The 72,089-nt window shown below is 33.0% G+C and overlaps 3 protein-coding genes across 17 annotated transcripts in view; all 3 read right to left on the reverse strand.

Moving 5' to 3' along the window:
• LOC132740691 (interferon-gamma-inducible GTPase 10-like) overlaps positions 1 to 3,727 on the reverse strand; it is a 12,686-nt gene extending 8,959 nt beyond the window's left edge. The window contains exon 1 of one of the 4 annotated variants that reach the window (XM_060728645.1): positions 3,571 to 3,727. The gene's annotated coding sequence lies outside the window, so the exon portion shown is untranslated. Of the gene's footprint in view, positions 1 to 563; positions 1,030 to 1,083; positions 1,237 to 2,675; positions 2,834 to 3,570 lie in introns of those variants that run through there. The other 3 variants (XM_060728643.1, XM_060728642.1, XM_060728646.1) reach the window with 3 other exon arrangements.
• Positions 3,728 to 7,258: 3,531 nt separating this feature from the next.
• LOC132740692 (interferon-gamma-inducible GTPase 10-like) lies at positions 7,259 to 42,809 on the reverse strand. Of its 9 annotated transcripts, none has more exons than XM_060728651.1 (3): positions 42,698 to 42,772; positions 20,949 to 21,024; positions 7,259 to 9,300 (listed from the first exon to the last, which is right to left on the reverse strand). In XM_060728651.1, exon 3 carries the CDS (start codon positions 9,266 to 9,268, stop codon positions 8,138 to 8,140), a length of 1,131 nt encoding a protein of 376 aa, XP_060584634.1. In that variant the 5' UTR covers positions 9,269 to 9,300; positions 20,949 to 21,024; positions 42,698 to 42,772; the 3' UTR covers positions 7,259 to 8,137. The 9 variants fall into 9 exon arrangements, with proteins under 9 accessions (XP_060584634.1, XP_060584633.1, XP_060584635.1 ...); XM_060728650.1 differs by lacking the exon at positions 42,698 to 42,772 and adding an exon at positions 38,358 to 38,454; XM_060728652.1 differs by lacking the exon at positions 42,698 to 42,772 and adding an exon at positions 21,844 to 22,034.
• Positions 42,810 to 60,051: 17,242 nt separating this feature from the next.
• LOC132740693 (interferon-gamma-inducible GTPase 10-like) lies at positions 60,052 to 70,308 on the reverse strand. Of its 4 annotated transcripts, none has more exons than XM_060728660.1 (2): positions 70,140 to 70,308; positions 60,052 to 62,547 (listed from the first exon to the last, which is right to left on the reverse strand). In XM_060728660.1, exon 2 carries the CDS (start codon positions 62,483 to 62,485, stop codon positions 61,364 to 61,366), a length of 1,122 nt encoding a protein of 373 aa, XP_060584643.1. In that variant the 5' UTR covers positions 62,486 to 62,547; positions 70,140 to 70,308; the 3' UTR covers positions 60,052 to 61,363. The 4 variants fall into 4 exon arrangements, with proteins under 4 accessions (XP_060584643.1, XP_060584642.1, XP_060584641.1 ...); XM_060728659.1 differs by lacking the exon at positions 70,140 to 70,308 and adding an exon at positions 69,886 to 70,106 and having other exon boundaries at positions 60,052 to 62,552; XM_060728658.1 differs by having other exon boundaries at positions 60,053 to 62,552.
• Between the last annotated feature and the right edge of the window lie 1,781 nt (positions 70,309 to 72,089).

Below are 72,089 nucleotides of genomic sequence, written 5' to 3' on the forward strand. Positions count from 1 at the left end.
CAAGAAATCGCCCGTAAGAGGAGGGGCAAATTGATTCAAGGCGTTCTGCTCTTGCACGACAATGCGCCAGCTCACACATCCCAAGTTGCGATGGCTGCTACAACTGACTGCGGCTTTGATATTCTTCCCCATCCCCCATATTCTCAAGACTTGGCCCTCTCTGACTTCTATCTGTTTCCGAAACTAAAAACCAAGCTTCGTGGTAGACGTATGGAAGCAATGAAGGCGTCATGGAGGCGTTCAATGAGTTCTTTTAGGACCAAAATGGAGAGTTCTACGTTGAAAAGTTAAACAAATTGGAGCACAGGTGGGCAAAGCGCGTTGATGTAGAGGGCGATTTTTTTAAAATGTAAGACCATTTGTTGGGCACATTTTATTTTAATATACAAATTGTATTTCAATGAATATCAACGCATGATCACATCTAAACTTGTGTTGTGAAAAGTATCATCATCAGTCTGTTGATTGCTCTTTTTTTTTTTTCTTTTTTTTTTTCTTTTTTTTTTTTTTTTAGTTTTTTTTTGTCGTGATGTAAATCTTAAGGGTGTTCAAATTTGACTTACTTTACTTCCGCAGTTTGGTCATTTATTAATATTTATTTCCAGTGTCAATGAATTCAATAACTGAACTATTTAAAAAACTGATGTAAAGAATAATGAAATGTAACAGTCTAAAAGTTTCGTGAATCCTACTTCTACTTTCTGTTTTAATGCTATCTTTACTGATCTTTTTCGATAACTTTTTCTTATTTCTACTTTTGCGTTCATTCTCCTTAGTATACATCCTACCATTATTTTCGTTTGTCATAGCATAATTTTATTTTCAGTAGAATTTCTTTTTATATATTTTTTATAAATTAAATTATGACTAAAATTCGTTAATCCTTTTCATATTCCTAGTTTTGCATTCGCTTTCCGTAGTACAATTCAAATTGAAATTTCATCATTGTTATTTTCCCTTCCGATTTTTAGGAAATTTAAGTACACTATTGTTGCTTTAGTGCTTCTGTCGTTCCACATTTTGAGAAAAGGAGGTACTATCTTATATTTAACTGATGAATATTGAAATTAAAACTCCGTTTACCTTTTAAATTGAATCCATTAATTTTATCTGAAGCGAAAATAAATCGTTTAAATGATATCAGTTTGGTTACGCACTAATCTAAAAACATTTCACGACAATGTGTTCAATTTATATACTCAACTATCGATTGATACGGTTAATGAGCATTTCGTAACATAGTTTGCATTAGTCATACATATATTTTAGTTTGGTTTTCCTAAGTATATTTCAAAATTATTTCATAAATGCTACTTTCATTTTCGATTTTAGCGATTATTTCGAAGTACATGTATATAGTTTTTTTTGTTATGAAAATTTTATTAATCCTATTTTTACTTTTAGGGCATATGTGGCCGATTGGTAAAGGTTGATGACTAATACACATTGCCCCTCATTGTGGGTTCGAATCTCGCTAGGAAGTATTGTACAATATCTACACATAGCTACAACAAAAATAACATAAAAGACAAACTTATATTTAACTTATGAATATGAACTATTCAAACTTTGTTTACCTTGTTAATTGGATCAATGAATACTCACTGAAGCGAAAATATATCTTGTAAATGTAACAGTTTGGTTACGCATTAAATATTCAATTATGTCATGATTGGATTTTCTGTTTTAATACTCAGCTATTGATTGATACCGTAAATGAGCATTTCGTTACATAGTTTGCATTAATTGTCCTAAGTATATTTCAAAATTATTTCATAATTACTACTTTCATATTCGATTTTAGCTATTATTTCGAAGTACACACAACATATAAATATACTTAGGACAATTAGGACATTTTTCTGACTATTAAAATATATAAATCTATAGTTTATTTATCCTATTTTTACTTTTAAGGCATATGTGGCCGATTGGTTAAGGTCGTTGACTTCAAAACCATTGCCCCTCACTGTTATGTGTTCGAATCTCTTTAATAAAATAAGCAAACGATAAAAAATCTAAACTTATGTTTTGAAATATGCCCAACAGAAGTCGCCATCCATTTTTGGAGTGTTGTGTTTCTTTATTTTGTTCAATTGTTAATCTTACTCTATTTGCACTTTCGGACCAAACATAGTCAACTATTGTTTGAATTATCTAAATAAAATGATAAAAACAATGAAATCAGTGAACATTTTTACATTCAATCTTTATGCTACTTTTACTTTTTTACACTATTTCGTAATAACGTTTACGTAGGGCTACTTTTGCTTTAATTTTTCTAAGTTTGTTTCGTAAGAAAAACAAATCAAATGCTTTAAAACTTAATTTTCGTTTGACATAGCATATTGTATATCTTCAAATACATTTCATAAATATTACTTTTTCAAATTAATACCCCCATAAGCAAATTTCTATGAGATCTATTTAATTTTAAATTTCATTGGAATTCATGATAAAATTTTTATATTCCTTGTTTTGCTTTCGTTTTCCTAAGTATATTTCGAAATGAAATTTTCATAACTGCTATTTTAAACTTTCGATTTTAAAAATATTTTGTATTTGATTCTAAATATGCCTCGGGTATCCTGCAATATCATCAGATAACTACAACAAAAACATAAAAAAATCTAATATAACACTTATGTCCATTTAAATATATAAACATCGTTTACCTCATAAATTGAATCAACTAAATTCCTCCCCTGAAGCGATATCTGCTGTGTATATATGTTACAATAACACTCCAGGCAGTTTGATGTATAATTTTGTCATGATTGGGTGTTCATTTTATTATACTCAACTATTGATTGATACGGTAAATTAGCATCATACCGTAATTTTCATGAGTCATATTTGCAGTTCCTTTTCTAAGAATTTTTCAAAATGCTACTAATTTTCGATTTTAAGGGGTACATGAATATCGAAGTTTTAAGGCTTTAAGACGTGTTTGTAATGAACATTTTATCGATCCTTTTTTTACTTTTGAGGCATCTGTTGCCAGTTGGTTAAGGTCGTTATTCAAGCAACTGGGGGTTCGAAACATTAGTAGAAAATACTAAGCTATCTTACACAACGTTCGTTTTTCTACGCTCGTGCCTGAAATAATAAACTAGTAAAGTTATCATGTGACCATAGCAGTGCTAGTATAACTTCTGTGACTCAACATTTGCAACAAAAATAGTATTTTCCTTCTTTTCAGTAAATTTCGTTACTGCTACTTTTATTTTCGGTGTTTTAGTATATTTCGTAATACATTTTCCATATTGTTAATTTTGCGATCTTTTTTCTTCTTCTTTTCTTCTCCTCCTTTTTCTATCTCCTCTTTGATTTATAATGGTTATACTAATTTAACATGTATTATTTGATCTGTAGTGACCTTTTAATATATTTTTATAGATTTCCGTGTATAGACAGCTCTTTTCCTAACAAATCTGTAGACTGTTCATTACTCATTCATAATACTATGTCAAAATATAAAAGACCAATATAATAAGTTTTACAAGATTATGTGCAACATGGTTAGATAAGCACAAAGGAAAATATAATATGCAAAATAAAGTATCTCACCTCTTATTATATTGTATCAGTTTAACTCTCAGTTTGGTTTCGCACAAATGAAAACATTTCACATCTGGGTGTTCGATTTATATACCCAACGTAAATGAGCATTTCGTTACCTAGTTTGCATTAGTCATACATATATTTCAGTTTGGTTTTCCTTAGTATATTTCAAAATTATTTCATGAATGCTACTTTCATTTTCATAAATGCTACTTTCATTTTCGCTTTTAGCGATTATTTCGAAGTAAATGTATATATGAAAATTGTATTACTAGCATTTTTACTTTTAAGGCATATGTGGCCGATTGGTTAAGGTTGTTGACTTCAAACACATTGCCCCTCAATGCTGTGGGTTCGAATCTCGCTAGGAAGTGGTGTACAATATCTTCACATAGCTACAAGAAAAACATAAAAGACAAACTTATATTTAACTTATGAATATGAATTATTCAAACTTTGTTTACCCTTGAAATTGAATCAATTAATTCTCACTGAAGCGAAAATATATCGTTTAAATGTTAATGGTTTGGTTACGCATTAAATATTCAATTCTGTCATGATTGGGTGTTCAGTTTTAATAATCAGCTATTGATTGATACGTAATTGAGCATTTCGTTACATAGTTTGCATAAGTCATACATAGATTCAAAATTATTTCATAAATGTTACTTTCATTTTCGTTTTTAACGATTATTTCGAAGTACATGTATATAGTTTATTTTGTTATGAAAATCTTATTAATCCTTTTTTAAGGCATACTTGGCCAATTGGTTAAGGTCGTTGACTTCAAAACCATTGCCCCTCACTGTTATGGATTCGAATCTCTGTAATAAAATTAGCTAACGATACAAAATTTAAACTAGTGTTCTGAAATATGACAAACAAAAGTCGTCATCCCTTTTTTGGCGTTGTGTTTCTTTACCTTTTTCAACTGTTAATCTTACTTTATTTACACTTTCGGATCAGACTAGTCAACTATTATTTGAATTATCTAAAAAAAATAATACAAAACAATGAAATCAGTGAACATTTTTAAGTTTAATTTTAATGCTACTCTTACTCTTTGATACTATTTCGTTATAACGTTTACGTAGGGCTACTTTTGCTTTCATTTTTTCTAAGTTTATTTCGTAAGAAAAACAAATCAAATGTTTTAATATTTAATTTTCGTTTGTCTCAGCATATTTTATATCTTCAAATACATTTCATAAATATTACTTTTTCAAATTCATACCCATAAGCAAATTTCGTGAGATCTATTTTTTAATCGTAATAAAATTTTCACATTCCTAGTTTTGCTTTCATTTTTCTAAGAAATTTTCATAATTTCTACTTTACACTTTCGATTTTAAGAATATTTTGTATTTGATTCTAAATATGCCTTGGGTATCCTGCAATATCATCAGATAACTACAACAAAAACATAAAAAAATCTAATATAACACTTGTGTCCATTTAAGGTGATTCCGCTTTGTCAGCCATGTTTGTTTTCACAAAGTCTGTCCAAAGTGAAAGTAGGCCAAAATTCATATAACAACAAAGCTCTTATTTTAAAATGATGAACCATTTGAAAGTACACTTCCAGGTTTATATTTTAAGGACAATTATAAACAAAAATAAAAATGATAACAATAAGAATATTTACCTTGAATATGCTACATTTCTGAAGACCAAAAACATTCTGTTGCAAAGTTTTATGCACATTTCATGAATGGCAAAATCCTTTTTTAAGTCTGTTTTAGTGCCTACAAAAGCTATTTTTTGCAGCAAATACAAAAATCTTTCAAAACTTAACTCCAAATAAATCCATATCTCATGTCCTTCTAAGCACATGGCCTCCATTATTTTTTGTAAAAAAGTAGTGCAAGAAAACAATCATCATTTATAGCCTTATGAACTACAATTAAAATGAAAACACAATCAAACTTTAAAATCTAACCTTTTTTATGTGTAACAGTGAAGTGTGTCTGTTTGTCATGTACACAAGAGATAGATAAATGATGTTTATTTTCATGGTACTACTTTTATACACATGTCATGGTGGCCATGTTTTTTCAAGGTCAGATAAACTACTTTCCTAAGGTTTATATTTTTTAAAGTTTTTTGTATTTTCTGCAAAAAGTAGCTTTTGTAGGCACTAAAACAGACTTTAAAAAGGATTTTGCCATTCATGAAATGTGCATAAAACTTTGCAACAGAATGTTTTTGGTCTTCAGAAATGTAGCACATTCAAGGTAATTTTTCTTATTGTTATCATTTTTATTTTTGTTTAAAATAGTCTTTAAAACATAGAACTAGAAGTGTACTTGCAAATGGCTCATCATATAACAATGTGAGCTTTGTTGTTATATGAATTTAGGCCTACTTTCACTTTGGACCCACATAGTGAAAACAAAAATGGCTGACAAAGCAGAATCACCTTAAATATATAAACATCATTTACCTCATAAATTGAATCAACTAAATTCCTCCCCTGAAGCGGTATCTGCTGTGTACATATGTTACAATAACACTCCAGGCAGTTTGATGTATAATTTTGTCATGATTGGGTGTTCATTTTATTATACTCCACTATTGATTGATACGGTAAATTAGCATTTCGTACCGTAATTATCATGAGTCATATTTGCAGTTCCTTTTTCTAAGAACTTTTCAAAAATGCTATTTTCATTTTCAATTTTAACGGGTATAAGTTGAGGTCAAAATGCTCAATGAGTTTTAAGTTTGTCATGAACATTTTATCAATCCTATTTTTACTTTTGAGGCATCTGTTGCCAGTTGGTTAAGGTCGTTATTCAAGCAACTGGGGGTTCGAAACATTAGTAGAAAATACTAAGCTATCTTACAGAACGTTCGTTTTTCTACGTTCGTGCCTGAAATAATAAACTAGTAAAGTTACCATGTGACCATAGCAGTGCTGGTATAACTTCTGTGACTCAACAATTGCAACAAAAATAGTATTTTCCTTCTTTTCAGTAAATTTCGTTACTGCTACTTTTATTTTCGGTGTTTTAGTATATTTCGTAATACATTTTCCATATTGTTAACTTTGCGATCCCTTTTCTTCTTCTTTTTCTTCTTCTTCTTTTTCTATCTCCTCTTTGAATTATAATGGTTAAACTAACTTAGGCATGGAGGATTTCATGGATATAGTGACTATTGTGGATTTAAATGACTGGTTGTCTTTAAAGTGCATTTTCAGCATGAAATTTGTTTTTGTGACATGTAATATGATCATTGGCAAATTCGAAATCACATGCTGTTAATTATAGATGTCAAGGCCGCCATTGGTTGTAAACATTGGTTTTAAACAACATGCTCGGTGAAAACAAGTAATTTTACAGGGGGTACAAACTTTCAGCAATAGCAAAAACTCTACAAGGCCAGGCACCTATTTCTGTGTGATATTTTGCATGTATAGGGAGTTGTTAAAGTAGTGACAGAGTTTCTGTAGCCCATATTTGCAGGTATTTTTTCGCCAGAGGGACGAAATTTGTTGTTTTGGGTCTCGGACCACTGTAGATTTTGGTTTTTACGGAATGAATTGGAATTTTTTTAACTGCCTGACTGTTGCACATGGGATGATTTCATTATAGATTTGCCATGTTATGACATAGATGGTCTTAACAAAATGTGTTTTCTTTTTCCAGGTTGTGTAGTTTGGGATCAGATGTATTGAAATTTACTTAACATATATTGCTTGATCTGTAGTGACCTTTTAATATATTTTTATAGATTTTCGTGTACAGACAGCTCTTTTCCTAACAAATCTGTAGACTGTTCATTACTCATTCATAATACTATGTCAAAATATAAAAGACAAATATAATAAGTTTTTCAAGATTATGTGCAACATGGTTAGATAAGTACAAAGGAAAATATAATATGCAAAATTAAGTCTCTCACCTCTTATTATATTGTATCAGTTTAACTCTCTTTTAAGATGTCTCGCTGTTTGTAGTTTGGTTTCTTATGAAATACCCTTAATACCGAGTTTAAAGTCAAGGTTAGTTTCAAATATATTTAGCATTGATTGATTGCTTTTGTATGTTTTTACGGTTAAGTATCCATTTTTTACATGATGAATATGAAAACTTTAACATATATAAATTTCTGAATCTCATTATCAGTTGTACTTAATTAATACAATTAACTAAAATCAGTATATTTACAATTAAATTGTATACAGTTAGTTTTTAAGAAAAGTTTCTCACAAATCGATTAGTCAAACCAATCACAACGTCCAGCCGATTATACAGACGAAATATTAATTTAAATAATTTGCGTTTCACTGGATTAACATGTTTAATTTCAACCATATTTGTATTAAATGTGCAAGTTAACTAAATGATCGAGCATTTCTCTCTTGAATGTGACGTAATGACAGAAACTCTCCATTTCATGAACAGGCAATTTATTTATTAATCTCTTCGATCAATTTAGATAGCTACTTGAATACGTTTTATTTTGTAATACGTTGAAAAACGTCTGTTTCGTTAATACAGATTTATTTATTAAAGTGGTTAAAACAATTATATTATATACCAGAATTACAAAATTATAATATATATGTTTATCTAAAGTTTTTCCCCTGCATACTCATTTCAATGATCTCCGTGTTTATCTTTAATGCATTATGATACAAAATATCAAGTATCCTGTTTAAGTATTTAAAGGCAATCTTAAAGGACCATGATTTTGTCTTCTTATTACTTTTAGTTGGCATCGCACACTGCACATCAATTAATTCACAAAGTTCAATATTTTTGCAAAAGTCCAGAACTCCCTTCTCCGAACAATTAATTTCAACACTGTTTCTTGTCAAAAGATCTTGAAGCACTTCTTTATGCCATCCAGTTAACTCCTCATGTTTCTCTATATCATCACTTGATCGTTCGAATTGCTCCATATAACGTTTTGTCTCTCGGAGCAAAACCTCGATATTAAGAGATGCTCCTAATTCAGGCGTCTGTTCTTTACACTTTGTTGTTGCTTCAACTACAACATTTTCAATTGTTTCAAGAAGAACCTTCCTTTGGTGTAGAAATGATCGTTCTTTCTGATTGTAGTATGCTAGTACGTATTTTATCCTAACTTGTAAGGATTCTTCTTCAAGATTAAGCATCAGAAAGGAGAAATCGTAATCATCAGTTTTAAAATTATCGATGAGATAAATGTCCTGACGTGTTAAATCATATCGGCGGAGATTAGAATAACAGTCAGTTCGTAGTGTAGTCAAAATTTCTTCTTTACTACGAGGGTTTGCCCGGCTTAACACATCAAATTTTATACCATCATGGACCTTAGTACGAACAAAATAAAACTTTTTATTGCTATTTCGGATAATGTTTGCTAGCCATAGTTCGTCATCCGTTAATCGTTCAGATCCCATAACAAGGTAAAAATCATAATCCAATAAACCTAACTTTTTGACATAGTTGTTTTTGTTATGAGTGTCTGTACCAATACCTGGCAAATCCCAAAACACAATATGCTCAAAGTTTGGTGCGTGATAAGACAATATATAGTCCGTACATTCCTTGACGTCAGTGTAAGCTGCTCCTGGTTGTCCTACTTTCAGGCCAAGGACGGCGTTTATAAAACTGGACTTTCCCGCTCCTGCCTTTCCTGTCACGGCGACATTCAACTTTCCACGTTTAATTTCTTCATGTCTCATTGAGCATTCTGACCACAAAGAAGTCATTCTCTATAGCCGTATAATGATACTGGTCGTACCTAAAATAACACAAGTTAGTCCTTATAATTATACGGTGCATAAGTAAATTGCTACATCAGATTTATAATAATAAGTAATAAAATTATGTTTGACAAATAAGCAAGTATGGACTTATTCATTAAATATATTCTGAAAAGCGTTAGTTAAACTCAATTTGAAAATAAAGATTAGATCTAGGCTGCATTAGTTATTTTCAAATTTACTTGATGAATTGCATAATATACATGTATTTCTCTTACACTTTGAATTTAAAAATGAGTTCCTTACTAGATCACATTAAATACACAGTTTTTCTTTTCACAATACATTAGTAACAAGAAGCGCCGCAATGCGACGAAAACCAGGTTTTCAACGACCAAGTTTTGATGTGACAGCAATCAATAGGTCAAAGTGCACTGAAGTTATTGAGTAGATACTATATATTCTATTGTAAGCAAATTACCTTGACCTTGCTCCCAGATATCTAAGTGGCAATCCAAAGCTGCCACTCAGCAAGTTCGGTGAAAGGTCAAAGCAAACTCAAGTTAAAACATGAAAACTAAATGCATTAACCTTGATCACAGACACCTGGGTAGCAATCCCAAGCTGCCTCTTGATATAAGCTACCCATTCATTAAGTTTGGCGTCAGTAGCCCAAAGCAAACTCAAGTTATTGAGCAGAAACTGAATTTCTATTTTTAGTAACAGTGACCTTGACCTAGATCACAGACACCTGGGTAGCAATCCCAAGCTGCCTCTTGATATAAGCTATCCATACACCAAGTTTGGAGTCAATACGCCAAAGCAAACTCAAGTTATTGAGTTGAAGCTGAATTTCTATTTTTAGTAACAGTGACCTTGACCTTGATCACAGACACCTGGGTAGCAATCCCAAGCTGCTTCTTGATATAAGCTATCCATACACCAAGTTTGGTGTCAATAGGCCCAAGCAAACTCAAGTTATTGAGCGGAAACTGAATTTCTATTTTTAGTAACAGTGACCTTGACCTTGATCACAGACACCTGGGTAGCAACCCAAAGCTGCCTCTTGAAATAAGCTATCCATACACCAAGTTTGGAGTCAATACGCCAAAGCAAACTCAAGTTATTGAGCGGAAACTGAATTTCTATTTTTAATACAGTGACCTTGACCTAGATCACAGACACCTGGGTAGCAATCCCAAGCTGCCTCTTGATATAAGCTATCCATATACCAAGTTTGGTGTCAATAGTCCAAAGCAAACTCAAGTTATTGAGCAGAAACTGAATTTCTATTTTTAGTAACAGTGACCTTGACCTTGATCACAGACACCTGGGTAGCAATCCCAAGCTGCCACTTGATATTACCTATCCATACACCAACTTTGGTGTCAATAGGCCAAAGCAAACTCAAGTTATTGAGCAGAAACTGAATTTCTATTTTTAGTAACAGTGACCTTGACCTTGATCACAGACACCTGGGTAGCAATCCCAAGCTGCCTCTTGATATAAGCTATCCATACACCAAGTTTGGTGTGAATAGGCCAAAGCAAACTCAAGTTATTGAGCGGAAACTGAATTTCTATTTTTAGTAACAGTGACCTTGACCTTGATCACAGACACCTGGGTAGCAATCCCAAGCTGCCTCTTGATATAAGCTACCTACACACCAAGTTTGGTGTCAATAGGCCAAAGCAAACTAAAGTTATTGAGCGGAAACCAAAAGTTGACGCCCGCCCGCCCGCCCGCCCGCCCGCCCGCCGACTTCGGCATTACAATAACCCGGTTTTCGTTGAAAACCTGGTTAAAAATGAAATACAAACATGAAATTTCAGATTTATTTTATGAGTAATATGAATATTACGATTGACCTTTGCAAATAGATGTTACAACGTAATTCTTAAATTAAACCAATACATATATATACAAGTAAAAAATTGCTGGGAAATGCAGCAATGTGATTGTCACGGCGAAAAAAAAGAAAAAATACAAAAAAAAAACAGTTAAGTATAATGTTAAGGTATCTCCAAATAGCATTGAGTTTAATTGACAGGTTAACTTGTTAAGAAGGTTTTTAAGTATTGTAATGTAACTTGTTACAAGAGCCATGCATATGTAGTAGAGCAGAATAATTTATCATTCTTGTGTACTGCATACCTCTTGAGTGAGATCTATCCACATATGAAGTTTCATGTTGATATCTCAAAGGCTTTTGTAGTTATGCTCTGGACGAAATTAAGTATGAAAAGTAACAAAGGGCAATACCTGAAAAATAATGCACGGTAGGTGTGTGCCGCACTCCTCCTCAATGAGATTTATCCACCTATGAAGTTTCACGTTAATACCTCTAACACTGTTTGAGATAAGCTCCGGACAAAAAGTTTGAAAAATAACAAAGGGCAATAACTCAAAAATTATAAAGGGTATCATTCTTGCGCACAACATTCCTCCTCAATAAGATCAATCCACCAATGAAATTTCATGTTGACATCTCAAAGACCTTTTGAGTTATGCTCCACTCAGGTGAAAAATTAAGTATGAACAAGAATGTCGAACGACATGTACATGGAAGTGTTCAATTATGGAAAAATCAACGAAAGCCATTTTGACATGAAAGGCCCCTGTGACCTTGACCTTTGACCTAGTGACCCCAAAATCAATAGGGGTCATCTACTAGTTATGACCAATCACTATGTGAAATATGAAGACTTTGTGATACACACTTTTCAAGATAATCAGCGGAAACCATTTTGACATTTAAGGCCCCTGTGACCTTGACCTTTCACCTATTGACCCCAAAATCAATAAGGGTCATCTACTAGCGATGACCAATCACTATGTGAAATATGAAGACTTTGTGAAACATACTTTTCAAGATAATCAGAGGAAACCATTTTGACATTTAAGGCCCATGTGACCTTGACCTTTGACCTAGTGACACCCAAAATCAAAAGGGGTCATCTACTAGTGATGACCAATCTTTGTGTGAAATATGAAGACTTTGTGATACATACTTTTCAAGATAATCAGCGGAAATCATTTTGACATTTAAGGCCCCTGTGACCTTGACCTTTGACCTAGTGATCCCAAAATCAATAGGGGTCATCTACTTGTGATGACCAATCACTATGTGAAATATGAAGACTTTGTGATACATACTTTTCAAGATAATCAGCGGAAACCATTTTGACATTTAAGGTCCCTGTGACCTTGACCTTTGACCTAGTGACCCCAAAATCTATAGGGGTCATCTACTAGTGAAGACCAATCACTATGTGAAATATGAAGACTTTGTGATACATACTTTTCAAGATAATCAGCGGAAACCATTTTGACATTTAAGGTCCCTGTGACCTTGACCTTTGACCTAGTGACCCCAAAATCAATAGGGGTCATCTACTAGTGAAGACCAATCACTATGTGAAATATGAAGACTTTGTGATACATACTTTTCAAGATAATCAGCTGAAACCATTTTGACATTTAAGGTCCCTGTGACCTTGACCTTTGACCTAGTGACCCCAAAATCAATAGGGGTCATCTACTAGTGAAGACCAATCACTATGTGAAATATGAAGACTTTGTGATACATACTTTTCAAGATAATCAGCGGAAACCATTTTAACATTAAGGCCCCTGTGACCTTGACCTTTGACCTAGTGACCCCAAAATCAATAGGGGTCATCTACTAGTTAAGACCAATCACTATGTGAAATATGAAGACTTTGTGATAAATACTTTTCAAGATAATCAGCGGAAACCATGTGGTCTACCGACGGACAGACCGACAAACCGACAGACAGACAGACCGACCGACAGACAGACCGACATTAGCAAAACATTAATATACCCCCTCTTCTTCGAAGGGGGGCATAAAAAGTACAAAGGGCAATTACTCAAAAACTATGAAGGATAGAGTCATCACTCTTTTGCACTGCACACCTCCTGAGTGAGATCTATCTACCTATGAAGTTTCATGTTGATATTTCAATGGCTTTTGTAGTTATGAAGTTGTAACCTATAACAATTTTTGAAATAAGCTCCGGACAAAAAGTATGAAAAATAACAGAGGGCTATAACTCAAAAATTATAATGGGTAAAGTTATCATTTTTGTGCACAACATTCCTCCTTAATAAGATCTATCCACCTATGAAGTTTCATGTTGACATTTCACAAGCTTTTTTAGAAATATACTCCACTCAGGTGAAAAATTTAGTATGAAAAATAACAAAGGGCAATAACTCAAAAAATATGAAGGGTAGAGTTATCACCTCCTGAGTAAGATCTATCCACCTTTGATGGTTCATGTTATATCTCAAAGGCCTTTGTAGTTATACTCTGGGACAAAAATTAAGTATGAAAAATAACAAAGGGCAATAACTGAAAAACAATGCACGGTAGGTTATCATTCTTGCGTGCTGCAATCCTCCTCAATGAGATCTATCCACCTATGAAGTTTCAAGTTATTCCCTCTAACACTTTTGAGATAAGCTCCGGACAAAAAGTATGAAAAATAAAAAATGTCAATAACTCAAAAATTATAAAGGGTAGAGTTAACATTCTTGTGCACAACATTCCTCCTTAAAAAGATATATCCACCTATAAAGTTTCATATTGATTTCAAAAGCTTTTTTAGAGATATGCTCCACTCAGGTGAAAAATTTAGTATGAAAAATAAACAAGAGGGCCATGATGGCCCTGAGGTCGCTCACCTGTATATAGGCCCCCCCAACCCCCCCCCCCCCCAACGTTGCAGGGCCAATTTAAATCAAGGGCTTTTATTTGCACAAACTCGGTAGACACCCATAAGAAGATGTTTCATGCTAAACATCTAAGCTCTAGCTCATTGGGCTTTTTGAAAGAAGATTTTTTAACGTTTTTACTTTACACATATAGTTAAAAACAATGACACCCCTGGGGCCGGGCCAGTTTTGACCCCAGGGCTTTTATTTGAACAAACTTTGTAGACACTTACTAGAAGATGTTTCATGCTTAATATCTAAACTCTAGCTATTTGGGGTTTTTCAAAGAAGATTTTTTAAGTTTTTGCTATACACATATAAGGGAAATCAATGACCCCCGGGGCGGTGCCAATTTTGACCCCAGGGCTTTTATTTGAACAAACTTGGTAGACACTTATTAGAACATGTTTCATGCTAAATATCTTAGCCATAGCTCTTTGAGTTCTTTAATAGAAGATTTTTTTTAGTTTTTACTATATGCATATAGGGAAAATCAATGATCCTCCAGGGCGGGGCCAATTTTGACCCAAGGGCTTTTATTTGAACAAACTTGGTAGATACTTATTAGAACATGTTTCATGCTAAATATCTTAGCTTTAACTCTTTTGGTTCTTTAAAAGAAGATTTTTTAAGTTTTTACTATATGCATATAGGGAAAATCAATGACCCCCTGGGGTTGGGCCAATTTCGACCCCAGGGCTTTTATTTGAACAAACTTGGTAGACACCTATTAGAACATGTTTGATGCTCAATATCTTAGCCATAGCTCTTTGAGTTCTTTAAAAGAAGATTTTTTTAGTTTTTACTATATGCATATAGGTAAATCAATGATCCCCCGGGGCGGGGCCAATTTTGATCCCAGGGCTTTTATTTGAACAAACTTGGTAGACACCCATTAGAACATGTTTCATGCTAAATATCTTAGCTCTAGCTCTTTTGGTTTTTTAAAAGAAGATTTCTTAAGTTTTTACTATATGCATATAGGGAAAATCAATGACCCCAAGGGGCGGGGCCAATTTTGACCCCAGGGCTTTTATTTGAACAAACTTGGTAGACACCTATTAGAACATGTTTCATGCTAAAAATCTTAGCTCTAGCTCTTTTGGTTCTTTAAAAGAAGATTTTTTAAGTTTTTACTATATGCATATAGGGAAAATCAATGACCCCCTGGGGCGGGGCCAATTTTGACCCCAGGGCTTTTATTTGAACAAACTTGGTAGACACCTATTAGAACATGTTTCATGCTAAATATCTTAGCCATAGCTCTTCGAGTTCTTTAAAAGAAGATCTTTTAAGTTTTTACTATATGCATATAGGGAAAATCAATGACCCCCGGGGCGGGGCCAATTTTGACCCAAGGGCTTTTATTTGAACAAACTTGGTAGACACCCATTAGAAAATGTTTCATGCTAAATATCTTAGCTCTAGCTTTTATGGTTCTTTAAAAGAAGATTTTTTTAGTTTTTACTATATGTATATAGGGAAAATCAATGACCCCCGGGGCGGGGCCAATTTTGACCCCAGGGCTTTTATTTGAACAAACTTGGTAGACACTCACTACAAGATGTTTCATGCCAAATATCTAAGCTCTAGCTCTTATGGTTTTTTAAAAGAAGATATTTAAAGTTTTTTCTTTCGGTTGCCATGGCAACCAGAGTTCTTCATGGAATTAAAATCTTTGAACAATTTTTAAAGGTGACCACCAAAGGAACATTCCTGTGAAGTTTGGATGAAATTGGCTTGGTGGTTTATGAGGAGATGTCATTTAAAGTAAAAGTTTACGGACGGACGGACGACGGACGGACGGACGGACGACGGACGGACGCCGGACGAAAAGCGATCACAAAAGCTCACCCTGTCACTTTGTGACAGGTGAGCTAAAAAGGGCAATAACTCAAAAATTATGAAGGGTAGAGTTATCACCCTTATGCACTGAACACCTCCTGAGTGAGATCTTTCTATATATGAAGTTTCATGTTGATATCTCAAAGGCTTTTGTAGTTATACATTGTACTCTGCAAAAATTTAGTATGAAAAATAACAATGGGCAATAACTGAAAAATAATGCACGCTCAGTTATCACTCTTGTGTGCAGCACTCCTCCTCAATGAGGTCTATCCACTTATGAAGTTTCAAGGTGTTACCTCTTACACTTTTTGAGATATGCTGCACCACTCAGGTGAAAAATTTAGTATGAAAAATAACAAAGGGCAATAACTCATAAAATATGAAGGGTAGAGTTATCACCTCCTGAGTAAGATCTACCTCTAACACTTTTTGAGATATGCTCCGGACAAAAAAGTATGAAAAATAACAAATGTCAATAACTAAAAAATTATAATCGGTACAGTTATCATTCTTTTGCACAACATTCCTCCTCAATTAAAGATCAATCCACCAATGAAGTTCATGTTGACATCTCAAAGAGCAATTACTCAAAAACTATGAAGGGGTAGAGTTATCACTTTTTTGCACTGCACACCTCCTAAGTTAGATCTATCCATCTTAAAGGCTTTTTGAGTTATGCTCTGGACAAAAATTAAGTTTGAAAAATAACAAAGGGCAATAACTGAAAAATTATGTAGGGTAGAATAATCATTGTTGTGCACTGCACTTCTCCTAAATATGATTTATCCACCTATGAAGTTTCAAGTTGATACCTCAAATACTTTTTAAGATATGGTCCGGACTAAAATGAGGACGGAAGGACAGACTGAAGGAAGGACAGGCGGACGTACGGAGACTAATTTTATATCCCCAACTGCCTTTTCGGCGGGGGATAATTAAACATTTTCCAGCTTATAGCTAAAGGAAACTCAGAATTTTGCTCACAATAATGAGACATGAATTCTGAATGAAGTTCAGAAGAATTTGTGTAAAAGACTGATTTACGGACCCAATTAAGTTATTGTACAACCTGGTATGGTAAATGCTTACTGTAAAACGCATATGGAAAACCAAGTCTCATTTTAGGGAAAAAATGTTTTATTGCGCAAGAAAATGAAATTATTCAAAAAAGACAAGAAGAAAAGCATTGATGCAAAGCATCAAAAGGGCGACGCCAAAAGAATTTGACCTAAATACTTAACAAAAGATGTGTACTTTATAGATGTACCATTTCATGTGACCTGGAGGCTAGGCCCAGTTTAAGTTGAAACTTAAACCAAAAAGAATAGACACTGTCTTGCCAAGATGCAAAGACAATTTATAGTCAATTAACCAATCTTAAGATTTATTTTACCAGATACAAGGATACCTGAGTCATCATCATATAATCACATGCACGAGTATCGAACCTGGGAAGAAAATCTAGTCATATTTTTTCTTCCCAGGTCTGATACTTGTACCTGTCACCGCAGCATATAATAAAGCTTATTGCTTAGGGTTGCAGACAGTGTGATCAACTGTATCAAATGCTTTTACAGTATCATGCAATACTGCCTTTGTCCATTTCAAATTAAATGCACTTTATTAAATGAATAAAACATGTGCCAGTCGCAAAACCACTTCTAAACCCTGACTGAAACTGCCTGACCATGACTCGAACACATGACTTTCAGAAGACCAACTGAGCTATCTGGCCGGCTACACATTTTCTCTTAAATAATGAAACAGTTCTAAACCACAACATATTTCTCCACTATATTGATTAATGTCCTTGAATTTCTGATGTTAACAGAGCATAGTGAATTAAACTCATGGTTATATGCAGTCACAGGATGATAAAAACTTTCAGCTTCACCATAACTCAAACCTGTGACCCACAGAATAATGTACGATTGAGCTATCTGGCCACTTACACATTTTCTCCCCTAAATAGTGAACAGTTCTAAACCATGACAGATATTTAGATTTTTAAATTAACAGATAAATAATTCTTAATTAATAAATAAGAAAAAAAAACCTTACATACTCATATAGTCTTAATTAAGATAACAATTTATATACCATTGTATAATTATTTTTACTAAAAAGGGCTTAGACAGTTATTGGTTGTGCTATTAATTTATAACAGGTCAATTTGAAAGTGAAAATAACTGTGCTAATTCATGTACAATATCTATTTTTTGTACAGATAAAAAACTAACCTTTTTTCTATGATAAGAAATTTTATGAAGACTGATTTGTATTTTGCATCAAGGGCACCGGGCGAAAACATGAAAATTATGCAACCAACGAACCACTTCGTGGTAGATTGTATTTTCATGTTTTCATCTGGCGCCTGGTTACTTAAATTTGTACTTTGTTGGTTTTCATGTGGCACATTTAATCACCCACTATAAAATTTAGTGTACAAATTTTACAAGGGCAAGTAACAATCTACTCTATGAAAAGTATGTTGTCGGGTTGACTCAGGAGACCTGGAGATTGAGACCGGTGTCCCTCCATTACAAATAGATAAGGCAGAAGCTGTCCATTTCAAACTATACACATGTTAGAAAAAAATAGAATGTAACTATTCAGAATATGATTTGTTTTGAGACTTTATCAATTATATTGCTGGATCTTAGATGATTCAGGACATTTTCAATCAATACATGTATTATCATTTATAACTTTAAATGAAAGTCTCATCCCTTTAATAATAATGACATAACTGTAACTCTTTAAATTCAGAAATATTATAAATCCCATCATATCAATATACTAAGATATACATGTATGCACATAACATTACCAATTCCCAGTTTCTATCAAATGAATATGAAATCCTAACATTAACATTGGTACACTAATGGATGGAATTCAAAATCTAGTAGAAAGAAAACTATAATATATAAACTCTGTTAATATAGATACTATTATTAGCCAGCTAATACTGGGTATAAACATCTTTAACCTGACAGTAGACTGATCATGTATTATCATTTATAAATTTAAATGCAATAGTCTCATCCATCATAACTTACAAGTCTTTAAATACAGAAATACACATTATATCCATATTAACTATGATACACTTGTATGAACATTACATAAATAATTCTCAGGTTCCATTAAAAATAAATATAACATCCTATTAACATTGGTGTTTGGGTGGAATTCATAATCTTGTAGAAAGAAAACTATAATGTACATGATATTGTAAAGTATAAAAGTAAAAAAAAAATCTCAATAAAAATCATATAATAAAGATTAAGTTGTGTGAGTTTCTAAACATTAAATGCATATCTCTTACAGTAACAAATACTGTCCCTCATTAGACTTTACTATAAAACTAACTGTATATATATCAAGTGTTTAAAATGAGCACCCATATGTATAGCTTAAATATTCTACTTTTTCATTTTTACCAAAGGTTATTTTATGAGCAATTTACATACAAACACATAGAAAATAATAATTTCACATATTGATTAGAATATTCCTCTAGCAGAATACCTATAGTATATGTGCTAACTGAACAAACTAGAAAAATCTGGTCTAAGGTATATAAAGCCAGTAAAAAAATATTTATCAATATTCACTCATCGTGGCCTCTATGCTTTTGATTACCTTACAACTGGTAAATTTTATTAAACAAAAATAGTAAGTAATACCTAACTTCAATCTAAGATAGACAGAAAAGAACAAATAATTTAGTAAACATGAGTTACTTCCCCTTAAAATAGAGAAAACCTGAAACCCAAAAGAACACCCCAAACATCAAAATTAAGAAATGTTGCAGGCTCAGTTTTATTAAGCCATGCAAATTCATGGTAAAGTATTCATAAAAAAATAGATGGCCATGTGACAGCAGTTTTTGCAGAAAATCGGATAGCTTTCAACATCCGGATACTGGTACACCTTGTAAAAACAACCATTCTGTGCAACAGATAAACGTAATATATAAAATTAATAGGATAATCGTTTATAACAGTCCATTACCTATCCTTATACTAATTGGCAGGTGAACTTTCTTCATGTAGGAAAATTTTGAAAATATATGAATGAATGAACGAATGGATAACGGCATCAATGTAGACCACAACGATATTCGAAATCCGGGTTTTAGTATGCGAATTTCTCAAGTGTGTCGAAAGGATGTGCGGAATTGTGTAAATATATCGCGTGTTGATAAAAATACTGTTTAGATTCTACAAATGTATATGATTTGAAAGGAAAATGTTTCTATGTAACTTTTCACGGAAATGGGCTGTACAATGATTGCGTGAAAAGCCAATAAAATGTCGGCTGTAGAAATCGAAAGGAATTTTGTCACGTGACTTTTGCCCATGCTACCGAAAACTACCCATCACAATATCACGGCGTTGAGACGCCGTGAAATAATGAATAATAGTCTGTCGAATAACTAAACTAGTTTTAGACTAGCAATATTTGAATTGTGTTACAAGAGTTAGTTATGATCTGTTCCAAAATCATAAACTATGATAACGGGCTTTTTTGTCTTCATCTAAATTGTATTGAACAAAAATAGTAAAGGAGTTACAATTTAATTTATGTGTAGCTTTATAACAGTGCATTGTTAAAATATAGATAGCATTTCAGTCAACGATATAACGGATAGGATTATGTAAGCAAAGTTGTTACCAAATGTGCAAAAAGAGCTAACTGGTTACCAATGTACGAATATATTTGAGCCGCGTCACGACAAAACCAACATAGTGCGTTTGCGACCAGCATGAATCCAGACCAGCCTGCGCATCCGCGCAGTCTGATCAGGATCCATGCTGTTCGCTATCAGTTTCTCTACGTGTAATAGAGTTGGTAAGCGAGCAGCATGGATCTTGATCAGACTGCGCGTATGCGCAGGCTGGTCTGGATCCATGCTGGTAGCAAACGCACTATGTTGGTTTTGTCGTGACGCTGCTCATTTGATATTGTTTCTGGTAAGGATTTGTTGTAGATAAATGCCTTTATAAGTTGACAAATTGGATAGAAGTGTCAACTGTGACTTTCAACAAACACAGCAGAAAAAAAAACACTTAAATGACCTTCAACTTACAAGACAACCTTGGTGAATGGTTAGTGGATAGACAGCTGGTATCCTGTTCTTATTTTTCTGCTGATGGTAACTTGTTCTAAAATAGATCAAGTAACGAAATATATCGCAATATATCACTTCTATTAATATAGAATATGTCATAATATAGAATATGTTATTCTATTTATAAAGAATATGTCATTTCTATTTATATAAAATATCATTTCTATTTATATAGCATTTCTATTAATAAAGAGTATGTCATTTCTATCAATAAAGAGTATGTCATTTCTATTTATAAAGAATATATCATTCAATATCAATACAATCTCTTTACTTTATACATGTATACATATTTGAACCTGTTTTTTTACATTTGTTACATATACATGTTAACATAGTCGATGTATTTCGTTAATTATAAATCATTTTAGAAATATGGACGATAATTTAAAAAATTAGAAGACCCAGTGTTTAATTTTAATTAATCCTTATTTTACTTTCGTTTCACTATTAATTTATCATATCTTATTATTGAGATGAATTTAACATCATTTTGTCACCGACAGTCGCTGCTTGACAACGAACAATTATCTTATATTCATACCCACAATTTACTCTTATTATTTTTCCATTACCAGTTCAAAATACCAAGTAAAATAGAAACTGTTCGATAAATCTATACCGCTGTTACTAATTTAAAATATCTAAAACATAATAACAACAATTCGCTTACCTCTCAGTTTTAAATCACTTTAATTATCTTTTAATCTCATATTTATTGTATACACATGCATATGCTAAATTAAATCTAGGTATTTAAAAACTATCAATGTTATAACTGGATGGTCAGTACCTGACTGCCGTAAACAATGCATTATGTTAATTATCGATCAAAAAACATAGATCTACATACCGTTGTTAAAATGTAGACATTACAAATTATAGTTAAAGCCAAAAGGTAATTAGAGATACTCCGGAACTTAGAAAATGTTGGGGTTTCCCAGCTTATCCTGAGTGCAAATATAAGTGTCACGCTTTGACGAATAGATTTGCACTATAAAGCTATAACAGTTAAATTTGTTATTTACCCCGGGATTGAATTGATGACATATAGTTTACCAAAGTAAAACCTTTATAAGTAAAACCTTTATTCAGCAGAATTAGTAAATTCAAATATATGATCTTGACTGCTCTGTGCGTAATGCGATATAACATATTGCGAATCCTTACCTTGACAGCACATGTGAGTATTTAGTTTTTAAAAAAAACGCTTTTTGTGAAAGTAGAATACCGGTAGGTTATTAGAGAAACGTTTAAGGGTCTCCATGAGTCCACTGACCACTATGACCACTGATTTTTGTACGATTTGATCTAATTTAGATATTTTATCACAAATCAGTTCATTGCATTCATTAAGGCTAGACGTTTTTCATTCTTAGTCACTTTTTTTAAAACGTTTTCATGATGACATGTAGCTTATAAAGCATCTTGAATGTAAAGTACGCAGTCTTTTGAGAGCATAATGTCAAGAAAGATCTAGGTATTTCATTTCTTACTTTCCTGTTAAGGGTGAGATAAGTCCATGTACATGAATATGTATTTTTTTCTAGATGCGTATCTTTAATTTATAACCTTTTTTAAACTAATAAGTCTTCTTTTAACCTGACAAGTACAGACTCAATCAAACAGTCTGTAATTGCCATGTAAGTATTTTGTGATTATTGCTTCCGAGACTTTGTCTCGTTTTCTATACCACTTTGTAAAGGGGGGATTTTGTTGTTCTGTCCATAGATACCGATGTTTTAGACGATGTTATTACGCTGTATTTGTTTAGTTTGTGCAAGAGAAACATACATACATTCATGATTTTAATTTGACGCTCAGCTACGTAAATGTTGTCTATGGTTGCAACCATCTGCGATGTCGGGAAAAAATATTTAAACAATTATCTTATAAAACTAAAGCAGGGAAACCAGAATGTTGGGGAATGATTACATCGGTCAGTCAGGTGTAATTATAACAGGAAATTAAAAAAGATGTAGCGATTGACTGTAAATTGATTAAGCACAAATATGCACTGTCTGTAAAAATCTGAAAACAAAGTGATCCCTCGGAAGTATTAATCATAACAAAATTACAAGAGAATTGCAGACTCGGTTTGATTGAGTCTGTAGAATACATGCAACATCCCTCACGCCCCTAGCACCGGCTTGGGCGGTACTCTTAATCTTAAGGCATCAATGATCCCAAAGAACAAGAAAATTATAACAACACTGAAGTGAAGTACGGGTTAACTTTTTACAGCTGCCACACAGCCTTTGACACCTGCTGTTGTGAAGTATAAAAATCTGGAAACAAAGTGATCCCTCGGAAGCATTAATCACAACAAAATTACAACAACTATGTATGAACCACATAGTTCACAATTATGTCTCAATTTATTGTTAACGGCTTAGCAATTGTTATAAACGTTAAAGCAAACATATCTGTTTAAAGCTTGCAACATATGTTGCATAAAGAACTATCTCAAAACCATTGAAAATGAATGTAACATAAGTGACAGAGATATGGCAATCTGTAAACAAAGTGATCCCTCGGAAGCATTAATCACAACAAAATTACAAAAGAATTGCAGACTCGGTTTAATTGAGTCTGTACATGAGGGATAATGAATAAGTGCAACATCCCCCACGCCCCCTAGCATCGGCTTGAGCGGTACTCAATTCTCAACACTTAATAATGCTTGCATCAATGATTCCGAAGGACCAAAAATATAACAACACTGAAGTGAAGTACGGGGCAACTTTTTACAGCTGCCACACAGCACTTGACACCTGCTGATGTGAAGTATAAAAATCTGGAAACAAAGTGATCCCTCGGGAGCATTAATCACAACAAAATTACATAAGAATTGCAGACTCCGTTTGATTGAGTCTGTACTTGAGGGATAATGAATAAGTGCAACATCCCTCACGCCCCCTAGCACCGGCTTGAGAGGTACTCAATTCTCAACATTTAATAGTGCTGGCATCAAATCAATGATCCCGAAGCACCAGAAAAATATAACAACACTGAAGTGAAGTATGGGGCAACCTTTTACAGCTGCCACACAGCACTTGACACCTGCTGTTGTGAAGTATAAAAAACTCGATTACAAGATTGATGTATCTATGTATCTGTATTATTTCTATCATTGATAGTTTTCAGGTATTGTGCAGGTACCAGTAACATGAAAAAACACATTTCGTTGTCAGTTAAAATATTTATGATTTAAGTATATATGATGAAACGATTCAATAACAATCTTCTAACATTTGCGCTACTTTATCAAAGCTGCATTTGTTAATTTTTTAGAAACACAAAACAGAAATGGCTACATTTCGTTAATACAATGGGTTTCCTAACGAGTGTCGTTCTACTTTTGGTGTCCACAACACTACATTGAGTTTCATAAGCGTAAATGTCTGCAGAAAGTTTTATTTGTATGAGAAACTCCGCATTTGCGTCATTCGAACATCAACATAAATTTAAAAATAAAAACATGTGTTTAATTATCACTCCGATTGTAGCGGTATATTACAGCATTAAATAACAGATATTTTTATAAAAATGTCATCATTCTTCTTTTTCTTATTTTGTGTACGGTAGGTCCAGTGAACCTTGAACAGTTAGTTTGCACATAAATAGGAAAATGCTCCACTTGCCGTGTTCCGGATGACAACTTTTTCTTTGAAAGTTTAACAATGTGACGTTTAGATGGCATGTGCGCATGCAAGAACTAGTCTTCATTTTCGAACTTTAGTGTTACCGAGGGGTTTTCCTTTTTAAAATAATATCTGGAACGTTTGAAAGAAAAGCTATCATGTTAAAGGTGAGGTAACAATTATTGCAATATTTTCAGTTGATCTAAGAAGTTACTTCCCTTCATCAGGAAATGATCGTTGTTTTTGTCTGTATGATATTTGTATGGTATGTATTTCTCAGATTTAGAAAAGGTTAGGAAAAGTCGAATATCGTCAGTTTTGAAAATTGTTTATTTAATTAAATAATATTGATAAAAATTAGAATTATATTAAGTTCAGATTATTGATTATTGTCTAACACAATAAAAAAAATCAGAAATAACAACACATTGTCCCCTCAACCGAGTAAAATGTCGTTAGTTTGCATTGTTCGTTATTGTTTTTATATTGTTCCTTTTTGTTTTTTTGTTTTTTTTTTTGGTTTTTTTTTTTGTTTGTTTGCTTGTTTTTTTTTTTTTTTTTTGCTAATTCGATTATACGTTTCAGATTTGTAGTTTTCTTGTTCAAGAGTTTTACAAATTCAAAATTCATATTCAATGTTTGGTCTTAATATGGCATTTTTATGTAAGTCGTTCAGGCTTCTCAATCTTTCTTGGCAAGGACAGCGGTTAAATAACTGTATATTTTCCCGCTCCAAACAAATGTAGTTAAGCTCATTGTTATATATTGTTTCCTTCTTCAAAGTTCATTAAGCTTGGATCTACTTATTGATTCAAATGACCTTAATTCAAATTAACTCCCTCTAGCCATCGTTTTTCCCCTTCACATAACAAGTCTATGAATCAATATTTACACTGGCAGTTTTCATATATTTAATACAGAAATAAACGAAATGGGTTTAAACTTGGGATGACTGTGCTAGATGCCAGGTCACCTTTCTATTAATTTTTGAAGACTCTTTGTACATATCTTCAAAAAGTGACGTCAGACAATATGATGTGGTTTTGTATGATAACATTCCCGAGACTGCACAACCTATAATAGGTATAACAAATTTAACAGCAATTGCTGCTGCTTTCGAGAGGGCATATTCTCTACAAAGAGCTATTAATCCTTTTCGCGTGCAATTTATCAAGAAAGCTTTCATGTCAAGTTTATTTTTCAGTTCTTCTTCGTGCATACCTAACATCTTTGCGCTCTTCTTTATAGCCTCTTCAGTTAACCCAAATTGCTCCTTGTAAAACTCAGTTTCTTTAACCAACAAAGCAACGTCGACTGCTACACCTACTCCCGGAACTGGAATAGCGCCAGCTATTGCAGATGTCAGAGCAACAATTGGGATTCTTTTTTCTAGTTCCGTCTTTTTCTGAAGTAAGATCTTGTCAGAATGACCAACAACCGAAAATGCAATTGCCTCCCGTTTAAATCGTGGTGCATCCTCGATAAGCTTTTCTTGCAGTACATTGAAATCAAATTTGTGCGGCATAAAGTTGTCAATTAAGTAAACAGGGCTGTCTGGTATACCATATTTTTTAAGATTATCTTGACAATCGGCTTGTATCGTGCATAGAATTTCTTCCTCAGTTCGGGGATTTGCTCTGCTCATTGGTTCTGTGTAGATGTCAATGTATACTTTTGTACGTACAAAGTAGAGCCGTTTGTTTATATTTCTTACTTCTTTAGCTAGCCAGCCGTCGTTTTCTAGAAATCGTTCGGACGAAACAACAAGGAAAAAATCATATTTTGCAAGATTGACTTTTTCGAGGTAGTCTTCACGTTTGAAATTCTCTGTACCAACACCAGGTAAATCCCAAAATACTATATTACTGTTTGAGGGATGTGTATATGATTTAATATCTTTTGTTGCTTCTTTAACATCTGTATACGCGGCTCCCTCTTCTCCCACTTTGAGACCCCGAATTGCATTGATATAACTTGATTTTCCAGCTCCTGCTTTTCCTGTAACTGCAATGTGCAATGGAATATGACGCCATGCATTTAGCTTTTCTGTCGCATAATTTTGTATACCAGATATTCCATAATCTCTGAATATAGCAACAAACTTATCTCCTTCTTCTGCAGGTACATTCTTGATTTCAAAACTGTGGCCAGCCATCAATTAATTTGTTCGGAAGAAAACTGCAAAATAAAGTGTTTTCCAATCTATTAAATCATTGCTGTTATCTCTTTGTCCAATAAAATGTACACAATAAGCTAAATCACGGGGGAGGAAGTGTTACACGAAGGATGGAGTTCTTATGATAACTTGTTTGGAGTTCTTATGATAACTGTCACGGAGTTCCTGGAAAACGTTACGGATTTCTGTGGAAAACTTTTCTATATACTTGACAACTGGCGTAAAAAATGGTTATTTTTAACTTTAAATGGGGAGTTTGAGGTGCTAAATTAAACTTTGATAATTAAGCTTGCCCTACATATTGTATAATGTTTCCGAAAAAAATATTTTAGTCCATATTTCGTCGCCGTTTAAAAAAATCTGGTAGTTTGAGAAAAAATTCCAAATTACTTGCTAATTCGTACATATTGACTTTTTCATTTGTGATCTTCTTCGTTGCTATACATAATCACCTAATTATAGTAGAGAGTTGCAAACATAAAGCCCGGGCTAATAAATGTATACCCGGTTTTTCAAATGTTACGGAGTTTCTTGTGATAACTCAAAATATGTCCTGGAGTTCTTATGATAACTTTTGTTACTGCCAGTGTGTTTTCTTGTGCTTAATTACGGCACGTTTAAGCGTATTTTTATTAGTAAATAAGTGTGTAAATCATTATGAAGCATAGTACGCTTTGTCATTTGCACAAAAATTTGGTTAAATAACGTTGGTTTGATCGTGTTTTAGTTCCTAATTAAATTTGTGCGAAATCATATTGACATTATAAAACCCAACGAATGCACTAAATGTTTCTGTGTATACTGTTCGTCAACAAAAGTTTTCTGTCATAAGTTTCCGCAAATGCAACATTGAGGCCATGTGGCAAAATTAAAACACGATCAATGAATATATCTGGAGAAGACATGAAACTGCTTTGGTGTACAGTCTACATAGGATAAACAGGTGCTAAGTTATATCTTCAGGAACGACCGCTTCCGTGGTCGAGGGGTTTGAGTCGATGACTTCTAATCCAGTTACCTCTCTGGCGTGGGTTCGATCCCCGGGAGATGCTTTGGTAGTTTAGCACGGAGGAAGGTAGTCTAGTACTGGTGTAACTCTCCAGGAACGATGGAAACTACCCGCCCATATGACTGAAATACTGTTGGGAAAAGGCGTAAAATGAAACAAACAAACAAACAAAATTCTTCAGGAAAACCTGAATCAGCGGTCACCTGTATTCAGCAGTAACATGGCTTAAACCGCCAAGGAAAAAATATTTAAAAACTTACACTTTTTTTCTCAGATAACTTGTTTTAAGCAACCGCCTTTCTAAAGCAGACAATAAGTAGTTGGGCATCCCTCAAGAAGCGGCTAAGTAAATTGTATCATTATATACCAACCGGGATATATCCTTCACACCCATGCACCCGAAATGTATGATCTTTTTATGAATAAAAAATCAACCGACTACTACGATCTCTTCGACAGATTTGCACGTGTCCTACGTGTTCGAGCGAAAGAAGTTCGACAATATATTTTGTAATCAATTACAGCAAAGTTGTTGCAAAATTTCCACTTAGGACTCCAACTTTGATAAGAAAAATGTATGCAGTAATTTTCCGAAATATGAAATTGCTATACGTCACGTGATGCTACATTGGATTTAATAGAGAAAGGAAAAAGGGTCGATAAACGGCATGAACCTTACGGTGACTCACATATCTTATTAAAGACTTACTTTCTATCGTCATATCATTGTCATAGAACTTTATACGTTTCTATGACAAAAAACTGATACCTTTTAGAAATTGAAATACCCGTTGAATACATAAAGACGACACCCACCTCATTAAATTTAGATAAGGGTAGTGCATACTACCTACTATTTTGCTGATAACCATTTACATGCATACCGATAGCATAGTTACTTAATGTTCTCTAAAACTGCCAGGAATAATGCATATATGACGAAATCATGCTTGAGTATTAAATCAAAGCGTATTTTTTACCCTGTAAGTAAATGCTCTACATCAAGTATGTTTACAGTCATTCCAATAAAATAAAAAACACACACACACAACACACACACACAAAGACCAAAACAAACACACAAAAAACCACAAGAAACGGAGGTAAGAAAAAATACCTCTTGAACTGAAAAACACGATCAAAACCAACGTTATATAACCAAATTATTTTGCAAATGATAAGCGTACTATGCTTCATAATGATTTACATACTTATTGACTAATAAAAATACGCTTAAACGTGCCGTGATTAAGCACAAAACACACTGGCAGAAACAAAAGTTATCATAAGAACTCCAGGACATATTTTGAGTTATCGCAAAGAACTCCGTAACATTTGAAAAGTCGGGTATAAATTTATTAGCCCGGGCTTTATGTTTGCATCTCTCCATAATTATTAGGTAATTAGTTATAGCAACGAAGAAGATCACAAATGAAAAGGTCAATATGTTACGAATTAGCAAGTAATTTGGTAAATTTTTCTCAAAACTACCAGATTTTTTTTTAAAAGGCGACGAAATATGGACTTAACGATTTTTTCTGAAACAAAATACAATATGTAGGGCAAGCTTAATTATCAAAGTTTCATTTAGCACCTCAAACTCCCCATTTAAAGTTAAAAATAACCATTTTTTACGCGAGTTCTCCAAGTATATAGAAAAGTTTTCCACAGAAATCCGTAACGTTTTCCAGGAACTCCGTGACAGTTATCATAAGAACTCCAAACAAGTTATCATAAGAACTCCATCTTTCGTATAACACTTCCTCCCCCGTGTAAATATTACTTCCTAATAAAACATTTCCACTATTAGATGAAAGTTTGTTGATCGAAATGTACATTATTCATTGTATCAGTTAGTGTATAATAATTCAATTGTTTATTATCTATTGACATTAAATTTTGTCAGTTAAAATTCTTTTAATATTGGCCATTTTAAGCACGTTTGTGTCGAAGGAAAGGTCGGGCTATTATAATAGAGCTCTGCGTCGTCGTTGTAGTCGCGCAGAAACTTTTGATTAAGGATTACGGACCCTAATGGGCACTTTCAAGAATAACAAAGAAACATTTCTTTTTCAAATATATAATATTTAAGCATGTTATTGCAGGATTTTAAACATCTTTTACCATCTACAACTCTAGATATTTGTGTTTCAATATGGTCACCCTCAATTTCGGAAAATGGAGAAAATAAAGTGAAGACCTAAGTAACCACGGTGCATATCCATATCGGTACCCTCTTTGCGAAATCTGCTGAAACGGTACCCTCTCTGAACATGCACAGGTCATTCTCTGCTAAAAACAAACCAGCGACGGATACCAATCCAGTAAAATTTCATTGTAATAAGGAAAGGAGGTATGTCACGTAGAAAAGATGTATACCACGGAACACTAGGATGTTTTATTTATGTGCTGATTTGTCATGTGCCCGATTTTTATGTACTGCAAACTTCACAATAAGCTACAAAAAATCGACATGTCTTGCTTCGCCCATCACCTCGACATATTTTTCGGGCTGAAATGAACCTATGGCTTGATTATATATGCATCATACATATTTAATATGTTCATTTACATATCATCTTCGGACAAATGGCAGTATATTGTCAAAAATAAATATAAGATTCATAAAAACACCCTACTTTCGGTTTTGCAGCGGCACGGGCTACCTCTCTTCATTTGAATTTTATATCACAGGTACCCTCTCATTATTGAACACATAGGAACCATCAAATCACGACATATACTTTTATTTGCGTTATTCGTTAAGTGTGTATGTAATACTTTTTACTTTTATGTAAATAGGTCTATTACATACTTAACAATTAACGCAAATAAAAGCATATGTCGTGCTTTGAGGGTACCCATGTGTTAAAAAATGAGAGGGTACCTGTGATATAAAAATTCAAATGAAGAGAGGTAGCCCGTGCCGCTGCAAAACCGAAAGTAGGGTGTTTTTATGAATTTACATTTATTTTTGACAATATACTGCCATTTGTCCGAAGATGATATGTATATGAACATATTAAATATGTATGATGCATATATATAATCAAGCCACAGGTTCATTTCAGCCCGAAAAATATGTCGAGGTGATGGGCGAAGCAAGACATGTCGATTTTTTGTAGCTTATTGTTAAGTTGCAGTACATGAAAATCGGGGACATGACAAATCAGCACATAAATAAAACATCCTAGTGTTCCGTGGTATACATCTTTTCTACGTGACATACCTCCTTTCCTTATTACAATGAAATTTTACTGGATTGGTATCCATCGCTGGTTTGTTTTTAGCAGAGAATGACCTGTGCATGTTCAGAGAGGGTACCGTTTCAGCAGATTTCGCAAAGAGGGTACCGATATGGATATGCACCGTGGTAACATAACAAGGTCTAATTTTCAAAAGTATAATTTTAGACTATCTAAATATGTGTTTTATAGTGTACTTCCATCAATTCTATGAAAATAATAATACAAAAACTAAAATATTTTCATATTTTTTATTTTTCAGTATCAAAAATATTTCAAAACGGTGCTCGGAAAATGCATTTTTGTTTAAAAATTTAATCCAAATACCAATTTTAACATTTTTTTTTAAAAAAAATTTTTATATTCAATAAGAATAGAATAGATAATAATTATCTACATCATTTTAGGAAACAAATCACCAATTTTTAAGATATTTTACCATGGCTATTTCATTTTATAGCTTATTGAACAAAACATGTGTCAATTTTCAAATAGTCCGAAATTGGTCGAAAATATTCATAATCTAACAAAATATGTACATTTATAATTTCAAACTTCTTTTGAAGTAAGAACTACATAGCAAGTTACCTGATAGTTGTCAGAAACTTATCAGTTAAATTAAAAACACCTTAGAATAGATTTAATATGTGTTATTCATATTTATAAAAGGTAGTTCTCAACCTCAGAAAAGGGAAAAATAAAGATAAGACCTAAGCCACAAAAAAAGGTCTTCTAATTCTCACTATTTTCACTTAAGACTTTTCTTGTGTTTAATGGAGTGATACAATTAACAATATGAATACAATAATGTTAAAACTAAAATGTGTTCATATTTACTACTTCTCAGTATCATGCACACTTCGATCAGTGCACGGACAATGCATTTTCCATAAAAATTGAAACCATTTTGTAATTTTTTCCATTCTTAAAAAATCTGTTAAAAGTTCAATCTCACTAGAAAAAACATTGATCATCTTTACCATTTGAAGAAATTAATCAATAATTACTAGAGATTTTTACTATGGCCAATTCATTTAATAGCTTACTCAACAAAATAGATTTAGGTTTTAATTTTTTTTTTAAATATTCATACCCTGAAAGAATTCTGTATCATAGATTTTGAACTACTTTTGCAGGAAAGAAATTTAGCAAGTTCTGTTAGAGTTTTCCTGTACTATAATGAACATGTAAAAAACAATGACACCGCCTTAATCAGGAAATATAAAAAAAAATGAATTTGGTTACCATTTTCCATAATGCAAAAAAAAAACCCAACAAATTATCATTTGTTATCATTTATGACCAAAATGCTAGAAACAAAATGAAAGTTACAATTATCACTGAAAATAAAATGTTACATAGAAAAATAGAATACAGTACCATAAAAATTACTATTTTATGATATATGACTGGTTATATGACCCTTAAATTGTTGGTACATAAATATAACCAAAGCTGCTTCAAGTTATATAGCAACCTTTCAAAAGTTTCTACAACAAATTGATAATAATGAAGGAATATTGTTTTTATGTTCAAAAATTATATTCATTACAAATCTTTTGATAAATGATTTTACAAACAACAGTACAATAATTAACAAAATACTGTAATTACATTATCACCTCATTATTTCTTAAAATGTTCAACAAGTTTTGGTATAACACTTTCTAAGACTCTTTTAGTGTTAGTTACACCTGGCTGGCCTTCAGAGTTCTTACATGTAAATGTATTATGCAATCCATCTTCGCCCTGTCTAAGATATATTTTCTTCAGACTATTTAAATTTAGACCTGAACTGGCAATATTTTTCAGCTGTGGCCAATTTACAAATGCCACAAGCAACAATACCTTGTAATGTACACAGATTTTTTGCCTTTTCTTTGCTGGATAAAAAGTTAAAGTAAACAGCCCTTGGAGAAAAAGTAAATTTCATCAGGTCTTGTACAGATATCAATGAGCAGCTGTGAGAAAGTATTTTACACAAAGCTGTAACATCATCTTCGGCATTATGTGCATTATATGTATATTGTAATATGTCACGAGCAAGGTCTTCCTGCTTATATGAAGGTCTTCCCGGGAAGGTTTTTCTAAATAACGTTAAAGTGTCCATTAATCCTTGTGCACATTTAAAAAACCTATCTATTTTGTTAGTGTTGCATAAGGCTGAAATAAGCACAGGGAAGTCAAACCTTCTACCATTGTGGGCAGTTACAATAACATTACTGTATTTATCAAGCCACTGTATAAGACAGTCCAAAGCACAATTGATGTCAACTGTATCAACAACAGTCCCGTTTACTGTCATAATGTCACCATTGACTGTTATTCCTGTCGCTTGCTGGGCACCTGTTGAAATTGGCATCTTGGGCTGTTGACAACCTTGGCAGCAATCTGCGTTATGTGGGGCATTTGTCCAGCACAAACTGAAAATTTAATTACTTCATATTTAAACTGAACAGGACTATTCTATTTACACATCTAATTCCTTTTTTCTTTCAATATACAATTCGCTCATACTTTGAAATCAAAATGAAAATAAGAGACAAAAATTATTTAACACTTATATATATACATGTGCTAAAGAATTCTACTCACTAACGTCTGTAGTCTCTAAATCAAGTGCAATCATTGTTATTGGGTCTGATAGAGGTGGTATGGGTTTAAAGTCACCACGTGGAACAGCACCAGGTATCCTCTCTACATCAATATCTTCCTGCCTTTCTTCAATACCTGAAATCAATTTATATAATTTTTACAATTTATGATTTATAATTACATACTCAATTAACATCATGTCTATTTTTTTTTTTTTTTTAATAGTCTTATCTGCATATGTATGTCATGAACTAAAAGTCTTTTAGTACCTGACTGATAAGTTGCGCCCTCTAGTGCTTCATTAGCACTTTCAATCTGGGGTTTTGACTCTTAAAAATTAAGAAACGCACACATTTTACTGATTGTGATAAAATCTCCACAAGAGTCAATTTGTCACATGGGAATTTTCACCTACAAGTGTATGCATAAATTATTACCTTGAATCCACTCCTAGCTACCTATCAAATCCTAGATATATCAAACTCCATTAAAATGTCATTAAGCACACATGTTTGAAGTGCTTTACACACATGTTTATAGCCTGTGCACTGGAGCGTGACATAGCAATTGCAAATTGACAGTGCTAAAAATAGCTTTACACAACTGATCAGAATTACAAACTGAGGTGTCAATTATTAATTTTAAGTAGATATGTATGAAGGTTCTAATGTACATCTTTACCTAGAGCACATTATATGTTATTATATAATATGATATGAAATTGAAGATCATTTAATAATAAATATTATTCATTAACAGAATCAACAAACCAGCATTAATGCTTTCCTGGAAATTGGATTCCTCACATTCACTCAGGAGCTTTTACTTTCCCATTCAAACTGAATGATGACTCAATCTCAAATACATGTATTGAGAAACAGACAGCTCAATTTTATTTGAAAAATTAAATCATTTATATTTTATATCAATATTACATTATGTACATTGTAATCTAAATCCAAGTTACATTTTATTATTAGTTTTACATTACCAGTAAACATATTAACATACCCTTACATCCATAAATTATTTTTTAGCAAGTTGTATTAACTATGGGTCATTAGATTTAAATTTTGTACTTTTGTTTATCATTTCAGTGATTTTATTTTGCTTTAGACTGTCCTTTATTTATGTAGCTGACTATTGACTGAAAGCAGAGTTATTTTTCCAGCATTTTTGGGAACATGAACCATACCCAGGAATTTATTGATTAAATGAATACAAAGAATCACTGTCTGGGATGGCATCAAACATTTAAGCACCATAACAGTGAAGAAAGCCCTTGATTTCAAAGATTTTAGATTGTTTTATAGTTATACAATATTTTTATTTTGCAACTTTCAATTGGGAATTTAATTTTTTCATGTGAGAAGACAGGCATGGTCATATTATATATCTACAGCTTATGCAGTCTCAATAGACATGTTCAACTTGATGTTGTACAAAAACATACAGATTGGTAACAAATGTTGTGAAATTACAACTGATATAATTTATTAATACACTTCAAACTCACTGTATTTCCATACTGAAAGCATTATGAGCAGCTGTTGAAGTTGATTTAGATGCCACACACTCGATAGCTTCTCCTGCCCTGCGTTCCATTTTTTTCAGCTTGTTATTGGACAATGTTGGTAAGCTGAGGGTGGACAGCATATTGTTAACCTTTGTTGGACCTCCAATACTGTCTATCATAGCTGAAAATGAGTGAAACTTATCATTTTTTCTATAATAAATATTAGCATTTCTCAAGACGTGACCCAAAACAACTAAATTCAACATAGAATTAAAGCTATTTGATAGGGGTCACATATTTTACAATGTACATGTAAGAATAATGTAAGCTCCTGGATTCAACTGTACGCATTGGTCAACATGGCAAAAATTTGTGGTTTACTAAAACGAATATGATAATAGTCAAACTTTCATCATTTAAATTTATAATTATCCACACAAGTCAGACTCATATAACATGGAACAGATATGTGGAATAGATAATTATTATATAAATCTACATGTATATAATATATATTCCAAATATTTAACACAAATAAAAAAGGTAAAGAGGGCCTAGTTGACCAAAGCAGAGTTTATACAAGGCTGATATGATTTGAGGACCTAGTTAATTTTAGGTCCAAGCTGACCTGATTGAGCACTTTACAATATACCCCGACACAGTTTCTGCCTGCAAAAGATGCAAGCTATCTAGGTTAATACGGGGAAGTCAAAGACCGGGCCCGCGAAGCGGGTCCGGGCTTTGGCTTGTCCGGCTATAGACTACACGTAAATATTTAAAAGAAAATCAAATAAAAAACAATTAAAAAATATATAGAATTCTATACCTATCAATGAAATTTTCAGTGTCAGTTCTAGTCGGGCGCCGCCATTTACAATGTATGTCAATGATAATAGGCGGGGTATTCCGATAACGGAACAAATCTCAACTTTTCGGATTAGTAATAATCGTCGAGTGTTCCGAGTGAAAACGGAAGCGGTGTATGTAATATCGAATGACACCTTTAAAACGGAAAGAATGAAAGGAATTTTTTAACGACTTCCCCGTTCATAGGCTTTGCCTAATTTCATATTACATTTTCTCCTTTATATAATAATAAAATAAACATTGAACATTTGATAAAATTGACTTTAAATTTTCTACATCATACTGCTTTAAAATCGTTTTCGATCACTCTAAGCAGGTATACATTGTATACATTTAAGAAACAGCTTTAAGATACAAGGGAATCCGGGAACCAGTCCCTAGCTCTTATTGAATAGACCCCTTGGTTCTTTTACATGCCCAGTGTATAGCACTGATACATGCGAGGATTACCTGGATTTCTTACCAGTACACCTCTATGTAGGTGGGAAACACTGAAAGTGTCTCTGAAAAATCCCAAGGGTGTAACCCAGGATCGAACCCGGGACCTCAGGAGTGATAGTCAGTGGTTTAACCAACTGAGCTATCGCGCCACCTATAAATGCATAAAATGTTCTTATAAGACAACTATGTTCATGATCACATGAAACAAAATATGTGTAAGCTTTATACCTGTACCAAGTGTGATTGCGCCGACGTACAATGTAGATGTAGATGCTTGGTATTTACTGCAAAACAAGGCATGCCTGATTTTCCCCTGTGCCTGTGGGTTTTCCCACACGGAACAAAGTTAATAAAACCGCAATTTAAATTTTCGCACTGCACATACAGATATCCACCAAGTCCCTTCTTAATTTCCTTTTGTACACTGTATAACGTCAGTGGAACCGGTCCCAACCTGCACGATTTGCAAAACTTCAAATAAAATTTTTCAACAAGAACACCTAGTTCAATGATTCGCCGCCCAATTTTCCACTGTTGCGTAAGATTCTGGTCACTAAACACTTCAGCAGAATTACCACTTTGCACAGAATTGTCCGTTACATAATTATGTTTAATTAAAATCCTTTCAAACTTCTTAATTTTAACGTTATTTGTTTTTTGGCGTACCGGCCACGACAGTTTCGCAAGCGAGCGGCCATATTGCTTCCTGTGAAAACTGACGTCACAGTCGCTAAAAATAGGTTACACGATAAGTGGCGATAAAAGGCGAATGTAGCTTCGGGCCTTCTACGACGTTTCACGATTTTACCCGATATTTACCGATTTATTAGGGTCCGTAATCCTTAAATGTAGCCTTATCAACATGAAACTTGATCATGACAAGTCGCAGTTGTTAGACCAGGGATATAATTCTGACAGCTTTCTTTTTAGAGATATTCCCCCTCTAACTTTTGTCAAATTTAGTTATTGATAGTCGTTGCCCTTAACAGACGAGTTAACAGGGTATGCAGTGCGGTGCTGTTGTATCAATAAAAAAATTTTAAACCCTTTTTATCAAATTGGTTTGAATTAAAACAAAAGGGAAACCCCCCTTTCGTGGTAAAACCAGATTTCCCTGTTCCCGTAAAGGGTAAACGTAATAGAAGCGGGCCCTTTGCTCATCATTACCAGTTTTTGGTAAATTTTCCCAAAAACTTGGCTTGCAAGAAAACGATTTGTAAATTTGGCCCCTTTCGAAATTACTCACTGGGGCATCTTCAAAAATTTTGGTAGCTTTATTTTGAAAACCTTTTTTAAGCCCCTCGTGTTTTGCTAGCGACAGCGACAAAACGCCCCCAAAGGCGCGGGGTGTTTCCGGGGCTTTTTGTCCTTTGTCCCTCCTTTTCTCTAAAGATGCACCCAAACGGCGTGTTGTCGTGCGGCATCTTGTCGCGATGTCATATTGTTGCTCGTCTCAAATCGAAGGATTGGCTATTTGTATATATATAAGCCAAGCGACATCGCGATATCGTGCCGTTTGGTGTGAGTCGTTAGCAACAGGACAACAAGACGACAGTGTGACGCTTGGTGCGTTTCGCTTGTGACAAGAGGGCAAGACGAAAATGCGATAACGATAAAGGTTGTGTTTTCGCTAATCGACAACGTGCAAAGTATACCAAATCAGCCATCATATTAAATGTTTTTTTACAAGTTGCAGTGATTAGTGCTTTGTCAAAGATTTCAACAAAAGAACACTCAATATTCTTGTAAAATACATACAAATAAAGTAAAAAATCAATATCAATGCATTAATTTCACTACATTTTCGAAGACATGTTAAAATTTAAAATTCTTTTCATATTCATTTAAATATTTAGATGAAATTTGTATCTTACATCTCAGTGTATTATCCTTTAAATTATTCTCCGTATAAAATGCAATACACACTGTAGATGTACTTTACATGTGTGATGAAGGTAACAGCCTCAAGCAATGCAAAGCAGACAGGTTAATACACTTAATACAATAACGGTGATTCACATTTAATCTATTGCGTACATAATAAAAGATAAACAACAATCTATTCTAGTTAGAACAGTATATTTGTTTTAATAATACTTTCTCCCGAAGAATAAGCACATTGCTGCTTTTTAGAAGAACATACTACATGTATATTCTCAGCCTTCTTTAAAATCAAATGTGGAAGCATTTTAACATTTACGGAATACCGTAAGGGTCATTGCCTAAAAGCGTGTTATTCTGAAAGTTGACAGTATGATAATGCAAACCCGAAATTGCGATTGTACAATAACAATAACGCGACAGTATGATATCAATGATACGGCAGTACAATAACGAAAAAAAGGTACAATAATACGATAATGATAAAAAGGTGGATTGGCATGTATTCGTAACTGTACTGTAATATAATCGTATCGTAACTTTGCGTTATCGTTATCGGTCTATCATGTTACGATCAGTTCTATCACCATTATCGTACGTTTACGTACACTATATTTTCGTCACGTTCTCTCGCGTTGAAGAAGTATCGTACTGTGTCGTTGTCGTATTATAATACTGCTGTGTTATCGCACTATCGTATGATTATTATCGTACTTCGCGTTTTCACTGATCTACTGTCGTATTGTTTTACTATCGTACTGTCGCTCTATCGTATCACAAATGTGTGTATTATCACATGCCCGTGCCGCTTTTGTGACTCCGTAAAAATGGTATTGACGGCCGTGCATGTATTTTGGCTTCATTTGCGTATTAAACATAGTATAAAGACGCACTAAATATTAGGGTTACACTGTAGGCGCGTCAACGAAAAGAAGTATAATTCTTTTTCACTTTAAACAGTCTTTATTTTAAGTATATGGGTTAATAAATTCTGTATTGAACTTAAACTCATTCAATATCGTCTATTTAGTTCAAACATATTTTATTTCTCAGAGTATATATACATGTTACAATTTACAATATACAGAGAGCAATTCAAATATTCTTTAAAAAAAAACAGGATTAGAATGAAAGACAACATGTCTTATGAAATTTTTCTCCTAATATCATATAATTATCCGGTTTGAAGCACAAAATGTATTACATAAAGCTGTATCGCATTTTATTGTACTCTCAACATCAATGTTATTTTTATATTTATTTCTGAATAGATAATTGACTGCTGTTTTCAAGTAAACATAAAATGTGACATGAATGGATTGTGTTCAAAATTTCATATAACCTTATTTTGTTATATTTGGTTTTCATATTGCAATATTTATCGTGTCATATGTATGGTATATGTGAGATGTCATAATCATGCATTTTAATGCATTTATTAAACATTATTTAAGTAAGAAAAATGCATGTGCTTTAAGTAATAAAGCTGTTTCAAATGATATTTTGCTCTCCGATATATTAAGATATGCCGTTAAAAAATGGATGGCCTTGGGTTGATATTTCTTTGCATCATTTCCTTCAGCACACAAGAAAAGTCTTTTAAAAAATTCAATATTTACACCTACTTATTTTGTTTGTACGGAAGGGCATTAGTGCCAGTAGTATGTTTTTTATTAACTCGAAATTTCGACTTACTTATCTCGAAATTATCTTGAATTCAATCCTTGCTTTCACCACTGAAAGTCGTGCAATATAAGTAGAAATTTCGAGTAACAAAGTCGAAAGTTCGAGTTACTAAGTCAAAATTTCGAGTTACTTATCTCGAAATTTTGAGTTACATATCTCGAAATTTGGAATAACTAACTCGAAATTTCGAGTTACTTATCTCGAAAATTCGAGTTAATAAGTCGAAATTTCGAGTAAGTAAGTCGAAATTTCGAGTAACTTATCTCGAAATTTTGACTTAGTAACTCGAAATTTCGACTTAGTAACTCGAATTAAGTAACTCGAAATTTTTACTTATATTGCACGACTTTCATTGGTTACCGGTGAAAGCAAGGATTGAATCCAAGATATTTTCTGTGTGTAGCTGTTGCACATTGACAGAACACCTATGTATTTAACAGAACAATTTAATAGGGTCAAATTGTCCACACATACTGAACATATCCTTCGCTTTTAATGGAGGGGGTGTAAAATCACACTTTCCACATTTCCGTGTTAACGGGTTTTTTTTTCTAAAGCACACATTCAACCATCATGATGAGATACAACAAGTCCAAAACCCACCCTTTTGTAAACTGTGCAACATTCATGTGTAAAATAAGTTTTAAATGGCGTGTATACGCCAGTTAGTCTGTCATGTTTCTTTATACTAATAATGTTTTTGTAACATTATTCATTATTTACTTAGACTTTGATTCATATTGTGTTGATAAAAGTTGATAAAAAGAGAACTTGTTGTTATATACATGTTGGGAATAATATAAATGCATCCGATTTTACAAAAATATAGTCAGTCAAACAAATTTGACAAAGGCACCAGCACCCTTATTTTGGCCACTCCGCGATACTCTCCTCAGATGTCCCACACGTGAAGTATAGGATCGTTTTATTCACATGGATGAGAAGAATATGATTAGTGAAAAGATATGGTCGAACAGGTAAGATACAATTCAACGTCTGAAGAACGCCTTAACGTACAAATTAAAGGAAGCCTTGTGTTTTTTTTAGGTCGGGCGTGCACATGCCATTACTAAGTTTAATTTTAACTTTAATAGTTTGTCCAGGCACCCATTTCTCCATCTCCATCGTTCAACCGCACTCCCTACTATATCTTATATTATCTAAACACATGGTAACTCATAAATTTGGCCATTCTACTAATGTTAATAAGTCGAAATTTCGAGTTGGAAACTCGAAATTTCGAGAAAAGTAAATTGAAATTTTGAGTAAATAAGTCGAATTTCGAGTTAGTAAATCGAAATTTCGAGATAAGTAAGTCGAAATTTCGAGTCAGTAACTCGAAATTTCGAGTTAGTAACTCGAAATGTTGAGTTAATGAAAAAGATACACCTGGCACTAATGCTCCTCCGTATGTTTGCCGTCGCGTTTGCATGGTCAACTCACGACAAAGCAAAGTTGCATAGTATGGAGGTCGATTAATGCATATCTGTCGTTATTTCGACTGTCGCCTTTCGGGGCAAAGACACGAAAACACGAAACATTCGAGGCGAATTAACGAAACTTTAACACGCGAAGGGACGAAAATTTCATTGCTTACGTTTTCGTGTCGGCGAGGCGAAATCTTTCGTGTCCGCGCCCTTTGTTTGTCGTGTCGTAGTGTCTTCGGTCGAAATAACGAAAATACGGCAGATCTTCGTGTTGTCATGATTTCACCCCGAAACGCGAAAGTCGAAGTAACGACAATAACATTGTTTCGGGTTACGGGGCGAAATCACGACGGTTCAAATCGAAGGATTGGCTATTTGTACATATAAAAATGTCGAGCGACAGGGCGACATAGCGACAAAGCGCCACACGACAACGCCCCGCTTGGCGTGCTTCGCTAGCGACAGGACGACAAGACGACAGAGACAAAATGACAAGACGAAAAGGCGATAACAATATACATGTAGGTTGTGTTGTAGCAAAGTGTACCAAATCAACCACCATAGTTGCAGCAAAATGGTTGCGTTTGTGTTATTTTAGTTCAGCTCCAGTATTCTATACTAAATATTGTTTTATCACACACCCATGCCGCTTTTGAGACTCCGTAAAAGTGATATTGCACGGCCGTGCATATATTGTGACGTGACGTAATTTGCGTTATATAAACATAGCGTTAAGACGGCAGACGCGCATACTATACAGTAGGGGCGTCAGTGTAAAAAGTTTCTTTATTTTTCAAACGGTCTTTATTTTTGGTATGTGATAAATAGAATATTAAATTCGTGTAAGATAATTACCAGAGGCTCGCATAATATAATTTGGTTTATACAAATTTATTTTAGTTCGATTGTGTTCATGGTGTTGGAAGCTATAAGCTTATTGAAACACTCTCGAATATGTTCCTGGAACCAACCAGTACTAAGCAATGAATGTAATGTTTCTTGCTCAAGGAAACAACGGCTTGCCCCTGACAGGGTTTGAACCCAAGCGGTAAGCAATCCTTAGATTACTAGTCCGACGCGTTAACCATATAATATAATTTTATTCAATGCGTTCAATAAATTCAGTATTTAACTCACACTCATTCAATATCCTCTATTTATTGGTTTTAGATCTACTTTGATAATAAGCAAATAAATAGAATAATTATTTCTAAGTATACCTTTAGTTCTTTATCTCTCATTTATCAATTTCAGTTATGTTTTCAATCATCTTTTCCGTTATCTTTTTTCCGTTATGATCTTCGTTCTATTTATATGATTTCTTTGTTTACATGACGTCAAAATGAAAGTAGGTTTTCCCGTAAAAACCGGGTTAATAGTGACGACACGATATATTAATAAAAAAAAACATGGTGGACTAATTGCAGACAATACAGTATAGCTTTTCATTATTTAGTTTATCTATTTTTATATATATTTTTTTATTACTATTATCTTTTCATCTTTAAGGTCTCGTGACATTTGTAATCGCATTGTGACACTTCCTATTTAATTTTAGTGGAACTAATTGTACGGACATGGTATGGTTGCAATGTGGGGTTACAATGACGCTGCATCACTTCATTTGCGTTTTTGGTCAGGAATGTTCATTGTGCGATTGCATTATGTCTCATTCTAGTCACCCATCTCTATAAGTCATTCATAAGTATCTCAAGTCTTATTTTTGTATAAATTATCATGCAAATTATTTTATTCATTTTGTCTCAAGCTTTATTTACACATTTGTATTATTATTATTATTATTATTATTATTATTATTATTATTATTATTATTATTATTATTATTATTATTATTATTATTATTATTTGTTAATGCACATTTGTTTGTGAAATTGTGCTGTTTACACAAACTGATGCCCATATGGCCCTAGTTGAAAATAAAAACTTGAAGCAATTTAGTATTGTAGGAAAATGACACTAAGAACAATCAATAACGGCAGAATATGAATGTCAGGTAATTTTAAGATGAGACAGTAATGTATCATGTATAAAGCTAGGTTATCGCGGAACTAACTGAATACCTGTCTTAATATCGTAGCGGTACTGTAAACAAATACTGTCAATCTGTCAATGAAACTGGGTGGAGAAAAGCCTAGCAATATTAAACTAATATAAGACTGGAACACTTTCGATTTTGCCCTTTTTTGGATTTTCTTTAAGGATTTATTATTTCTACTGTGAGGAAACTACATTTGTATAAAGTAACAGTATAAATCTGGTGAGTTATTGCAAAATTCATAATCAAAGATAAAAGTGCTTTATAATTTTGGTAATTTTTAAAAAAAAATGTATATAGTCTATCTAGAAGACCCTTTCATTTAAGCGATAAGCGTCGGGGAAGAGTTACTTTCCTTACCGGATGTGACGTAGATGGGGGAATATTTTATGCTAATGGCTGAAATGCAATACAGACCACTTCTAATGGTAGCTGATCGAAAGCGTAATGCGTTTATACTAATCGTTCAATTATGAACATATATCATCATGATCATGAAAACACTGGCCCAGTTGTTCAAAACTATTGTTAACTTAAAAACAACAAATTAACTTAACAGTTGTTAAATTTTAATATTTTCCACAGGAGCTTAAAAATCTATCAATAATAGCTCTAAAGGCCGATTTAAAAACCCCACACCTACATATATTTTTTATTTGTATCATAGTTTGGGGACCTTTCTGTTGAAAATGTGTCAGAGTTAAATCGTATACATTTACTTGCACAGTGCGTTAATTGGAGTACAGGTATTTAGATACCTGCACTCTAGAGCATGTCCATTGATTGGTTCATTTTTGCTGGGGTTTACTTATTTTGACGGCAGGGTAAGGGAAAGTGACAGAAATATCATATTCAGATGCTCGTTCATTGGTTACTTTTTTCTGGGGTTTCATATTGTGACAACAGGGAACGTGTTTTTATGTTTGACTATGATACAAAAGAGAAAGAACATCAAAACACTCGGCAGTCTGATTAATACTCGTCGTACAAATCAGATAGCCGAGTGTTTCGATGCTCTTTCTACTACTTATCGCCGTTTCTGGACGGCGATATATACAATTAACAAGATTTGAACAGTTCTACCTGTACACCACCTTTAGCAAATCAAAGCGAACAATTCAATTTTACATGAGAACAAAATGGACGTCAAAAAACTTCAATGAGGGATGCTTAAATGGACTCGCCCAAACGCCATGTTTTGTCGGGTTACCTATTCGTACAACTGAAAAATACCATTATCAATGTACGAACTCAGTACCAGTTTTTAGTCAAGTGTTTTTGTTGGCTTTATGTGTTGACCACACATAATAAAGGTATTTGGCAAGAAATGAAATAGTATTGCTATATTCATGGCTGAACGGCGATTCCAAGCATTTTTGGAAATGCTGATACTGTTGCATTGTGGTAATTAATTAATCAATTAGAATCAATTAAGGGTCTGACTACCCTATCGATTTTTCTTCCATATGCTTATGTTATAAGAAATGGCCCCTAGGTAACACTGCAATAACATTTTTAGCACTTCTATGAAAAGGAATATGTATAAAAGAAAAAACCAGACTCATATAAAACAAATCTATGGTGGATGCCCCATTTGTATTGAAATGTTAAAAGTGACTGACTGAGAGCTGACAGAGGCAGAGCAAGGCACTAGCAATTTTCTGTTCCACTAACAATAAAATTAATTCGAAGGTGAATTAATTTTATTGTTAAATCTTTGTTTAAGCTGATGTTTTAACAAAACAACTGAATTTTTTAACAAAGATATTTAACAAAAAAATCAACAACACTTAATTTAACATAACTTTAATAAGAGGATTGCTTAACAACAAAATTTAACACAGAATTTAACAATCTTTTGTTAATTTAACAATAATTTCATTGTTAAATGTGAAACAAAAGTTTTGAACAACTCGGCCATGGAAAAATTTGACTTATATCAAGACAATAAATATCAAATGTTTCAGATTACTTCTTTTTATGGGAGATGTTACCAGTGATAAATGTATGGAAATCAGTGAACTTTCAAAGTGAATTCGAAATTTACGATTTTCTCTTATTCCAGGGGAAAAAGCTAGCGACTAAATCAAATTTTAATGCCTCAAGTCAAATGTATCAGTTCTCAATACGATGATATGTTGAAGTCAACAGTCACCAGTTGGAGATACAATTTTTAAGTATGGAAAATTGACCATTACGGCTTGAAAGGAAGGTAATAAAAGAAGATGTTCTGTACATTAAATGCCGTTCATTGTGCGATAATATGATGTTTTACGGTATCAAAGAAAGTTCGTCTCTATGTAGTAAGCCTAAACCTACACAGAATGGCAACACAAGCACTTCCGGCGAAGGTCAACATCGCTCAGATGATATCTGGTCTATTAGTGAAACTTTACATGATGTTCACTGAGTTTTATACTCTGATATATGTAACAGAGAGCCGAATTTTGTGAATGATAACTGTGAGAAAAATGTGCATTATTTTTGTGCTAACATATTGAAAATTCCAGATGTGAAAAATAAAGTGGTGATCGATCGTACGCATAGAAATGAGGAAACCAACATACGGCGAATGTAGGCCAATTGTGATAAAATTCAAGGATACAGCATCAAAATTAAAGGTAAAAATGCATTAAAAACTGTGAATCTTAAAGGTAAAAAATTCAATGTAGGTGAGCAATGTCCACAAGAAATTCAATAAAGAAGGCGTGACTTAATTCCAGTAATGATTAAAGCGAGAAATCTAGATGAAAAAGCAGTTCTAGTTCGTGATAAACTTTTTATTGACAATAAAATTGACAATGTATCACCGAAAAATGGGTCTCATGATATTTTCTCTTCTTCCAAGTAACGAATTTAAGTACACTTAGTTTCCTATCCTGGAATATCAAAGGTTTAACTTGTACAGATGGTGACGATTGTTTGGACTTTATTTATGAATTTGACTTTATATGAAACTAGCAAAAGAGGTCACGGCGGAGAGAACCTATATTTTTATGTCTCCTTGACAGATGGAGTTCAAATAATGGATATTGTTAATAAGGGTGTTATTTGCATTAAATTACCTAAACCTTTACCACTGTCGGGCCGGTGAAACAGTGCAGATTTTCCGTGATACGGTGCTTCCATCCAATATGAAGGAAGGTAAACAACCAAAAGGTACACGTGTGTCATTTTATTTTCTATGTGTTTAGACAAATCCGTTTTATATTGTAAAAGAAGAATATTTGCATGTAACGTAAAAATAAATTCACTATAAGATCAATAAGTTCACAATGTATGTTACATAAGATATATAAGAATTTTTTTTTAAACTTTTGTAAATAAATGTACATGAAATTTGAACCGAGAAAAGTGGTAAATTTTTGAGTCAATCTCCGTACAAGAGACACTTATATTGCAGTGAATACTCTTGTTCATTACAGTAAATGTATAAAATCATCTGTGCAATTTCAACATTTGTTCTGTCAATTTCTTTTGTCAAAATGTGTCTACTTTCTGTTTCGACTCGACACCTAGCAACAGTTACGGAAAGTCCGCGCCGCTGTTTAGTGTCTGAAAATAAAATGACACGTACCTTTTAGTCGTTTACCTTCTTCCATATTGGATGGAAGCACCGTATCACGGAAATTCTGCACCGTTTCACGTACTTGACAGTGTTTACCTATATGTCAAAAACAGATAATAGTGTTGTTGATTATGCAATAATGTCGTATTGGTTATTTCCCATTATTAGCAATTTTGTCGTTCACATGTATTCGTTTTCGGCACATGCTCCGATTCATATTCATCCAAAAAAAATTATCAATGAACCTGTTATAGTTAGGAAAATTAAATGGGAAAATAACCGAAAGATATATTTAGAGAATGTATTTCTTCAGGTATATTAAACATTGAAACTATTTTTGAACAAAGTAATTGAAAATTATTTAAGGTTAGATAGCGGTATTGACTGCTTTTTTATGCAAAAATGCGTATGATATTCTCGGAGTTAAGTACAGATGGTAATTTAAAAGTCAACAGTTTGACAAAAATTGCGATCAAACAAGAACAAATTTTATTCATGCAATTAGATTGTATTCAAATTTGATGTCCACACTTTACAGAGAAAATTTTATGAATGATAGACTGTTGCACGGATAAAAAAGCAAAGACAAGAGCCTTGGCTCAAAAGAAAACTGTATTAACAGTGATGATGTTACATTGCAACAAGTTGATATGCCGAATAGTAGATAAAGATATTACAATAGAGGAGGGTACTAATATTATAAGGCTATTTCTTCGCGGAATAGGAACAAAAGTAGTGGTTATGACCTGAAATATTTATTTATTGAATGTTACTAATGATCTTTTATCTCCAATTTTTTTTGTAAAAAATTGAATCATATTTACACAAGTGGATCTTATCCAACCTCGTGGAATAAAGCAATAATTCTACCTGTTCCGATGAAAGGGGATTCAAATAAAGTAAATAATTTTAGGGGTATTGCACTTACAAATATTTTTCAAAAATATCTTAGTATTCCTAGATAAAAGACTTCGCAAATGGTCAGAGTTCAATAATTTCTTAACAGATATAATCAGTATGCTTTCAGTATAGTAAAAGTAATGTTGACAACATTATCTTCATTGGCCCTTAAGTTCCTTAAAGTATGCGATTGCCTCAGACCAAACAATGGATACTGGAGGGTCCCAAGAATTCAAAAATGTCATTATCTCCATAGGCACAAAAATTCCTGAATGTCTGCAAGTGTCCAAAAATAAATGACCGACGAACGAAACAGCTCTGGAGGGTCCATAGAAGTCAAAATATCATTATAAAATTCCTGAATGTCTACGAGTGCCTAAAGATCAGTTTCAGTATACTTTTGTTTCAGAATGCTCTACTACATTGCTCGGTTAGCTGAGCATTCAATCTGAGCATTTCTACACAATTGATAGGAATGTCCCGCTAGATTGCTCTGCCAACACATTATTCCAGCAGAGCAATTTTATATTTAAGAATGCCCTGCTAGCCTGCTTAGCCAGCTTAACAATCCGGCAGAGAATTGTTACACATTATTTTTGAATGTCACGCTAGATTGCTTTGTCAGCTCGGCATTTCAGCAGAGAAATTTTATACTAAATTTAAGAATTTCCTGCTAGATAACTTAGCCAGCTGAGCATTCCAACAGAGCATTGTAATACTTTATTTTGGAATGTTGCTGCCAGGTGAGTAATCTAGCAGAGCATTTTTACTCTTATATTTTAAAATGCTCTACTAGATTGCTCTGCCAGCTCAGCATTCCAGCAGAACAATTTTATGCTATATTTAAGAATTTCCCCTAGATTGCTTAGCCAGATGAGCATTCCAGCAGAACATTTTTACAATATATTTAGGAATGCTTTACTAGATTACTCTAGCATTCTAGTGGAACATTTATTACCACTTTATTTAAAAATGCCACGCTAGATTGCTCTGCCAGTTTGGCATTTTAGCAGGGAATTTATTTACTATATTTAAGAATGCCACTAATTTGCTTCCATATTTAGGAATGACCCACTATATTGCCAAGCCAACTAAGCAAATCCAACAGAGCATTTTTACACTATATTTAGGAATGGTCTGCTATATTGTCAAGCCAGCTAAGCATTCCAAAAGAGCATTTTTACACTATATTTAGGAATGGTCTGCTATATTGTCAAGCCATCTAAGCATTCCATCAGAGCATTATTACATTATATTTAGGAATGGTCTGCTAATTGCTAAGCCAACTGAGCATTCTAGCAGAGCATTGATTTCCCTGCCTTTTTGCTTAGCTCACTGTTCACTGCTAACTTCTCAATACATTACTGATAAGATTATTAAATGCGAGAAAAAAATTGTATACTGCATTTGTAGATTTCCGCATGGCATTTGATTTATCTTTGGTTTACATTAATTGACACTGGTGTCTCGGATGAAATGTTGAAAAAATCTAATGGCATATATGAGAGTGTACAATTATGTGTACGAAATAATGGCTCACTTACTGACCTTTTTATAGTTACATGGATTTGAAGCAGGGAAAGCCATTATCTCCCTTTTTGTTCATAATGTTTATAAATGATATGCAAGATCACTTAGCAGAAGATTTTTACCAATGAGGAATTACAAATTTATTTGGTGTTGTTTGCAGATGATACGCTTTATTTTTTTAATCTGAACGATGTTTACAAATTCTACTTAATAAATTGTATAATTATCGTGGGAAATGGGATATTGAAGTTAATACAGAAATTGTTTTTGGGGAGGCTATGCCTCCCCAATGTTAATACTATCCGTCAAATCTTACTGCCGCGGTAATCAGGTCAAAAAATAGTACCTTGATTTTTTCTAAGCTGACTGATCACTCATCACAGACATTTACAATATTAAAATATTTTCATTCTTTTATTTCATATCTGCAATTTGTAAAGATAATAATTATCTGAAAAATTCTTGATTTTTGTTTGTTATTTTTTCAAAATCACTACTCCGTGACATCATGCTGCCGCGGTAATCAGGTTTAGGCACACGTACGTTGGTAATAAATAGTTCTGGTATGAAAACCCTTCTATATAATAACTTTAACAATATTTTTAAACAAAAAGCATAAATTAAAATTTATAGGTAAATGCTTTAATTAGGTGGCAAATATTTTTGATTATTTTTGAAAACAATTTTCCAATTACTACGCAGCGACCAACTGTTTATGACTGGTCATTAACTAGAACGTTGCAACACCGTAGTCTCAATATCATGCATGTTCTTTTGTTGTTATAAACCATAACTAGTCCTTAATATTTTTTTAAAGACAAATAATGGTAAACTGTCGCTTACATCAGAGACATGGATCATGCTTGCGTGATAACTAAGGAAAACTAACTTATTAGGAGGCTGTACGCGGAAAACGCTCATAAGCCGCTATATCATATAGCTGTTAGTAAATATTTTGCATAGATTTAACTAAAAATTCACCTAATGGTGATGAACATATAGTTTTGAAAACATTATATTCTTAAACCATGTATCGCCGAAAAAAAAACTATTTAACTACAAAATCCGTAAGGACCCTCCGACAAAATTTCACCACAAGATTACATTTAATATTAGCAAAATAAAAAAAGCAATACTTATATTTTCATCTTACATAATTCATTAATCAAACTTTTAACATAAAGTATCTTTTAAAAATATGTCTGGCAATTGACAGATCCCTACTCTGATCTTTTATTTGTAAAGGAATAAATTTAAATATGACTGTGCTCTTTTGTTTAGGAATATTTTGTAGTGAAAGTCTTAATATATCCACTAATCTCATAATTAGAATTATAATTAGACAGGTCAGGGATTTATACAACCAGTAGTTTAGTTATCTACGCTCATTTTAATCCCAATACGCTCATTTTAATCCCAATAGAAACATTCAAATATTCGGGTAAAAAACATGACCAAAGTACCTAGTAGTCGTTTACCCGGTGGTGATCCCATTAAACTGATTATAGATTCGAATAGAAAACACAAATAGAAACATGTGTTTCGGTACAACAAAAATCGGAAGTAAAGTGAACAGTTAAATGACAAAAATATGTGGTCAAATATGTTTTAACAAGGAAATAATTATTTCAGAGAAAGACGCAAAGATCAGTCTTCAATCAAATGAATGACCCCGTATTGTGTAATTAGAAAGTTTATTCAATTCTAGGGCAACGAATCATAATTTGATAGTCCATGTGTAATAAAATTTTCAATACAGATAATGAGATACATAAAAATATTAAAGGATAAGAAGCTTTAAAAAACAAAACAAAAAAAACGCATATATATACGAATGACTTACAGTCGAGGATCGGAAATTCATCAACATATCTTACGAAATTTTAATTTGAAAACGATATTTGTGCGCGCTGAAGTGATTAATGTTTATTTGAATAAATCAAATAAAAAGAACTTATATGTTTGTGTTCTAAAAATAATTGGCGGCATAAGACGAATTTCGTTTTCATTTTACAACAATTGAAAAAATAGTACAGAAAATATGTTGTTGTTGTTTTTTTTTGTTGTTTTTTTCGACAAGAGTGTGTGTTTTAAGTTAATTTATTCTCGGCACCGGAAAAACCATATGCCCGAGATTATAGCATCGGGGACGTCTTTTTTAATCAGAATCTTCCTGGTAGCCCATTCTTCGTTCGTTAGTGGTAAAGGAGACGACAGTACTGTCAAGGCATCAACTTCCTGACTGACGACAACAAAAACGGCATTCATTAGCGCCAAACCTCCAGAGTAAGTTACGACAGGTCAACCAATCACCTCTGGTACTTGAGATGACTTGACCTTGACCTGTCGTGTGCCTTCTCCGCGACGTGCATACCTCTGGAGGGATTTGGAGAAGTTTCAACAAAAACCTCCAAAACAAGCTATTTATAACACCATTCATAGCACTGACCCTTCGATGTTCTCATCTATTTGCGGGAAATGGTCGACAAGAAAAACCCTACGTAATAACCGCACACCCTGTTAAACAACAGATTTTCCGCAGTATATATTTTCAAGCTAGTGAGGTTTAAAATCTATCGATTAACTACCATAAGTTGGTTGAGTGTTGGCGGTAAAAGAAGAAGATATAACTTCCGGATCAACTTTCACTTAGGTTGATTCAATTTTTGAATAAGCTTTGCAGATATGTATTTTTTCAAGAAATATTTAGCTTTAATATTATCCGAAGCCGTCAAAGTCAGCGACGAGTAATGAAAATGGGAATAATTTTCTGAAACGTGATTTTATTCGAGATTTGCTTCGGGAAAGACAACTTTCTGTCCGTAGAGCATGAATATTAATACTCATCACAAGACAGTGTCTTATTGATCTCAGTTATGGTACATGTAAATATGTATAATTGTTATGTTCAATTAAAAGTTGCTTAACTTGCAGTTGTTATTATTCATTCAATGATATTAAAATAACATAAAGTATTTATGATGAAACAGTCCTAGAATATTTTGATAAGGAACCGTCAGTTTGTAAAATGGGTATTATGATCTTTAATGAACAGTCGTCATACCTGCTGGTATGTTCATTTATAAATGGTTTTTGGGTTTTTCAAAATTTACATGATTAACCCAATCCGAATGTAGACCTCAATTGAAATGTTCTGGAATATTAAAAAATTTAAATAGTAAACCATATTAACCATATATATGAATGGGCTGAACGATAAAATGGCGCAATGTGCATATCTTCTTATTTAACAGCACATTTTAAGCAAAAGGAAAAGAAACTATAAGTCTGAAACATTCTGTTATAGCCTCCCCATCAGTACATTTCCCAGTGCTTTGATTAGAGAAAAGGTAATAGATCTTCAAATGTAACAGTTAATTATGACAATAAAATTTTTAAACAATTTATTACATTTACTTATTTAGGAGTAACGCTTTCATCGAATGCAAGTTTTTATCAATCTCAAAAAGCATTGTCTATCCAAGGTTTAAAGGCTCTTTATTATTTGTATTCCCTTTTTGATATTGTAAAAATAGATATTGAAGATAAATTTCATTCTACATATAAACTCACTAATGGGCCCCACAGAGAGAGAAGACGCAGCTATCAGCAGCCAGTGGTCATAACGAGGCATTAGCAGCTACGGTCAAGACGTATAATTGAAGTTCTTAATTAAAGTAAAGCCTGTCGTATTTTTCACAAGTTTTAATTATTATAGTGTAATTATTTAGGACTAACAAGTGTTTCATTTGAGGATATTAATTAAGCAGGTAAGACAAGTGTGATAAGATGTATGTTTAATTTATTTGTATATATTTATTTTAAGTTAATACTTAAAATCGTTTACCTTTTTTGTCAAATACAAAAATCCTTGTATATGTTTGATGTCTGAACACCACAGACAATATATACATTTGTAGTTCTAAATTATATAACAACAATATTTATTAGCCAATTTTGTCTGAACACTGCTGCCAAATACGAAAAAAAAAATTTGTCTGAACACCACAGGCAAAACAATACAGTGTTCGTAATCATATGCTTATCCAAACACCATGGAAAAGCAAAAATTGTCTGAACACCACAGACAAAAGATACATTTGTTCGTAATGAAATCATGCTTATCCAAACACCATGGAAAAGCTAAAACTGTCTGAACACCACAGACAAAAGATACATTTGTTCGTAATTATGCTTATCCAAACACCATGGAAAAGCTAAAACTGTCTGAACACCACATACAAAAGTTACATTTGTACGTAATTATGCTTATCCAAAAATCATGGAAAAGCTAAAACTGTCTGAACACCACAGACAAAAGATACAATTGTTCGTAATTATGCTTATCCAAACACCATGGGAAAGCTAAAAAGGTCTGAACACTACAGACAAATTATATATTTGTTTGAAATAGGGTGAGTTCATGCAACATGATATACATAAATAAAATACGATATAATAATAATAATATTAATAATAATAATAATAAAAATCCAGGCGTTTTGCATACCACAGATGGACGAATTAATGATTAATGTAGAGATCTAATTGACGGCGTTATTCACGCCTGCCTGCGATAAAAATTCTAATCGTTTATATATGTTTCTACTTCATTTTATTGCTTAAATGGACTGCTGCTAGAAATGTTTGAAAAACATTTTGCATAATCATGGCCGACGATCAAGAGGTCGGAAAGAACCAGTCCAATATTCCCAATATATTTGAAAAATTCGGGACACCTGCAGGATCTTCTAGTCAGTTGGATGCCTCAGAAACAGGAGCGGTGATAAGTGACAAACTAGCCACTTTGAGCAATAAAGCTTTGCAGGTGCAACCGAAAGAAGAAAAAATAAAGGAACTTTTGGACACACATAAGAGGCCTAACAATGTAGATTTTCTACAAGTACCTTTGGTGAATGAGCAGTTGTGGCGACAGTTGCCATCTCAAGTCAAAGCACATATTTTCTGTTGCAGAGGACACAGAAACATTTTTCGTCTGCTTTGGTACCGGTATTGAAGGCCATGGATGAGTTAAAGACAGATGGACGACCAAAAATGAAAGAGTTGATGGGGGATACTTTCAAACTGTTAACCAATGCCTAAATTTGTCACTACTTCTCAGATGAGACGTGACAGGATAAAGAAAGAACTTTTCCCTCTTTATAGGCCAATTTGTTCAGCAAACCAATCTGCCACTCATCTGTTTGGCGATAAAGTAGATGAAGAACTTTAAAAAGTTAAGGAACAATAAACAGCAACTTACATGTACTTCCAGACGTTCTTTTTAGGGAAACGCCGGGGCATGGCGACCCTGGTACCTCAGCACAAACGGAAACATGCGCTTAATTCACAGGGCAACATGAATTTCAATCTACAGCGACGGTGTCAAAATCACAATTACAGAACAAAACAGCAGGAAAAGAATACTTTCCAATCAAGAGCACAGAAAAATTAATATCCGAAGTAAATAATCAAAATATGAAATATTCCTCTACCATTATTAATACTTCACACAATTTTCGGGCCGGGAAGACCAGAATGGCGTTGAACGAGTGGAGAAAAATAACCAAGGATAAATGGATACTAGAAACTGTAGACGGTTATCGGGTACAGTTGTCAGCAACTCCTTTTCAGTATAAAATTCCAAAACCATTTAATTTTAAAGAAACCAAAAAACAAGCAATACAGTTTGAAATTACACGTTTTTTTTAAAAAAAATCAAGGAATAATTAAACTTGCAGATGAAAACTTGGACGGAGAATACATTTCGAATATATTCACAAGACCAAAATCAGACGGACGGATTAGAATTATTTTGAATTTAAAATCCTTCAATAGCATCTACGTCAGCAAAATACATTTTAAAATGGAAACTTTGGGATCAGTGACCACAGCAATGAGGAAAAAATGTTATTTCGGCAAGGATACGAACGGGACAAACAGTATTTTCGTTTCCTTTTCAAAGGTGTAACATACCCTTTTTTACAGCGCTTGGAGGGGGATTTGAAAAAACCCCAAATGATTTTAAACAAAAACTTTTTTAAAGCCAGCAATAGCATCTCCCGTCAGAAAAATACTTTTTTTAAAAGGGAAAAATTTTGGGATCAGTGCCCAAACACCCAAATGAGGAAAAAATGTTTTTTCGGAAAGGGGTACAAAGGGAAACAAACATATTTTCGTTTCCTTTTCAAAGGTTGTAACATATAAAATTTACACGCTTTATGGGTTTTGAAAAAGCCCTATGATTTTTATTTAAAAATTTGTTAAGCCGGGTTTTTTCTCATTTAAGACGGGGGGTTCTTTTAAGTTCAATTTATTTTGACGCCCGCATGTTTGCAAGGTCAGCCCTTCTCCGGGCCTGTGCTCGAAAAAAATCAGCGAAAAAATTTAAATTTTTTAAAGACAAGTTAGGATTTACAATTTCAATGAGTAAATCTTTCCTGGTTCCGTCGAAAAAGATTGTATTTTTGGGATTGGTACTGTGCTCTAAAACAATGACTATAAGATTAACAAAGGAAAAATGTGATGATATCACAGAGCTTTGCAATAACATAATAACATGCCGGCGAATAACAATTCAAAAATTTTCAACTGGTTGCAGCATCACCGGGGGTTATGCATGCTCCGTTATACATAAAACCTTTAGAACTACATAAGGAAAGGGAACTGAAAACAATAAGGGTAATTTTAATAGTTTTTTTTACAATCACACCAGATATTTTGGGAAATTTGCGATGGTGGATCACTCATATACATTCATGTTTCAAAAGTATTACATCGCCTGACCCGAATAACATTATGTTTACTGATTCTACGGGACATATGTGGGCGCGTATGACAAAACGAACAAATGGATTTTGGTCGGCGGAAGAACAAAATCAACATATCAATGTGTTAGAATTAAAAGCGTGTCAAGTTGGGCTATTGTCGCTTTTTAAACACAACAGAAATATCTATATAAAAATTTATATGGATAACACTACGAGTGTATCATACATAAATAATTACGGGGGAAGAATAGATTCATTGAATAAAATTGCGCACGATATCTGGCATTGGTGTATTCAAAGAAACATTATGTTATCAGCACACTATGTATCGGGGCCATTGAACTGCACGGCAGACATACTGAGTCGTACTGGAAATGAAGATCTAGAATGGAGTATCTCACCCGAGATGTTCACAGAAATTTGTCGGTCTTTCCCGTCCTTAAATATAGATTTATTTGCATCTCGCTTAAATAACAAGTTTCCGACGTATGTTTCAAGACAACCTGGCCCAAATGCTTTTGCTATAGACGCTTTTTTATTCTCGTGGCAGGATAATTGTTATTATTGTTTACCTCCTTTCAGTGTAATAGGCAGGGTCCTGCAAAAAGTAGAAATTGATCAAACAGAACTACTGTGTTTAGTAGCACCAATATGGCCTGCACAGACTTGGTGGCCGACAATACAACTTATTGTTGCACTATGCCTTCTACTTCAACACCCTCAGGACATCCTTACGTTGTGCCATCGACCGGGAAAGAAACATCCATTAAAAAAGATGAGACTGGCGCTTTTTCCCATATCAGGAAAGTGCTTGAAGATAGAGGGATTTCAAATGAAGCTCAGCAGATTATCATTAATTCGTGGCGGAGAACAACAAGGAAACAGTATGAAACATACCTTAAACAATGGTTTCATTTCTGTGAAGGGAAACACGATCCCTTTAAACCCCTTGTAGCAACAGTGATAGCATTTTTGTCTCACCTATATTCAAAAGGGATAACCTACAGTTCGATTGGTATTGCCAGATTAGCAATTTGTGGGTTTGTTAAGATAACTTCAAACGTAGATCTCAGCAATCATAACCTTGTTTCACGGTTCATGAAAGTTGTATTTAACATAAGGCCGGCACTTCCGAGGTATAAAGAGATATGGGACGTGCGAACAGTTTTAGATTTTTTATCAAAAACACAAAATGATACTTTATTATTTTTGGCTGGAAAATTAAGCATGTTGTTTTAATTGTTGTCAGCTCAGCGGTGTCAAACACTCCATCTCATTTGTTTGGAAGACATTAATATTTCAGACGAAAGATTGATAATAAACACTCCACATTTATTAAAAACATCAAAACCTGGTCGACATCAGACACCCTTTTTATTTGACAGTTTTAAATCAGATAAACGCTTGTGTATTGTCAGCGTCATTAGTGAGTATTTACAGAGAACGAAAGACCTCAGAAATACCAATAAATTACTGATATCAACGGTCAAGCCTCATGGAGCCGTTTCTAAACAAACAATTTGGCGCTGGATTAATCTAATTATGCACAAAGCTGGGGTGCATAAATCATTAAAACCACATAGCACGCGCGCTGCTGCGTCTTCAATCGCACACATGTGTGGAGTCCCGTTACAGACGATAATTGATTCAGCGGGATGGAGCAATGCAAAGACATTCGCTAAATATTATGATAAACCAATATCAAAAACCAATGGAAAATCTATACAGGCTATCATAGATATTGGCTAATTAGAGTGTATAATAATGGGACCAAAAAAAAAAAAAAAAAAAATAGTAATAATAATAATTATAGCTGTATTTAATTACTTTCTATATAGTTGTGCATGGCAATCACATTCTGAAAAAAATATGAAAAACTTGTGTTTTTACCGAATTGCAAAGTACAAAAAGACCTTTATATGTCTTGAAATTAAATCGTTGTTCTTCATAATAACATGAAAGATAAATATTAACTATGGCGTAGGACGGCACGTAATGTCCTTTCCAAAATATCGCAAAAAGGACTCTAAAATCTCTGTGGGGCCCATTAGTGAGTTTATATGTAGGATGAAATTATATGATTAAGCTAGACTTACCTGTAAGGTGAAGGTTAATCATGATTTCATCCACATAAAACTCACTAAGGGCTCACACACCCAACCCGCTACCTCCCCGTTTAAACTGATACTTTTGCGATATTATTCGACATTACTTACTCTAAAATATGACCACTGGCTGCTGATAGCTGCGTCTTCTCTCTCTGTGTGAGCCCTTAGTGAGTTTTATGTGGATGAAATCATGATTAACCTTCACCTTACAGGTAAGTCTAGCTTAATCATATAATTAAAACTCATTAATTTAATGATATTACTTACTGTATGTAACTGATGTTTTTTTCTTGTATATAGTACGTAAAATTAGAATTATTAAAATTTGGTGTAAAATTAAAAATATGCCTTACTGAACTATGTATAAATTAATGATGTTGCAGGGACGAAATGATACATTGTTAATAGTTGTCATGTAAAGTAAAAAGGTTATTAGATGATCTTGGTTTTCTTATCTGTGGAATTGTGATATCTGAAATGAATGTCAAATAGTTTTTTTTTAAAAATACATGATATCCATGAATCCATTTACAATAATGGTTATCTGAGTCTTCTAAATTAAATTGTTATAGAGGATTTAAGTGAAAATTTATTCAAGCTAGTTATTCAAAATACTGTTAATGTCGAGGCACATATGAAAGAACTAGCAAGATTTAAATGTTCATCACATAACTTAAAGAATTGAAGAATGTCGATATAGGAATTAGAAAGCGAGAGATTATGTTTAAGATGAAATATGAATCAAGATGAATCAGATTACTTTTTTTAGTGTGTCCTTTTAAAAGAGAATCATTTGTGAAATTCTTTTAGATGTTATTATTATAATTGGGGCCCAAATATAAAAAAATTCAATTAAAGCTTTCCCAACAGCCAAAAGATCGTTCTAGTTTAAAACTTGAAACATTTTTTAAACTGGCTTTGAAGAAGAGAAAAAATTTTCTGTTTAATTTTATTTTTTTTAAACTTTTTTTGCCGTTTATTAGAATTAAAATATATTAAATAAAATTAAATATTTAGTTTTTTTTCCTTTTTGTGGGCATATGTTAAATTTTAAAATTTTTTTCCATTTTTGTTTAAAACATTGGGAAAAAGGGAAAAGTGAATTTATATATTTTCATCTTTTTAATATTATAAACTTTGTTAAATTTTAAACCCCCAATCATTTTTGGCGATTTTTTAATGTTTAAAACTAATAAAATTTTATCTTTAACTTTGAATGTTTTATTTTTTAAAAAAACACTCATACACAAACTGACATTACTGGATATAAAATTAAATGTTCATTTTCTAGTTTTCTGTATGATTTTCTGTCATTTAAAAAAAATCAAGCGTTTATATTAAGATTTTTTATTGTATATGGTTGATTATAGTTAAGGATCATCCTAGAGACATTATTAGTCGTGCCTTACTGACTGGATACCCGATGCGATACCCTAGAATGACTACCTACTGGTATTAATAATAATAATAATAATGATAATAATAATAAAATCTTTATTTATAGAAGGTAACATACAAAGTTCACAGTAACAAGTAACTTAATTTTCAGTATGGCCTTCTGATTAAACAATAACAAAGAAAGAAAAAAGGAGATCTATACAATATTTAAAATCTTTTGGTATATATATAAAAAATATTTATATTATTTAATGTAAAGGTTAGATAATTTTTATTCATGCATCCGACCGGCACTCATATTAATTATGGTAATTATAGATAAACTCGTAATGATTAAAAAAAGAAAAAATGATGATATCAAGATTTACAACAATTAAAATATGAAGTGATCAATTTTCATCATGTATCTAACTGTAAACTTAGAAAATAATTTTTACAGTTGTTTTTGAAAGATTGTAAAGTCGAACAAGTTAAGTTTGATAAGTTTTTTATTCAAATTCCATAAGGCCACATGACCCGTGAGGATATACAACGCAACATATATATGGCAAGACAGTGTACAAAAAATAAATTTGCAAACAAGATTTAACAACAACGGAGATTAACAATCAATTGCATGTTGAAATATCTAAGTATTAATAACTAATTTCTTATAATATCTACAGTAAAGGTTTACATAATTATTTATGTGGTGTATTCTATAAAAACCCTGCTCTGCCTTGTCACAAAATAACTGTAAGTTAGATATATATGAGTCTTTACATACTATACAATCCATGTTTTACGTTTGGTGAAAAAATAAAAATCATTACAATATTTGATAAGCAGAATATGAATAATATAAAAAAAATGTTGAAAATATCACTAAATATTTCATAGATTTTTTTAATCTGTAGTGCATTAAAGATAGCGTGATGTATGATGACGGTGTCTCTTTTGTCGATATATTCCAAAGAATTGTAACTTTTAGTTTTATTTATTTTTAGAAAAACGTAGATTTATATTATTGTTTTCTTTGTTTCAGTATGGTGAGCTCGTAAATCTTAAATCAAAGTAATAATTATTCAACATTCATTACAGTATTTTGTAATTAATTATTACTATGCCGTTTTCCAAAACTACGGGATACTTACAATTTATTTAACTTTAAATACCTATTGGTTACGTGTGAATTATCAAGTTAATGCGATTGAATTGCGTGGTAAAACACGGTGTGTTTAGAATCAAGAATCAAACCAAAATAGTAATCATGATCAGTTATCCAGCCAAGCTCTAATATTGGAATATATCGTTAAGCTTATTATTGTAAACGTTTTTTTATTTATTTGACTGTCATTTTATGTAATACCGGTATCTTATTCAATACTATATAAATAAGGCAATTTCAACCTGCCCATCTTACAAGAGTAATGACTTAGATCTTCATATCCCTTAATTAATGTACTTAGTCGTATCTACAATGTCTACCGTATCCCAAATCAAAGGGCGACAACTTGAATCCGGTCTTAAATGGAAGGGTTATCGATTCTTCAAAGACAAATTCGAAGGGTTACAAATCACCTCCCCTGCATAATAATCCCAACAATCTCCTCGTTTATCCTTAATGCATTATGATATAGAATATCAACTGTCCCGTTTAGGTATTGCAAGACAATCTTAAAAGACCACGACTTCGTTGGCCTTTTATTTTTGATTGGCTTACCACAATGCACGTCCATTAGTTCACAAAGTTCAATATCTTTGCAAAATTCCAGAATTCCATTCTCCGAACAATTAATTTCAACAATGTTTCTTTTCAAAAGATCTTGAAGCATTTCTTTATTCCATCCAGTTACCTCCTCATGATTCTCTATATCATCACTTGTTTGCTCGAATTGCTCCATATAACGTCTTGTCTCCCGGAGCAAAACTTCGATATTGACAGATGCTCCTAATCCAGGCACTTGCTCTTTACACCTTGTGGTTGCCTCAGTTGCAACATTTTCAGCAGTTTCAAGAAGTATCTTCCTTTTGTGTAGAAATGATTGTTTTTTATGACTGTAGCATGTAAGTATGTAGTCCATTCTGAATTTTAAGGATAATTCGTTAAGATTTAGCAAAAGAGAAGGAAAATCATACTGTTCTGCATGAAAATTATCAATAAGGTAAATGTCTCTTTGTGTTAAACCATATTGTTGTAAATTATAATAGCAGTCACTTCTTATTGTTAACAAAATTTCTTCTTTACTTCGAGGTTTGGTACGGCCTAAGGCATCAGTTATTATATCATTATAAATTTTTGTCCGAACAAAATAAAACTCCTTATTACTATTTTTAATTATGCTTGCTAGCCATAATTCATTCTCGGTAAATCGTTCAGATCCCAAAACAAGGAAAAAGTCATATTCAAACAAATTTAACTTCTCGACATAATTATCTTTTTTATAAGTATCTGTACCAAGACCTGGCAAGTCCCAGAGAACAACGTGTTCCATGTTTGGTGTATGGTATGGCATTATACAGTTTGTACATTCCTTGACGTCAGTGTCAGCTGCTCCCGCGTGTCCTACTTTAAGTCCAAGGACGGCGTTTATAAAACTTGATTTTCCCGCTCCCGATTTCCCTGTCACGGCAACATTCCACTTTCCTGGTTGCAATGGTTTAGATTTTGTAGAAGGTTCTAGTTTTGAACAAGCCATACCGTCTTTGAAAGCTTTAGTTCTGCGATTATTTAAATCGTCACAACTTGTTTTCACTTGTTCTGTTCTGAAAATAACATGAATGATTTAAGCAAATAAAGGCAAAACATTAACATCAAGGAAGAAACAAATGATTTTCTTCTCACTCAAAACCGTACGTTGTACCTGTAGTAAGTTTACAGCTAATCATTTTAATAATTTAAGGGTGACCTTCTCTTGAGTGGCATAGCGGTGGCATAGGATCTGATATTTGCCTTGTTGTGGAGAAAATTTGAACCAGTTTGAAGAGTATCCATCAAAGAAGAGTATAGGACGAGCGGTCACGAAAAAGTCTCACATTTCAAGGGTGATCTTGACATTGAGCCTGCGCAGAAGCTGCATGGGTTCTACATGACTTCTTAGGGTTAACATTTCAGCCAAGTTTGAAGAAAATACTTCAATGTGTATGGGATTTATACAGCGGACATATTTGGCCTTCAATGATAACCTTGAACTTGAGCGAGCAGGGCACTGCGGTGACGTGTGCTCTTTAAAGTGTCTTGTTGAGGTCAATATTAAGGATGACCTTGATATTGAGTTGGCACAGTGGTAGCATAGGTTCTGATCATTGCCTTGTTGTGGTGAAATTTGAACCAGGTTTGAAGAATATCTTTCTGGGAGTATGGACAGAATTGTCTGATATTTGACCTTTGACCTTCAGAGTTTGCCATAGGCACAGCGGTTACATGGGTTCTGCTTATTGCCTTGTTGATCAATATTTGAATAAATCTATCATGAGGAATATAATTTATAAACTGGGCTTGATGGAGGCGGATGGACTGACCGACCGCCCGATTGACCAACCAAATTACCGACTGATGGAGGCAACAAAGTGATTCCTCCACATTCTGTTGTGGATTATAATAAGAACTGCTTCCAGGAAAAAGAACAACTTTTTCATTTACACATTTTAGGGTTCCGATAACATATGGCGCGTTTTTATGCTACGTTTATGTAATGCAAATGACATCAGGTCATACTATATGCAAGGTCGTGCAATGCCATAAATACGAATTGTCAAAAGCGGTATAAAATATCGTTTTTCACAAGAAACATCCAAACATAACGATACTATGGCCATTTTTAACAAAATTCAATAATTCGAAGATAAAGATCATGTTTATTTTCAAGTCACTTTTTAAGTATGAATAAAAAAAATATTGCCAGGTTTAGTGAAAGTCAATAATTTGACCCAAATCGTCAGGGTCATTTCTGATCAAGGTCAAACTTTAGTTGAAATTTTAAGTGTTTTGTTCTTGATTGAATCAAATCTATCAAAATAACACAATCATGGCCAGTTTGAGCAAAATTCAGTAATTTGACCTTAAAATCAATCTTGAATTGTTCAACGTGTCGTTTTTATGTTCAGTGTTGTATAGTTTAACTATAAATTAGATCCATCTAATAATGAAAATTATAGCGAATTAAAGCAAAGTTCAATTAGTTGACTATTAAGGTCATAAATAGTAAGGTCAAGTTCATTTCAATCTAGTTATATGTAAGTATGAATACAAAACATCTGTTAATATTGGTTACAAAGTAATTATCAATTATATCCGATTTCAGCAAAAAGGAAATAAATCTTGAAGGTCAAGGTCATTTATTGGTCAAGGTCAAATTTCTTACGGTATGCGTAAACAGGCTTTATAACAAAAATTTTTTGTTTTATTAAAATCAGTTGAGCGATTTTAGAGAAGAAGTACAAACAGACGGTCTGACAAACAGCCAGGATCCCGTTTCTCAAAACATTAGTTTAAATTAACCAGTAGAAATATTATTCCATTTGATTAATCCGCTGAAATTTATCGACATTGGATTTGCCGTCCCTACCTAACAAGCGGATAGCGCATTTATCATTTCAATGCTACAGGGTGCTTATTGTGTTTGGGTGAATGGCTGAATTATTGATGAATAATGAATTTAGAAGCATACAGAATTGGTATTACATGTTTTTATATTTATGCATTTAATGTATTGACATTAACAAAAAGTATGTTGAAGAACTTTATAGTATTGATATTGTATATCTAGCTTCCCTTTTGACAGATAAAAACAACTTTTTCTCAAAATCCGAGTAAAAAAGTCATCCTGTTCGAACTAAGAAAATGAGTACTGACACTTCTATGTTTTGTCTTAAACAGAAATTTATTACTGTTTAACTGAACTGCAACAACAACAACAAATTATGTTGAAAAAAAGCATGTAAATATTTTGTGCTTCAAAGAGGCATTTGTTACATACGTGAGTAAATTATTTGTATATACCGGGTATACTGTAAAATACAGCAATGTTTTTTTTAAGAAAATAGAAAACACGTACGTATTAATAAGCAATATTAATAGTTTATACTTCCGCATTGGTAATGTTAATGTAACATTAGCAGAAAAAACTTAAATAATTTTTCGGAAACCGCTCGCTTGTTGTCCCAAATCGCAGTATCGCCTGTATTTTTCATTTATTCAAATATCACTTCCTGTTCCTATTATGAAAAGAAACGTTTTTCATAATACAATGGGACAAACTTATTTAAACGGGGGAAGATTGTGCTAAATGCAAACTGATCTTTTTATTAATTTTCCCAGAATCTTCGTACATTTCTTCCAGAATTGACGTCAGACAGTATGAAGTAGTTTTGTAGGATAATATTCCAGATACGGCGCTTCCTAAAATAGGTATCACGAATTTTACGACTTCACATGCTGCTTCCGATATAACATATTCTCTACAGAGAGCTATTAATCCTTTCTGTGTGCAATTTATCAGGAAAGTTTTCATATCAAGTTTCTTTTTCAGTTCTTCTTGTTGCATACCTAACATATCTGCGCTCTTTTTGATAGCATCATCAGTTAATCCAAACTGATCCCTGTAAAACTGTGATTCTTTGACCATCAAAGCAACGTCGACAGTTGCACCAACTCCAGGAACTGGAATTGCACCAGCCACTGCAGAGGCCAGAGAAATGATTGGAATTCTTTTCTCCATTTCTTTCTTTTTCTGAAGTATGATACTATCAGAACGACCAATAATGGAAAAAGCAATAACTTCCCGTTTCAGTTGAGGTGCATCTTCGATTAACTGTATTTGCAAAACACTAAAATCATAGTCGTGCGGCATAAAGTTGTCAATCAAGTAAACAGGGGTGTCTTTTATACCTTGTTTTTTAAGATTTTCGAGGCAGTCGGCTCGTATAGTGTCAAGGATTTCTTCTTTTGTGCGGGGATTTGCCCTGCTCATTGCTTCTGTGAAGATATCCATGTAAACTTTAGTACGTACAAAATAGAAACGTTTATCCATCTTCCTTATTTCTTTAGCCAGCCAGCTGTCGTTTTCTGAAAATCGCTCAGATGAAAAAATCAGAAAGAAATCATATTTTTCAAGATTGACTTTATCATGATACTCGTCACGTTTGAAATTCTCTGTACCAACTCCAGGTAAATCCCAAAATACCAAGTTTTTGTTCGACGGGTGTTCATATGACTTTACTTCTTTTGTTGCTTCTTTAACATCTGTATACGCGGCTCCCTCTTCTCCTACTTTGAGACCCCGAATTGCATTGATATAACTTGATTTTCCAGCACCTGATTCTCCAGTGATTGCGATGTCCAGTGGAATGTTACGCCATGCATTTAATCTTTCCGTAGCATATTTTTGAATACCAGCAATTCCATGGTCTTTAAGCGCAGCGACAAACTTATCTCCTTCGTCTGTCGGTACATTCTTCAATACAAAACTTCTTTGATCAGCCATCAATCAAATTTGTCGGACATAACACTGAAACAAAAAGTAAATTGCAACTAGGCCATGTTGTAACTGTTGATGATGGTGCAAACTGCTCAGTTACAATGACGTGATTTTTCCTGATAAAACTGTGCCAGTTTATGAATACTGTGTATCCGTCGCAACAAATAGATTATTTGGCAAATCATTTATTCCCCTTGAAATGTAGATAGCTATATATTTATTGTTTCTTAATTGTAAAATAAGTGTGCATATTATGATTAAATTGATTACAGGATACCTTGATTTGCAGAAAGTTGCTGATCAGTATATGTAATTGAAAGCGAGTGATGTGTTTATGGAATCATCACCTAACCTATTTTTTGTTTTGGATATTTTGTTTATATAATGTATATGTAGTTGTTCTTTTTTGTTGTTTCTTTCATTTGCCTCATTTGATGTTTTATACCCCCCGCTACAAAATGGATGGGACATATAGTGCTACACAGTTTCGCCATTTCGTCATTCTATCATTCCGTTATCATCAGTTAACGTTCATTATTTTGGCAACAGTTGCACACATGACATATGGAAACGTCAAGAAAAAGTGTAGGTCAAGTTCGAATTTGGTCATGGTCTGATGATTTTTGACAGAATTTTCAGTTTCCATTTATTATGTTCCCATCAGCTGAACATATTCAACTCAAATTTGACATATGGATATTTGACATATGGACATGTAAAAGTAATGCCCAGGTTATGTTCGAATTTGATCATTGTCTAATGATTTTAATTAGATTTATGCCCCTAGAAGTAATTTTCAGTTTCCGGTCGTTATCTTCCCAATAGTTGTACACATTGCCCCTTTAACTTAGAATAAAATAAGAAATTTTCAGTTTCCGTTTATTATCTTCCCAATAGTTGTACACATTCAACTCAATTTTAAGATATGGATATGTCATTGAAATGCGCAGGTCAAGTTCAAATTTGGTCATGGTTCGATAATTTTTGACAAGAGTTATCCCTTTTGGAAGTTAAAAAAAGATAATTCACTTTCCGTTCAATATTTCCCCAACGCTTGTACATACGAGTATTCAACTTAAATTGAACTAAGGATATGTCAAAGGAAAGCGCAGGTCAACTTCGAAGTTGGTCATGGTTCGATGATTTTAGAGAAGAAGTGCATAAAGTTCTGCCCCTTTAACTTTGAAAAAGAAGAGAAATGTTCAGTTTCCGTTCATTATCTCCCGAACACATTCAACTTAATTTTGACATATGGGTACGTCAAAGGCATACACAGGTCTAGTTTAAATTTGGTCATGGTTTGATGATTTTTGACAGAGTTATGCCTCTTTAACTTTGAAAAAAAAAAATTCAGTTTCTTTCATTATCTCCCCTACAGTTGTACACAGTCATCTAAAATCAAACATATGGATAAGTCTTAGAATGTCAAGTTTGAATTTGGTCATGGTTTGATAATTTTCGACTAGAGTTATCCCTCTTGAACTTTGAAAAAAAAGATAAATTTTCAGTTTCCGTTCATTGTCTGTCCTACAGTTGTACATATTCAGCTGAAATTTAATATATGGATATATCATATACATTTATATACGCAATTTAAGTTCGAATTCGGTTGCGGTTCGATGAGATGTTCTGTTTCCGTTCATTATCTTCCCAACAGTTGTACATATTCAGCTGAGATTTAATATATGGATATATCATATATATATACGCAAGTCAAGTTCGAATTTGGTTGCGGTTCGATGATATGTTCTGTTTCCGTTCATTATCTTCCCAACAGTTGCACATATTCAGCTGAGATTTAATATATGGATATATCATATATATACGCAAGTCAAGTTCGAATTTGGTTGCGGTTCGATGATATGTTCTGTTTCCGTTCATTATCTTCCCAACAGTTGTACATATTCAGCTGAGATTTAATATATGGATATATCATATACATTTATATACGCAATTTAAGTTCGAATTCGGTTGCGGTTCGATGAGATGTTCTGTTTCCGTTCATTATCTTCCCAACAGTTGTACATATTCAGCTGAGATTTAATATATGGATATATCATATATATACGCAAGTCAAGTTCGAATTTGGTTGCGGTTCGATGATATGTTCTGTTTCCGTTCATTATCTTCCCAACAGTTGTACATATTCAGCTGAGATTTAATATATGGATATATCATATATATACGCAAGTCAAGTTCGAATTTGGTTGCGGTTCGATGATATGTTCTGTTTCCGTTCATTATCTTCCCAACAGTTGTACGCTTTCAACTCAAATTTGACATATAGATGCATCATTGGAACAAGCAGGTCAAGTTCAAATTTGATTATGATAAGATGATTTTGATGACAAAGATTAGAAATTTTCGGTTTCCGCACTTTTACTTTTGTGAAAGTATATATTAAAACAGAATTATAAGGTTGAAATGAACATGTATGTACAAGGTTGAAATCGCATGTGAGGTTTTGGTCAGATGATTTTTGACAAAGTTATCCTTCTTAAACTTAGAATGTTTCAGTTTCTGCTCTAAATCTTGTAGGAATGTATGTCCAAGGTTGCTGGTATTTTTACCAGAAAATACAAGTCAAGTTCTAATTTAGTCATGGTCAGATGTTTTTTTAAAGTTATCTCCCTTGAACTTTAAAAAGTCACAATTTCTAATCATTATATCGGCTTTGCAAAAGGTTAACACTGAATAATTTCAGGGCTATTAGAATAGTTTGTGTTAAATGGGCCTTGAACTTAGAATAAAAAATGGTTTGTGCAAACAGGTTTGGAACTAAATATTTATAACATTTGAATTTTTGGCTGCATGCGGGGGCATTCGCGGCGTGATGACACATTTGTAGTCACGATTATTATTTTTCTTTGTATTATCAATTTACCAAGGCCCCTATAATGTATTCGTCTGATTCACATCATATATGTGGCAACATGATTGTTATCATCAATTTTATCTAGGATATTTATTAAAAGTTACTTTTCTGTTTATCCATTTGACTTAAAAAGGGATGGCTTTTGGCGGATGGCGTGGCAAAAGTCTCAACAGAATTATTTTGATTGGTCGAATCATTTTGCTCAATAATTTCTTAATTCATTGAATGCATTTATTGGTTGATTTAATTATTTTTGTTTACATATTGTATTTTCTTTGGTTCAATATTGAAAGCGATGATATAATCATTCTTGTATTGTACCACAATAGTATATTTTGTGAATATAGTTTAGTTTAACTCGTTACAATTTCAGTATTAAACAACCTCTCATTCAATATTCTTTCTTTGTTAACAACAATGATTTTCAGACGGTGTTAAAATTTAAACAAACTTGTTTCTGTTCGAAATTGCCCGGGAGAATTAATTGTTACAGTAATTTATAAGTTTGTCTTTAATAGAGTTCAAAATAGTTAAAATACAATTTAACGATACTGCAAGATACTTTTTGATCGCATTTATCATGATATAAAAGTAATACAAAGTAATACACTCAAACTCGTATTGCTTACAGAAATTCAAAAGCAAATTTCAATGAAATCAAATTTCCTTTAACTAAAATATGATCTTAATATTGGTGCCTTTTTGACGATGATGTATTTATGTACTAGTACTTTCTTTCTAATACCTGTTTACATTCCATAAGGTACACTATTTTGGTAATTCCTTGAAAACTCATTCTCCAAATAAAAATTATTTTCACCAATTAATTTTCATCATGTCCAGACACGAAATCAAAAGAGAAACCATTTTATTGACATCGAAATGATAATAAACGCTACATATAACATCAAAATGATAGTAAACACTATATAAAAAATGGTAAAGTATTAAAGTATTTTTTTTAATTTCACTCTTCTAAGAGATAAATTGAATACTCACCTTTTGGAGCCTCCAGTAAAATGTAAACCACCTTGTGTTTAAACTTGTACCTTGTAGTCAAAATAAAAAGGTTGGTTGCATAATTTAAAAAGCCAATTTAGCAACGCATGCATACGTCTTATTCAGTTTAGCTGTGCACACGTATGCATTATGCATAACAGATATCGGTGTAGTGGATGATTAAGAATGTACAGGTAGTGTTATAACAATTTTGATTACATTCCAACTGCGCAGGAATACATGTTTTCTTGTTAAAAAAGAAGCATGTGCTAGGGAGGTCTGTTTACAGCTGTGGAAGATTTGTTTAATTCGAAAATATCTGTAGATATTTTAGCATAAAAGGCACAATGAATGTTTATAAATTATAATTATTTAACAAAATAGAATTTATTATATACATGTATATTGAATATACATGTAGTATCATAATGAAAGTTTGTTTTACACTTCGTTTTTTTAATGTTTTGAAAGATCATATGCCGGGGAAATGGACATTTTCTTGGCGCATCAGAGATATTTGTTTTCAATTTATGTTATGTTATCAACAGAATTTAAAAGTAGTTTTGAAATAAGTTTACTGTAAAATTCAATAATCAAATTTTCGATAAATGTTTTGGAAAGTATGAATATATGGAAACATTTCCTCTGCAACATAAATTTTTCAAAACGGGCATAAAGTATGTTGATTAAACAATTTTAAGTCCCAGATTAACATAAAAAAATGTATTATATCATTTGATTGGAATAATTGTATACATCATGTACAAATGTATACAGCTGCATGCCTCCAACCACAATATTTCAAGAAAATCAAACTTGAGAACAAGGTAAAATGGTTTCCTGCGGTGACATTTTTATAGACATTTCATTTAACTCTTTTCAAAATTGTTTGAAAAAAAAGTTTGTATCGAGAATATAGTTGACAATAATCGATCAATAGAAGGTTTTTGGAGACCAGTGACTGATAAAGACTGGGGACTGAAGGGGAAGGTCGAATAATAGGTCATCCGTCTGTATCATTCATAAATGGCGAGTAATAACGATATGTATGTTTTTGGATCTTTTTTTAATTGATTTAAGTGAAATAAAACAATTTGTTTTTATAGGGATACACAAGCAAATTAATGACAAAAATATCAAAATTATCTTATATACTCAAATCACGCTAAAATGACATATATAATAAACCTAGCCATGCGACTTTAATTAAGAACAAACCCTGGAAGTAACAATAACAGATATTGTGGATATTGTATGATTCAAACAAATTTAAATAATTCATATGACATGTTCTTTAACGTTTTCAGAGTTCACTGTGACAACTATTGTGAAATCTTTATGCTCTAACCTGACCCACTTGGGTCAAGTTAGGAAACCTCAATTTTATTCTTTATATGGAGAAAAGTTTTGTTCCTGTGACTGCCTAGTGTATTTATTTCGAGGACATTTACAGATTAATGAATGAAAAATTCAAAACGAAAACTTTGCCACAGACACTTGGGGTATGGAGCTTAAAACGCCTTTAAAATCCAAATAAAATGTATATTTGTCAATCCCATCACATGATCTGATAATATATCAAAAAACTTAATATAAGCCGTTTTGCAAAATTTCATATTTAAACGTCTATAATAATACACTGGTTTTCAAACAATTTTAACATATACTTTATTGAGACTTGATGGAAACAGGTTTTTTTGTTGTTGTTTTTTTCATATGTGTAAAAATTGTAAGTCTCAATAAAGTACTACTATCAGTACTACAAGATCTGACCCCAAGCAACTGTGTCGGTGAGAAAACCATACAGAGATGAGCTAAAGTTAATATTAAAAAATAATTCACGTCAGATTGCAGCATCGGTGCACGGTGTAAATAATGTGCACTCTGTTGCAAGACTACCTGAGCTAAATTTATATATTGATTGACGTAGCTGACTAATGAAATGAGCTC

Source organism: Ruditapes philippinarum, unplaced genomic scaffold (genome assembly GCF_026571515.1).
Source record: "Ruditapes philippinarum isolate M1 unplaced genomic scaffold, ASM2657151v2 ctg418_1_1_1_1, whole genome shotgun sequence".
Classification (NCBI taxonomy): domain Eukaryota; kingdom Metazoa; phylum Mollusca; class Bivalvia; order Venerida; family Veneridae; genus Ruditapes; species Ruditapes philippinarum.

Bases quoted from the DNA above. Each gene is read 5' to 3' on its own strand.
- LOC132740692 (XM_060728648.1), bottom strand. From the start codon at position 26,789: ATGGCTGGCCACAGTTTTGAAATCAAGAATGTACCTGCAGAAGAAGGA.
- LOC132740693 (XM_060728657.1), bottom strand. From the start codon at position 66,271: ATGGCTGATCAAAGAAGTTTTGTATTGAAGAATGTACCGACAGACGAA.